This window comes from Lissotriton vulgaris, chromosome 1_1, assembly GCF_964263255.1.
Source record: "Lissotriton vulgaris chromosome 1_1, aLisVul1.2, whole genome shotgun sequence".
Taxonomy (NCBI): Eukaryota; Metazoa; Chordata; class Amphibia; order Caudata; family Salamandridae; genus Lissotriton; species Lissotriton vulgaris.
Genome location: NC_141685.1, coordinates 295720450 through 295792538, shown reverse-complemented (window position 1 = coordinate 295792538; position 72089 = coordinate 295720450). Strand labels below are relative to the sequence as shown.

Genomic DNA, 72089 nt, shown 5'->3' with positions numbered 1-72089 from the left:
GGCCATCCTTAATGGAAGAGGATGCCTCACACACAATGGGCCCGATTCGCAGAATGAACTTAAGATTCAATCCTAAACTTACTACTATTTTGATATTCACAGAATGAACTTACTACTTTTGGTATTCACAGAAGTTAGGATTTTGTCTTAAGTTTGTCTTAAGACAGACTTAAGACAGACTTAAGACAAAAATTCTAACTTCCGTGAATACCAAAAGTAGTAAGTTCATTCTGTGAATGCCAAAAGTAGTAAGTGCATTCTGTGAATACCAAAATAGTAGTAAGTTTAGGATTGAGTCTTAAGCCCATTCTGTGAATCGGGCCCAATATTGTGTCATGCTTCATCATAGGCATCCTCTCTCCACCCTGGTAAGATGGTACTACCAGGGCGGAGTCAAACTCTACTAAGACTTTTGGCGGTGGGAGGAAGTTCTAAAATAAAACTTACAGGACAAAGTGGGATCCAGTTAATTAAAAATACCTTCAGGTTTCTCGGTTATCACCTTTATTCGTGATGACCTGAGGTACAGTAAAACCAAAGTGGCGATGGACCCTAGAGAAAATGATGTCTCCAGTTCATCTTTCAGTGAACCAACTTGTTTCTGCCCACAAAAGGAGCCAAAAACGTCTGGGACATTCATCGGGGCTGTCGGATCCCTACTATTGTGCAAATTGGGTGTCCCCTAAGACCCTGTAATCTAAGGTGGGGGAGCACACATAAAGTGTTCCCCAGTGAATCCTACCTGGGATACTATCGTACGCAAAACTGCAAAGGAGAATAATAATAAACAAACAAGTAACGGTGTGCCAGATACAATTAATCTCCAAGTGCACACATTGGTGAGTCACATGATTATAACCACATATGCTTTACAATCATCACCCAACACGTGCAAAAGATACAACATGAGTGTAAGTGGGAAATGAAACAACAAAAATCTATTTGTCAAGAGAGCATAACCTTAACTAATATTGGTAATGATGGGAAAACTCCATCACTCCATCCAATGACTAGTATGTCCTAGAACCATCTTGCCTGAATGTAGGGATACTATACCCGGCATGGCTGACTATGTCCACTAAAACTACTAGTGTCCAAAGTCGAAAAACCTAACTCCTTACCCTAGACTTTAGGGAATACCAAAGATTCGGTCAGAAGGAAGGGTGGTGGCTTTTGTAGTCACACACTATAAAGAAGTACATAATAGGGAAGGGCAACATTAGATAAACATGGATGAGTGTCCGCATGTCATACAAAGGATAAAAATGAGATAAGGACAAGCACAGCAGCCAACAGTTCTCGTTGTTCGTGTACGAGTTCAATATGGCTGCTGAATACAAATGACAAAAGGACAGATACAGAAGCCAACAGTTCATAGACAAGTTCAATCCAGCTACTGAATACAGGGGCATATTATCAAGACAGGCGATAAAATGATCGCCGTTTTAGCGGCAGAAAACTGCGATAATGGGTTTGATAATATGCTCTTTGGAATTCCAATTGAAGCACATGTTAAATGTGAAGGACATCTAACATGGGCTTCAATTGGAATTCCAAAGAGCATATTATCAAGCCCATTATTCCCCTTTTAGCAGCAGTTTTCTGCCGCTAAAACGGCAATACTTTTAACGCCTGTCTTGATAATATGCCCCACAGTGTTAAAAAAAAGCTCAATAATATTCATGAACATGAGAATAAGGAAGTAGTCTGGTTGTTAATTGTAAATCTCCTCAGAAGAACCCATTCCCTTTAACGCTCTCTAATGCAAGGGGTGCTCCCCTCTCTTTTAAACCCTGGAGGAGTAAATTCCAAACATTTTCCTGAGAGAGAGGGGGTCAGAGGCGAGTTTGTGAATACCCACAAACATGGATGTCACTGCCCCTAATGCCCACTACCACCCAGTCCGCATCACTGCTCATACATTTACTCACACAAACATCTACGTGTGAGTAAATCCTTTGTGGAGGCCTGTTCACAGCGGCATCTTGGAGTATTCTTACATGCCTCTTTGAAGTAGCCCCAAAACATCTAAAATGGGAATATAATTGGGCTATTCAAGAAATATTCATACACAATTATTACAAATTGAATAGACTGTGGTGCCCTCTTTGCACTTTTAGTATTAGGTAGATGGATGTTTTGGGGCCAATTCACAGATGCTGTAAGTGTACGTAGGTAAGTGCTACAGGAGAACGTTTTAGATACTCCAAAATGCATTTGAAAATAGTACACAGGGCCTACTGGACCCCAGCACGCCTAGCCACCATGGGTATCAGAGAGAACGACTCCTGCTGGAACTGCAACAAGCAGAAGGGAGACCTGGCACACCTCCTCTTCCAATGCACCAAGATTAGGAGGTTCTGGGACTCCATAAATACTCTAATCAATGACGTAACGGGCGCCACACTATCACTAGACTTTCAATATCTAGCACTAGGATACACCGACCCATCCATAGCATCCGAACATGACAGAGACCTGATTGACTTCCTGCTCACAGCGATGGTCAAGACGGTGTTGAACAATTGGAAAGACACAGCTAAGGCCACCTTTAAAGCCTGGTTTAACTGGGTCATATTCCTACGAGGAGCCGACACCATAACGACCAACAGCCTACCGAACTCAGGGGAAAAAAGCGAGATGTGGCTGTCGCTAGACAACTACCTGTCCTCTCATAAGCCACCCTGAACGTCCAGACTAGGCAATACTGCATAAACATCATGCATCGCCTACACTGCAGCACAATGTGCCTCTCTCTCTCTACTCTCTATATCTATATACCTTTCTTTTCTCTTCACGCCACCAGGGGAGCGAAAAGACAATCAGACAGTCTGTAAGGGGGACGGGGGAAGCCTGAGGGTTTGGCGAGAAGAAGAAGAAGCAAGCATGAGAACATGAACAAACAGACACATGCCAATCGAGACAATGCTTGCCCCACCCAAACCCCCCCCCCCCCCCGGGGCGCGCTTTTTCCCTGTCTTTTCCCATCCCCCATGTGTTATACTCTGTACCATGTAAATATGCTTTTTATTTTCAATAAAAAATTACTGAAATAAAAAAGAAAATAGGCCCCATAGCGTTCAAAACAAACTTTTCTGTGTTAGAAAGTTGGTGTTGCACTCGTAAATAAGGCTATTTGCACGAGTTAGTGTAACTTACAGATGAAGACAGCTTTGTGAATGGAGCTTAACACATCTGTGCTTTCCAACGACCAAGCTGTGGTTTTCCCTGCTCAAATTCTTCTTTTCAAGGCCAAAGTTCTGGATTACTACCTCCAGATGGCTCTGGATTGGTATCAGCCCCTGTGCAATCCCCTTCCTTTAATACCATGGAAGCAGTTCATAAACTGGTTCTATAGTTCTTAAGATTTCATATCTCTTTACCAATGAATGATGCACTCCGTCTGTAGCCATTCACCATCGCCCCTAAATTTGGGCACCCTGGGAGCCCAGACGCGGATGGCTGTGTACCATCACCATTTGAACCTTTGACACACAGGATGATTGCATCCTAAATCTCATCCATTAATCTGCTGCCGTCCCTTCTGCAGGGCTGCCTCGTCCCATTTATCAGAATACAGTAAATTACTTTGGGTGGGGGGGCTAGGCTGGATAAATGGCAATTTCAACCTTCTAACACGGGCAGATGACAACTCATTTTAATGCAGTGCTGATATAAATTTCCTTCACTTAAGACAACACTGAAAAAAACTGCATGTAAGGAAGGTATGTCAATGAGAAAGTGAGATCTCTAGGGTTTCTTTCATAATTCAAGGGATTGCTGACGATTTAACCCCTTCCACACTCATGACGAGCTGGGCTCGTCATGGTGTAGCCTCCTCATACACTGATGACGAGCCCAGCTCGTCATAAAACAATGAAAATAGCAATTCCCAGCACAGGAGGGGAATTGCCTTAGCAGCCATGGAGTTAAGAAGGCATAAAGTCAAAGCCAGTGCTTAATTTGAGCCAGTGGTTTCTGGTGCTCAGCACCGGCACTTAATTCTCAATACTGGTGCTTGTGACAGTCGGCCATAGTGTGGCGCTGTCCGGCTTATTTAAAGATGACGCCAACAACAGGTAATTATTAATTCAATATACATTAAAAATTACTATCACCTGCCACCCAAGTCATTCTTATCACTTTGGAGGCCTGAAATAATCTGAAGTGTCACGCTTACAGTAGTGTGAGGGTTAGTAGTTGCATTGTTACCCTCATTGGCAGCATGGGGGAATGTGTGGAGCAAGCTGCAGTGGCCTCCTGATGAGAGCCCTGGCACTCACCTTTTTTTTTTTTACAAATTAAGCACTGGTCACAGGGCCATATTTATGAAAAGTTGCAAATGCAGCAAAGAAAGTCACCTTCCTGTACTGCATCATTGGGAAAAGGAAGGAATGTGTCATGTTTAAAGCAATGCAGCGCATTCCTGTCCTTTTCCCTGCACTGGCGCAAAATGGGCTGCTTAGCGCCAATGCAGGCACCCATGTACCATGCATTGCATGCAGGATTGTTTTTGTGCACAAACACAATCCTGAGAGACTTTTCCTTTTTAGGTCTCGCCTATCCCATTCCGCAAGGAATGGATAGGGGAGAATTTTAGTGGGCAAAATAAGTCCTCAAACCATGGGGTGGATTTCAAACAGTTCACGTGAATCCAAGCACACGCTTTTCCCCCACAGGCTTTTTATTACCATTTGCTCCTGCCTCTGAGAGCTTCAAAGGGATCCGCTCCCCCGCCCACTGCTTCACACTCCACGGCCGCCAGGCCGTGTCTCGCATTTTTCTATGTGTGCTGCAGAATGCAGCACACATAGAAAGAGGGAGAAACAAGGACAAATATATATATTTTTCCTTGTTACGCCTTTTCTGGCTTAGCGTATCTTTTTGGAGCATTTCCAGATTTACCTGTTCTTGTAACTCTGGGAATGCATCAAAATCCATGGATGTTGTGCGGGAACACCCATGGACATGGCTCCCTGGCACAGAGTAATGCAACACAACATTTTACGCTGCGTTACATTCCTCGAGATTTATGAAGCCATGCATGCCAACACAAAGTGGCCTTGCGTGGCTTCATACATTTTTTAATTGCGTCGCTCTTGCACCGCATTGCGTGTTGCAAGAGCGGCGCAGAGGGGATCACAAATATGCCCCACAATGTTTTAGGGAGCTTGTAGGAAATCCTGCAAAGTCGTCATTAGCTTCCTCTGCAACTGCAATAAGCCTTGCGCTAGAAAGCAACTCGTATGTGCCCTGGAAGGCTGGTGAAAGAGAGTAATTTCAGAAAGGATGGAGCATTTCATCCAGAAGAAAACCATAGTCTAACATGACAATGCACCTTCTTCCCTTGCAGACAGGCAAGAATTGCTGGACGTATGTTTAGGAAGAGATCTTTTTTGGTATTCGGGTCCAGAAAGAGGGAGCTCGGGGATTTATTTGGAGTAGGCAGGATTAGTAGTATAAATAGACGGTGCTCCTGGGTTGCCAAATTCGGGGTATACCCAGTCCAATTTACAGGTCCTTGGGTCCAACTTGTGGGCAGGGGCGTAACACACACCCCCGCATCACCCGTGGTGCGGGGGTCCCTGAGCTTTAGGGGGCACCCTCAGCACAGTACTTAGGCCTGAGCACTCCGTATTAAATCCTGAGCGGGGCCCCTCCGTGTACATTGCAGGGTGCCCCTTAAACTTTTGTTACGCCACTGCTTGTGGGGTATGCTGCGCCAAGGCAGTGAAATTTTAAAATGGCCTCACATACACGCTGGGAGGAAACGACCTGCACATCAGAGCCATTGCTTTCCTGCTTTCGCGGAACAAAGCAGGACCAAACAAACATGGCGTCCCCGTGGTATACTGTTCTGGCATCTGATCATCTGCTGCACAGAAAGCAGTGAGAACCCGACCTTCCCCCACTCGCAGCAGTGGAAGAGGTCACCAGGGCTTATACTGCCCTGGCAGTCTTACGGGCCCCCGTAATTTTTAAATGACCCCTTAAACTGAAAATGTCTGCCACAGTCTTCAGTATGTTTTGATTGAGGATGAAAATGCGCCTGGGATGGGCACGAATGCAAAGAGTTACTAATTAATTTTCTTGCCAAGGAATACATGGACAGCATTTTAAATTTTATCCTGGCCCGTACTAAAAAAATCTCTTTTTTTAAGGATTGTAATGTGGCACATGGTTACGTTTTCTAATGTAGGAGGGACTCTATTCTATAGACAGCATTCCTTGCTGGAAAACGACAGAGCACCCAGGCTCAGGGCTTCAAGTGGGATGAAAAAAGGGGAGAGGGTGGTTTCTCAAAGGGGCGTGGTCGATGTAATTAAGGGCGTGGCTTAAAAACACTAAACTGAAAATCGGTGCTTCGCAAAGTGTGCCGTATGTTCTTTTGCCTCTTCTGTCTTTACACCTGATATATAATACAACAAGTAACATTACACCTACAGCAAGCCAGAGCTATTGGATTTGCCAATGGCTGTTAGGTGCATAAGATAAATAAGCAAACACAAGGAGATGATGGACGGAGTGCTGAAACTTTTCAGACACTCACTCCAAGTCACAGATCTGGGCTGAATCTATCATCGTTCTTTAGCTCACTTCACCACCCCAGTTCGGACCCAGCCATATGTAAATCAGTCTTGACCCTGAGCCCAATGGGAACAGTCCAGCCCAAACTCCAAAGCCAAGTCTTCCCTGGACCGGAAACAAGAATCCTGGGACCGGTTTTGGGTTAAAGATAAATAAGCAACAACTATGGCTTTGTTGTACATAATATTGAAAATGCTTCAGTTTTGAAATGTCGAAACTGTGAAAGAACTGTAGCGAGACTCTTTGAAGTCACATCAAAGGCAGTGAAAGGATGGTACTGCTGCTGAGTTGAGATTTATTTTTTTCACCTTGAATGCAAAAATGGAGAGCCTGATAGGGACCCGTCTCAGCACCTGCTTTTTAGAACTTCCGGTGTTCAGCACCGGCAGGACCCAGCCCACTTAAAGCTTTGCCCAGGCTACTCTGGCATTGTCTGTTTCCTTCTCCGCTCATTCAATGTTGGGAGGCAGCACCGGGATACTGGTTCATGACACTCAGCCTGCTGCTGAGGCCTGGTCCCTCCCTACTCTACAGTGGAGGGGGTGCGGCGGGTGAGATTGGCAGATATCCTCAACAGAGTGAAGAACCGGGTTTTAGAACCCAGCGGCGCCAGGGAAAACGCCCGATGTCTTCGAGTTCCCCTGTTTTGGCAAACAGAGACACGGGACACTTCTAGGTGACGTCATTGGCTGCAACCAGGAACAGAGGTCTACGAAGCACAACACGGGTGGTTCGCTAGAGACTGCAAAATTTAGTAGAGCGAGACATCATCTTTTATGCAAAAAATCACGTTCCTGACTAGCATCAATTATTTACAAACGGACCAATCATACAGTGACATTTCACAAGTATCGCATAACGACAAACCCACTTTCAGTTGTCCAGCCCACCAGGAATGACAAGGCAGAATCCAACATTCTTGCTCGGACAGGCCGGACAAACCCATAACAAAAGGACCTCAACCCAAACCATAATTAAGCCATAAAAAGGAAGGAACAGAAACAGATGAGAAGCAAGATAGAAGGGTGTGTGCATGTACCATAAACTCAGTAATGTCCTGCTCTTTGATCTCTATCTGACCAGCTGCCTAACAAGGAACTGGCTCAATGAGGTCAGCCTCGGGCAAGGGAGTCAGTTCGTTCAGGTCACTCAGAAGTCAGCTAAAGGTGTACGTGTCCCAAAGACTCGTTCGGCCGCAGTCATCGGTCTATGTGAGGGCAACCACAAAATGGCTGCCGTACACAAAATGGAACCCGAAGGTTCAAACAAAATCCCTGAATACGTAGTGTTTCCATTGATCGATTATGACGAAAACACTCGTATATACCGTACTCGTCATTTGCGGTCCGCTGAAACCAAATTTGTCTAGATACGACGACCTTTATTGAACGGGTTCAGAATCACGGAACCTCAAGAGCTGACCAGAAGCATCTGCACTTATATATTTTTGTTTTTATAAAAACTTTTAACCAAAGAATGTACAAAGTTCCCCAGAAGGTGATGATTATGGAGTATCTCTCTCACTGAATGATGTGTATAGGAGTGTCAGGGAATACAGATAATCCCTTGTCGGAACTTAGGATGCCTCACACAACTAAAAAGCTGGACGACTGTTGTCATCCTACCTGATGGTTGTTTTGTCTCAGCGTTAATCAAGTGAAAAATGGGCACTTGTAACAGATCCAGACCATTGGTTGGAAAAACTATGGTACCCTCAAAAGACCCAATGTGAATAGGTGTAGCGGTATATATCGTTCCTCCGCCCCTACATTGTGGTTCGTTGGCAGTTATCATTGGGTACCATAGGTAGTGTGGGTGCCTGCCTCAACCAGAGGCTCCTCTGGTCTGGATTGCAGTGGCCAGAGAAAAAAATTGTGCAAAAGAAAGATCAAAGACTGTTAAAAATAAGATCAGCACTTTTTAGAACTTTAATGAAATAGTGTAGATCTTATATTAAAACCAGTGGGTACTTGTCCTGGATCGAATTAAGGGATCCAGAAGTATTCAATTACAAGAGTGTCGACATGTTTCAGCCCCCTCTGGCTCAAAGGAGTCTACGGGGCTTTCGTCAGGACGGAAAATGACAAACAAACAAAAAAGTTCTACTCACACTTAATATGTGGAGTTCAAAGGGAAACGGCGAGGGTCAAATTAACCCACTCGGGATTTAAGAGCCTGCAAGAGACAATACAGACAGACATGTTGTGCAAGGTAATGAAACATTTATATCATGTTGCTTAAATGAGAGAGGCACACTAGTAAGCATTAGTCTTAACTAGTAACACAGAGCTTAATTTAAGCTAAGAGAATTAAATTTCATTTCTAAACATTAGGAGCATTCCCTGGTAGAGTAGAGGAAAGAGGGGTGAGTTGAGAGCGGTTACACATGCTGTAAAGGTGTATGTTACAGCGCCAATCGATGCTTGGTTGTGTCTCGGTATGAGTGATGGAATATAACCCATCATACGTGTTTGTAAGTCTATCACCACTTTAAAACTCATGAGGGACACGTACAACGAGAGAATTAGCGTTGTTGATGAGAGAAACGCCCTGTTTAAGAAAGCGATGTTTACTGACGGTGAAATAGCGCGCTCGAGCATATATTCTTGGAGAGGCACTTACCCCCTAATGTGGAGATTCTAGCTTGCATCGGGGAGGTTCAGAGCTGCAGGGAACAGGTATGAATAGTTCAGAGATCTCTTACCTACTCGGAGAAGAAATTGGAATATCCGAGAGAGGTGCGCGCTGCGCCATTACCCGCGTGTCTGCTTTCCTACGCTGCTTGTGCTGACTCTGCCCCCGGACGTCAGGAAGCGTCCGGGGGAGGGTTTAAGACTGCGTTTCTTTCAACAAACTTTATTGAATACTTGTAAAGAAAGTATGAATGATAGGATCAGCGTGTGTGTGTACACTAACGTAGTGTGCAGATCTCTAATCTGAGGAAGGTAGAGCAATTTTTAAATACAGGGTCTCTTTAGTGAACTGCAAATTGGTGCCAGGGGACGTTATCATTCATCCCGGTGATGTTGGTCTTCAAACGGTCCACCCACCGTTGCTCTTTTTCATACAGGATTCTTTCTGTATTGTGGGTTTTTTCAGTTAACATTTCTATGACAGTCCATCTTATGTCGTCACAGGAATGTCCTTTCTCTAGAAAGTGGGCACACAGTTTCGTGGTGTTTTTCTTCAGGCGAATGTTACTGCGGTGTTCCCCTATTCTGAGTTTGATTTTACGGCACGTCATGCCTATGTATAGTTTTTTGCATGGACACGTAACTAAGTAGATGACGCAAGAAGAATTACAGTTCGTATGCTGTTTTTGGGTCCAGTTTATTGTTTCTGATAGTTGAAGCTGTTTTGTATGAGTGGTGAATTGACAGACTGTACAACTGCCACATGGATAGTGACCACTCACCGGGGCCATTGCGACGTTCCTGATGGGTTCTTGATTGTGTGTTATACGTGGTCGGGTATGGACCAACGTGTCTCGTAAGTTTTTGGATCTTCTATTTGCGAAACGTGGTTTTGGCCAGTCAAATTTCCCCGTGTTGAGGATTTTCCAGTTCTTGTTGACCAATTTTTGGACCTCGTAAGTAGACGGACAGAAGGTAGTTACACATGTCGTGAGGTCTGGGATGGGGTCTTTAGGGTAAGTTTGTAAAAGGCATTCCCTCGGTTGATGGTTAGCACGTTTCATGCATTTCTGGATGGTCCTCTGTGTGTAGTCTCTCTGTTTTAATTTAATACACAGATCTTTCGCTTGGGTTTTGTAGTCATTGTTCTCTGTACAGTTTCTTTTTAGGCGTAGAAATTGACTGTAGGGTAAATTGTCCCGCAGTGGTTTTGGGTGGTAGCTCTTATAGGAAAGTAGACTGTTTTTGGCAGTAGGTTTGGTGAATGTTTTAGTTTTGAGTTTGTTGTCTTCTGCGAAAATTGTGAGGTCGAGGAAGTCGATGGAAACATTGTTGGCCATGTGTGTGAATTTCAGCCAGGGATCTTTTTCGTTTAGCCATCTCAAGAAAGCATCCAGGTCAAGTTTGATGTCCCAAATGAGGAGGATGTCGTCAATGTATCTCTTCCAGTATAAAATACTGGAAGAGTATGGGTTTTCCTCGTTGAGGACGAATTGTTGTTCAAAATTGCTGACGTACAATCCTGCCACCGAGGGGGCAAACGCACTGCCCATCGATGTTCCATGTTTTTGTAGGTACAACGTTCCGTTGTATTAAAAAAAATTGTCTTTAAGTGCAAGTTGGCAGCACTGTAAGATAAAATGTCTTGGGGTGTGGTATTCCCAGTTCTCACTGTAGAGGACGTCCTCCAGCATTTGTAGGGTGTCATCCTGGGGCAGGCTGGTGTACAATGACTCCACGTCGAGACCTACCAGGAGCATCGTGTTCTGATCAAACTGTATATCTTTGATTTGTACCAATAGGTCACGTGTATCTTTAAGATAGGTGGGTGTCTTTTGCACTATTGGTTTTAAAAACTCATCTGCGAACTTTGATAAGGGTTCGAGCAGTGATCCTATGCCAGCCACGATGGGGCGTCCTGGTGGAGGTGATCGATTTTTATGTATTTTGGGTAAGGAATAAAAGAAGGGGATTTTGCATAATTTCAGCATAATGGTCAATGAAGCTGAAACCAACAGATGGATAACAGGGAAGGAAGCAGACTACCTTTGTACAAAAGAACCCAAAATCCCCTTCTTTTATTCCTTACCCAAAATACATAAAAATCGATCACCTCCACCAGGACGCCCCATCGTGGCTGGCATAGGATCACTGCTCGAACCCTTATCAAAGTTCGCAGATGAGTTTTTAAAACCAATAGTGCAAAAGACACCCACCTATCTTAAAGATACACGTGACCTATTGGTACAAATCAAAGATATACAGTTTGATCAGAACACGATGCTCCTGGTAGGTCTCGACGTGGAGTCATTGTACACCAGCCTGCCCCAGGATGACACCCTACAAATGCTGGAGGACGTCCTCTACAGTGAGAACTGGGAATACCACACCCCAAGACATTTTATCTTACAGTGCTGCCAACTTGCACTTAAAGACAATTTTTTTGAATACAACGGAACGTTGTACCTACAAAAACATGGAACATCGATGGGCAGTGCGTTTGCCCCCTCGGTGGCAGGATTGTACGTCAGCAATTTCGAACAACAATTCGTCCTCAACGAGGAAAACCCATACTCTTCCAGTATTTTATACTGGAAGAGATACATTGACGACATCCTCCTCATTTGGGACATCAAACTTGACCTGGATGCTTTCTTGAGATGGCTAAACGAAAAAGATCCTTGGCTGAAATTCACACACATGGCCAACAATGTTTCCATCGACTTCCTCGACCTCACAATTTTCGCAGAAGACAACAAACTCAAAACTAAAACATTCACCAAACCTACTGCCAAAAACAGTCTACTTTCCTATAAGAGCTACCACCCAAAACCACTGTGGGACAATTTACCCTACAGTCAATTTCTACGCCTAAAAAGAAACTGTACAGAGAACAATGACTACAAAACCCAAGCGAAAGATCTGTGTATTAAATTAAAACAGAGAGACTACACACAGAGGACCATCCAGAAATGCATGAAACGTGCTAACCATCAACCGAGGGAATGCCTTTTACAAACTTACCCTAAAGACCCCATCCCAGACCTCACGACATGTGTAACTACCTCCTGTCCGTCTACTTACGAGGTCCAAAAATTGGTCAACAAGAACTGGAAAATCCTCAACACGGGGAAATTTGACTGGCCAAAACCACGTTTCGCAAATAGAAGATCCAAAAACTTACGAGACACGTTGGTCCATACCCGACCACGTATAACACACAATCAAGAACCCATCAGGAACGTCGCAATGGCCCCGGTGAGTGGTCACTATCCATGTGGCAGTTGTACAGTCTGTCAATTCACCACTCATACAAAACAGCTTCAACTATCAGAAACAATAAACTGGACCCAAAAACAGCATACGAACTGTAATTCTTCTTGCGTCATCTACTTAGTTACGTGTCCATGCAAAAAACTATACATAGGCATGACGTGCCGTAAAATCAAACTCAGAATAGGGGAACACCGCAGTAACATTCGCCTGAAGAAAAACACCACGAAACTGTGTGCCCACTTTCTAGAGAAAGGACATTCCTGTGACGACATAAGATGGACTGTCATAGAAATGTTAACTGAAAAAACCCACAATACAGAAAGAATCCTGTATGAAAAAGAGCAACGGTGGGTGGACCGTTTGAAGACCAACATCACCGGGATGAATGATAACGTCCCCTGGCACCAATTTGCAGTTCACTAAAGAGACCCTGTATTTAAAAATTGCTCTACCTTCCTCAGATTAGAGATCTGCACACTACGTTAGTGTACACACACACGCTGATCCTATCATTCATACTTTCTTTACAAGTATTCAATAAAGTTTGTTGAAAGAAACGCAGTCTTAAACCCTCCCCCGGACGCTTCCTGACGTCCGGGGGCAGAGTCAGCACAAGCAGCGTAGGAAAGCAGACACGCGGGTAATGGCGCAGCGCGCACCTCTCTCGGATATTCCAATTTCTTCTCCGAGTAGGTAAGAGATCTCTGAACTATTCATACCTGTTCCCTGCAGCTCTGAACCTCCCCGATGCAAGCTAGAATCTCCACATTAGGGGGTAAGTGCCTCTCCAAGAATATATGCTCGAGCGCGCTATTTCACCGCATTAGAGTCAGTAAACATCGCTTTCTTAAACAGGGCGTTTCTCTCATCAACAACGCTAATTCTCTCGTTGTACGTGTCCCTCATGAGTTTTAAAGTGGTGATAGACTTACAAACACGTATGATGGGTTATATTCCATCACTCATACCGAGACACAACCAAGCATCGATTGGCGCTGTAACATACACCTTTACAGCATGTGTAACCGCTCTCAACTCACCCCTCTTTCCTCTACTCTACCAGGGAATGCTCCTAATGTTTAGAAATGAAATTTAATTCTCTTAGCTTAAATTAAGCTCTGTGTTACTAGTTAAGACTAATGCTTACTAGTGTGCCTCTCTCATTTAAGCAACATGATATAAATGTTTCATTACCTTGCACAACATGTCTGTCTGTATTGTCTCTTGCAGGCTCTTAAATCCCGAGTGGGTTAATTTGACCCTCGCCGTTTCCCTTTGAACTCCACATATTAAGTGTGAGTAGAACTTTTTTGTTTGTTTGTCATTTTCCGTCCTGACGAAAGCCCCGTAGACTCCTTTGAGCCAGAGGGGGCTGAAACATGTCGACACTCTTGTAATTGAATACTTCTGGATCCCTTAATTCGATCCAGGACAAGTACCCACTGGTTTTAATATAAGATCTACACTATTTCATTAAAGTTCTAAAAAGTGCTGATCTTATTTTTAACAGTCTTTGATCTTTATTTTGCACAATTTTTTTCTCTGGCCACTGCAATCCAGACCAGAGGAGCCTCTGGTTGAGGCAGGCACCCACACTACCTATGGTACCCAATGATAACTGCCAACGAACCACAATGTAGGGGCGGAGGAACGATATATACCGCTACACCTATTCACATTGGGTCTTTTGAGGGTACCATAGTTTTTCCAACCAATGGTCTGGATCTGTTACAAGTGTCCATTTTTCACTTGATTAACGCTGATATTGTTTGGGGAAATAAAATGGACACGATTTCCTCGTCCCTCCTTTGATTATCCTGGTTGTTTTGTCTCATCATTGGCCTCCTGCTCCAGCGACAGGCTGTCGGTGCAATGCCTGACGGGTAGCACAGGGTGCTACACTTTAGTGGAGATCTTTTGTTCCTGGCCAATGGATGCGTGTGTGTGAGGGGCCTGGGGGGTGAAGTAGTGAGCATGAAGCCGGCTGTCCTGTGATCCCGTTTCGCCGCCGTGGTAGGGGTAGGTGCCTATCAGCATTTGCCTCGAGCTTATAAGGTAATTACCTAGCAGCTCAGGCCCCACAAGGACAGTCTGTGGGGAACATCCACCAGGGATTGAGGGGCAGGAATCCACGCAGGACTCCATCCTGCCTTGGTTCATCCACCACGCAGGTTGTATATGATACATCTTTCAGCCCTGATAGATTTTTCTCACAAGTTTATGAGCATGTTTAGGTCCTGAAGAATTGCCGATCCGGCATGAAACATGTTGACCACACCATAGGTGAGGGTTGAACGAAGCCAAACTACCTTTCTTTTGAGCTTCGGTACCCCTCCCTTCACTATTTTAATAAGGCAGTTAGCCACTTGAATAAAGTAGTTTGAAGTGGACTATACTTACCTTTTTTAACCATTCCTTCATGCTCACTACTTCACCCCCCAGGCCCCTCACACACACGCATCCATTGGCCAGGAACAAAAGATCTCCACTAAAGTGTAGCACCCCGTGCTACCCGTCAGGCATTGCACCGCCAGCCTGTCGCTGGAGCAGGAGGCCAATGATGAGACAAAACAACCATCAGGTAGGATGACAACAGTCGTCCAGCTTTTTAGTTGTGTGAGGCATCCTAAGTTCCGATAAGGGATTATCTGTATTCCCTGACACTCCTATACACATCATTCAGTGAGAGAGATACTCCATTAATCATCACCTTCTGGGGAACTTTGTACATTCTTTGGTTATCAGTTTATAGGACACGTACACTGGACCCCGGTAAATATTGTCCTCAATTTGTCCCTCCTTGTTGTTAAATTTATAAAAACTTTTAACAAAATAAAAACCTGAATCAGCCACCTGCCGAGAGCCTGTAGGTGAGCAGGCCCAAACACTGATCCCGGGGCAGCGACAGGCCTAGGTCTGTCTTAGACCTTGTTCCCAAGGGACTGTGGAAGGATTCACAGCCGAGCCTAAAATCCAGGGTACAGTCTGACATCATCCCACCAAAGTGAGGTTTTGAGTTTAGGAAAGGAAACCTGTTCCAAAGAATGGTTAGAACGTATTCTATACCCTGGCTTAGACAATAAACCCAAAGAAATACGGCCTTCCAAGCAGGAATAGTAAACCCAAGGACCCGAGTGTAAATCAAATCTGAAAAAATGTACTTTTCCTTGACCACCTTCCATTGGAATTGAACTTTACTGACCCTGGTACAATAACTTCACCATCTGAATATGGGACAAGTAGATGGGAAACACCAACCACAACAAAAGGATTTTAACATTCGGTGCATTTGATTGTTCCAAAACCTTTACCCTTGAAGTCGTAGTACATTTGCCCTTCCACCTCCTAGCGTGTTGAGATTGACTGCAGGGGGGTCGTGGGAAAGAAAGTGTGAGGGAAACAGAGGCACAACGAGAGAAAGACAAACAACCACCACACTGTCAAACCATGACTTAAGCTGCAAGCCCTCACCTCCCCCAACCTTGGACTTTTTAAAACCATCAACGAACGACTGAATCCCAAAGGAATTCAACATTGTTTTTTTAATTATTTTCCTCTCTTTCTTGATTTCTTCCAATACAGCAAAGGCAGCGACTATTTGGAGAACAATATAGACTTTACCTAGTGTGAACCCCGCAGTCTTTCAGGGTTTTATAAAACGTGTGCTCGAGTTCATCTGTGCTGTTGAAAGGACCGAGAAACATCAGAGAATTGAATAATTGTGCTGCCCTTGAAGGCCAACACTTTCTTCTTGGAAGCACAATGCGAGGTTTTCTTCTTTTGTGAGTCAGCACATGCTGTACTCTTAACTGTATTCGTGTAACCAGGGTTTCGTCACCTTTTGTAGTTCTTGTGCCCTTAGAAAAAGAAATGTCATACTCTCAGGGACAACTGTTCTTCCCACCCTTCCCGAGGAGAATTTTCTTAGTTTTGTGAGACCTTTTCAACTCTTCAGTGCTGTGCCACGGAGTCCCACCCAAATCCTGCAGACAGGTGGGTAATTGCTCAAGGAGGTAATCAATAGGCAAACTCTTAGGGGCACATTTGCTAATAATGAACGCAAAACCGCGTGCAAGGGGACCTTGTGGTACTGCTTTGTATTTTTACAAATATATGGAGCATTTCTGTTCTCTCCTTGCACTGGCACACTGTGTGCTGCCTAGCGCCAACACAGACACTCTTGCACCTTAGTGCCATGGAGCCTGCGTTACAGGCAGAGGGAACACCTTCCTGCACAAAAACAACCCTTAGAGGCATATTCCTCCTTCTGTGTGTGCTGCAGAATGCAGTACATGTGGAAAGAGGAAGTACAGAGGAAAAATAAAGATATGTCTTAGTGTACCAGTGCAGAGAAGCACAATATTTTGGCGCAAACCCAAGTTTGTAAGTCTTTCTAAATCCGGCTTTGCATCAAAGTACAAGGGGCCTCATTTATGAAAAGTGACGCATCGCTGCGTGAAAACAGCAATGCGTCACTTTTCACTGCGCCCTCCTTGCGACATGATTGATGCGTCATATTTATAATATGACGCATCATGTCGCAAGGAGTTACAGATACATCAGTATTTCTGACGTATCTGTAGGCGCAAAAGTGACGCATTGCTGGAGTTTGTAACAAAAGTGACGCAACTTCAGCAATGCGTCCTTTCGCATGGGGCAAGCCCCATGTGAAAGGGCCTGCGTCAGTCTTACACCTGCTGTGAGGGAGGCGCAAGATTTTGACGCAACAGCGTCCTAAAAGTGACGCAGTGAAATCTCATAGATGGATTTCAATGAGGTACAAAAGTAACCGGACTGAAAATCATAGTAAATCTGAGTCTTGGCGTTAGTTTGGTGTGACTCCACTTTGTTGATTTACCAGGTATGGGGCATTCGGAGATGCTCTTTCTAGATAAACCTCTTTAAATAGGGGATTTGAAGAACAGAAAGCAGTCACGTGAAATTGAAACATAAACATCCTTTACTGGACATTCAATGCCACTGTTTAAATGAGAACTACTTTAAACAATACATATGCTAAATGTACAATTGAGAAAACCTTAGTGTAACACGGGCACGGGGTCTCGCCCTACAGAGGGGCCCCCTTTAACGATGTGCGACCCCCCCCTCTTGTCTCCACAGCCTCCTCAAGCCTCGGGATGGTCGCCTGCTGAAAAGTATAGCTGCGATGAGGAGGAGGAAGATGGATGGGGGCCCTTTAAGTGGACTGCAGACTTGATTGAAGAGGCGGAGCCTGGTGAGAATGTAAAAGGCAGCAACAGCAGTCCCCAGGTGTGTCTTTTCACCGGAGGAGCGGACAGAGTGCAGGAGAGCGGAGTGGCGGGAAGCAGCGAGTCGGAGCGGAGTGGCGGAGCGAGTTGGTTAAGCGGAGCGGATTGGGACGGCGGAGCGAGTGGGTTCGACGAGACGGAGTGGAGAGACGGGTCGAGCTGGTTAAGTGAAGAAGACCTTGCGGAGGAGAAAGAGCCGGGAAGGAGCGAGCCGGAATCCGACTCATCGGATCAAGAGACAGCGGCAGGGAGAATGGAGAAAGGAGAGACGGGAGCTGTGAAGCCGGGAGGCCAACACCGCGAGCCACCCAGCCGTGCGCCAGGAGGTGTACGGCTAGCCGAGGTACGTGAACGGGTCCTGGGGTGGCGGAGAAAGAGGGGAAGACGCCTAACATAGCTGTAGTTTAAAAGCCTAGTGGTAACACGCCCTCCGAATAGCGGTACACTTTAATTGCACAGATCACCTTTCTCCCTAGTCGCGCACTGTGTGGTACCTTCACTTTTCCCCCACACCCCTCCCTCTCCAAATCCCGTGTCCGATCCTGAATACTTACGGTTCCTCTCTTCTGTTTCCCTTCTCGGTGGCCGGCGAGGGTGAGCAATACGGAGCCTCCGGAGACCAGCAGCAGGAGGAGGAGCCCCGTCAGGAGGAAGGAGTGATCAGAAAGACCCGCCAGGAGAGGAGCCGGTCCCCGAGAAAAAGCAGTATAAGAAAAAAATGTACAGATGACTTACTTGCCAGAATAAAAACCACTGCAACAAAAACCCGTTTGCTTCCCATTCCTGGTCGCGCAGTTACAGTGGTGGAGAATGCGGGCAACCCCTCCGTCTGTATAGATAAGATGGAAGCAGTGGTGCAAGCCCTGGTACACGGACAAGAACGTCTAGAGAAGATAGCCGAACAACAGCTGCGAGCGGCCGAAGCGGATAGAGAGATTATCAAAGCTGCCGTAGCAGCCCGCACCCTGGACCCTCCTGTTGCTATCGCCCCAGCGGCCGTGGGAGGGATACCGCACACCATTGGAGGGGTATCTCTACAAAAATACCAACCCGGGGAGGATCCGGATACCTTTCTTCTAAATTTCGAGAGGGCAACTCGGGCATGTGGCTGGCCTGTAGTCAAGTGGCCGTTCTTTTTGGCTCCATTGTTGGTGGGAGAGGCACAGGCGGCCTACCAAGTGGCAAACCCGCGAGGGGACACAACATACGCTGACATCAAAAAAATAATTCTGGACCATCTTGGGTTAGACAAAGAGGCCTATCGACTGAGGTTCCGCAAAGAGAGGGGCATTCCCGGAGAGACCCCCAAGACCCTCTTTGTTCGTCTAAAGATGGCCGCGGATAAATGGCTCAAACCGACTGAAAGTACGAAAGAAGAAATCATGGACCGGATATATCTTGAGCAATTTCTTGAGGCTCTACCCTTTGCTACTCAACGGTGGTTGAAGCAACATCATAACTTGACCACCGCGCAAGCCGTCGAGATGGCCAATACCTTTTCCAGGGCTCCCCAGAGACCCCCCTTGTTAGGGGAGCCAGACAAACAGAAGCACTTATACAAAACGGACAGGAAACCTGTAAAGGTTCAGGAAACAGGGAAGCCCAGGATGTGGAAACCGGAGCCTCTACCGCACAGCGGGCCCTAGTGTTTTGAGTGTGGAACCTGGGGGCACATTGCCAGACATTGTCCTCGTCGAAAACAGGAAGAGGAACCCATGGAGGTCGGCTATCTACCCCGGACTGTGTTATACTCAGCCGAGATGGGCCAAGCATACAGAGTGAGTATGGGTATCAATGGCAACCCAGTACAAGCCCTTCTCGACTCTGGATGTCGACAGTCTGTGGTCCAGGCCCACCACGTACGACCCCATCAGATTGTCCCCAGAGAAACTGTGTATATTAGGTGCGTACATGGGGATGTGAAAACATATCCAGTAGCCGTGATCCCCCTGGTTCCTCGACTCGGTCGCCCATTTAGAGTCAAAGTGGGTGTCCTGTCTTCCCTGCCCGAAGACCTTATAATCGGAACGGACAACCCGGCCTTTCTAGATATGTTCAAGCAGAGTCTTAATCCCGATACAGAGCCCGAAAGCCCCTCGCAGAAACAGACCTCCTCGCCAGCCTTCGTGTCTTCCGAACGCTGGGTGTTAGATCGTAGCTTCCAGTTCGCCCAGTCTAATGATGCCACTTTATTTAATGCATGGGAGAGGGCCCACCAAACACAAGACCAGCGCCCTATCAGGTATCCTCGCCTGTTCATTAAAAACGACCTGCTATATAGACAGGGAAAGGCAGACGACCCCGAACAATTGCTAGTCCCTTTGGCCTTTCGGGAACAAGTGTTGTTCTATTCGCATTCGCATTTAGTGGCGGGACATACAGGGGCTGAAAAAACGACGCAGAACTTGCTAAAATGTTTTTACTGGCCTGGAATATACAAGGATGCTATGGTATACTGTCAGGAATGCGACATTTGCCAGAAACGAAATATGACCCGTCCACCTGCTGTTCCGTTACAACCCCTTCCGATAATAGGAGTCCCTTTTGAGAGAGTAGGGATGGACATTATAGGGCCTCTCCCCAAGACTAAGAAAGGTTACCAATATGTTCTAGTCCTTGTAGATTACTCCACACGGTTTCCCGAAGCCTTCCCGATGACTACGACTACAACAAAGAACGTAGCAGACAAGATGTTAGAATTGTTTTCCCGAGTGGGATTCCCAAAAGAGATCTTGACCGATCAAGGTACCCCCTTTGTTTCGCGCCTCATGCGGGAAGTGTGCACCCTCCTACACATACACCAGATTAGAACAGCCGTATACCACCCCCAAACGGATGGTCTAGTGGAGCGGTATAACCGCACTTTGAAAACCACCCTACGTAAGATGTTAGAGGTGAATGGGGCTGAATGGGACCAAATACTCCCCCTGGCACTGTATGTCATTAGGGGACAAAAACAAAGTAGCTTGGGCTTCTCATCTTTCGAGCTTCTTTATGGACGTCAACCCCGATCCCTGTTGGACATGACCAAGGAAGCATGGGAGAAGGAATCCCACGACGACGTGGTCAATACCCTAGAGTATGCCCGAAATCTTAGGTCAAAGTTGGGGAAGTTACGGGACTTGGCGTTCGTCAACTTAGAAAGAAGCCAAATCAAACAAAAAACGATATACGACCAAGGCAAGAGATGGAGAAGACTCTCGGTAGGTGACTGGGCCCTGGTCCTCTTGCCCTCCTCGACTCAAAAGTTTAAAGCTGAATGGAGCGGACCCTACCAAGTCGTCGAAACGATTGGTAAAACCAGCTATAAACTGCGAATACGTGCAAGATCCACACAGGTGTATCACATAAACATTCTAAAAAAATGGCTAGGTAAACCCCCGGCGGAGGTTCATCTGACAAAGCCCGATGTCCCTAATCCCTCCAGCACCCTGAAGAGACTAGTGATTAACGAGGACTTGACCGAGACGGAGAGAAAGGAGTTGGAACATACTCTACAAAGGCATGCACCAGTCTTCTCAGACATCCCAGGAAAAACCCGCCTGGCCGAACATTGTATCAACACCATCCCTGGAAGAATAGTAAAAATCAAACCCTATCGGATCCCTGAGGCCAGGAGGAAGGGCATACAGCAAGAAGTTGAGGAAATGTTGAAACTCGGGGTGATACGACCTTCCCACAGCGAGTGGTCAAGTCCCATCGTGCTGATACCGAAACCAGATGGAACAAAAAGGTTTTGCATGGACTTTCGCGCCCTAAATGACATCTCCACTTTCGACGCCTACCCTATTCCACGCATAGACGAACTCATTGAAAAGTTAGGAGAAGCAAAATACATCAGCACGATTGACCTTACAAAAGGATACTGGCAGGTCCCCTTAAAAGAAGAGGACCGGCATAAGACTGCGTTCACTACGGAAAACGGGAGATACGAATTCACGGTCCTACCCTTTGGCCTACATGGGGCCCCCGCCACCTTTCAAAGACTGATGAACAATGTACTGAAGAACATATCAACCTTCACGTCCGCGTATCTGGACGATATTGTCGTCTTCAGCCCGGACTGGAGCACCCACCTGAACCACCTGCATAGGTTGTTCGAAACCCTTACCCAGGCCGGTTTGAAAATTAACTCCAAGAAATCCAAGATAGGGTTTCACAAAGTCAAATACTTGGGATACGTACTCGGTCATGGCATGATCGAGCCACAAATAGAAAAAGTCAGAGCCATAGCTGAGACCCCCTTTCCAAGAACAAAAAAAGAATTAAGGGCGTTTTTGGGCCTCATAGGCTATTACAGGCGTTTTATCCCAGGATTCGCAGAGTTGGCAGCCCCTCTCACAGATGCTCTGCAAACTAAAGTGAAACAGAGCGACCTGAGAACGCCCACCCCAGTCATGTCAGAAGCGTTTGTCTCCCTGAAAAGAGTGATCACCTCCACGCCGGTACTCACCTCCCCAGACTTCTCACGGCCCTTTTCTCTCCATACGGATGCTTCGGACTACGGTATCGGGGCAGTGCTGTCACAGGAGGGTACGGACGTTGCGACCATCCGGTCCTGTTCATCAGCAGGAAGTTGTTTCCCCGAGAACTCAAATATCCTACTGTTGAGAAGGAATGCTTGGCCATCAGATGGGCCGTGGAAAAATTGTCATATTACCTGGAGGATCGCCAGTTCGAGTTGTACACTGACCATGCTCCCCTGCTCTGGATGGTTCGCAATAAGTCGAATAATGCGAGGGTCATGAGGTGGTTCCTCGCACTTCAGCCTTATGTCTTCCGAGTACACCACAAAAGGGGGATCGACAATACTGGGGCTGACTATTTGTCCAGGAATCCACTTCCAGAGCGGAAGTGTTCAGGGGGGGTGGTGTGTAACACGGGCACGGGGTCTCGCCCTACAGAGGGGCCTCCTTTAACGATGTGCGACCCCCCCCTCTTGTCTCCACAGCCTCCTCAAGCCTCGGGATGGTCGCCTGCTGAAAAGTATAGCTGCGATGAGGAGGAGGAAGATGGATGGGGGCCCTTTAAGTGGACTGCAGACTTGATTGAAGAGGCGGAGCCTGGTGAGAATGTAAAAGGCAGCAACAGCAGTCCCCAGGTGTGTCTTTTCACCGGAGGAGCGGACAGAGTGCAGGAGAGCGGAGTGGCGGGAAGCAGCGAGTCGGAGCGGAGTGGCGGAGCGAGTTGGTTAAGCAGAGCGGATTGGGACGGCGGAGCGAGTGGGTTCGACGAGACGGAGTGGAGAGGCGGGTCGAGCTGGTTAAGTGAAGAAGACCTTGCGGAGGAGAAAGAGCCTGGAAGGAGCGAGCCGGAATCCGACTCATCGGATCAAGAGACAGCGGCAGGGAGAACGGAGAAAGGAGAGACGGGAGCTGTGAAGCCGGGAGGCCAACACCGCGAGCCGCCCAGCCGTGCGCCAGGAGGTGTACGGCTAGCCGAGGTACGTGAACGGGTCCTGGGGTGGTGGAGAAAGAGGGGAAGACGCCTAACATAGCTGTAGTTTAAAAGCCTAGTGGTAACACGCCCTCCGAATAGCGGTACACTTTAATTGCACAGATCACCTTTCTCCCTAGTCGCGCACTGTGTGGTACCTTCACTTTTCCCCCACACCCCTCCCTCTCCAAATCCCGTGTCCGATCCTGAATACTTACGGTTCCTCTCTTCTGTTTCCCTTCTCGGTGGCCGGCGAGGGTGAGCAATACGGAGCCTCCGGAGCCCAGCAGCAGGAGGAGGAGTCCCGTCAGGAGGAAGGAGGAGGGAGTGATCAGAAAGACCCGCCAGGAGAGGAGCCGGTCCCCGAGAAAAAGCAGTATAAGAAAAAAATGTACAGATGACTTACTTGCCAGAATAAAAACCACTGCAACAAAAACCCGTTTGCTTCCCATTCCTGGTCCCGCAGTTACACTTAGAGAAAAGGGTCATGACGCAGGTACATGCAGCTTCAACCCAGGGCCGGACTGGCCATAGCGGGCACCGGGCAATCCCCTGGTGGGCCGCACGGGTGGGGGCCTGTTTTTGGCCTCTGGGGGCTGTTTTTTTGTTACAGGGTCGTTTATGCAGCATAGCTGCAAAATCGGCCCTGTACCAAAATCGTCCAAAAACCAGCCCCAGCAAAGAGCTCAGGGGCATCTCCAAGGGGGGGGATGGGGGGGCAGCCGAGCACTTTGCCAGGGCCGGTTGTGGTTCCCAGTCCGGCCCTGCTCCTACCATGAGACTCTCGAGGCACTTCAGAGCCGTATATGACCATTTATATTTCTACAGAGATGACGGGAAGCCTTGGTTTTCTCTGTAGTAAATGCAGTCAGAGAAATAAATATACATATACAGCTAGATTCATCAAAGGCCCGTTTTGCGAGTCAGAAATAGCGATTATTAAGGAATCGCTATTACAGACTCGCAAAACGGGATTCATGTACAAATCACAATTTATTTTGCGATTCCTACAGCTTCCTTATTTGTGATTAGCTAATTGCTAATCGCAAATAAGGAATTACTCCCCATTCATTCCTATGGGCCTAAAGGCCCATAGGAATGAATGGCAAGACATATCAATGTGCGAATCGCTATTAGCGATTCACATTTTTAAATTGCGATTTCAAGGGTGCAGGGGTTGCACCCCTGAAATGTGAATTTACACTGATGTTGTGCACACACATGTCCAAAGGACATGTGTTTGTGTAACATTGCAACTTAGAAAAATGCATTTAAATGCATTTTTCCAAGTTTTCGCTATTTACCACGAGGTTTGACTTCGTGGTAAATAGCGGTCCTAAATTGCAAATTCTCAATTTATAAATGTTTCATGAATAGCATTTAAGGAATCTCTAATAGAGATTCCTTAAATGCTAATCCTCGCAAATTTGGGAATTCCTTATTAGCGATTTTTGCATTTGGGATGATGAATCCCAAATGCAAAAATTGCACTCGCAAAGGGTCAGATTCCCAGAATCTGGCCCTTTTGCAAGTGCATTTCACTTGATGAATCTGGCTGTTAGTCATTAAAAAACGTGCACAGTGTGATATAGTGTGCTCCTTCCACAACACAGTTGCTTTGAGGTTAACAATCTTGCAAACCCAGCAGCCAGTGCCTCTTCTGTTCCACCATCATGCGTGGCATCAGGGTTAATCCCAAAGCCTTTTTTCCTGGTAGCACAATGAGCCTGTTGCCAGTTTGGACCTCATCCTCGTGGAGTTTGGGGCGGTTTATCTTGACCAGTCCATCCAAATCTTGTCTTTCTGCCTCATCACTCTGGCCAGCAGGTGCAGGACACAGGCCAACTTGACAACACAAGCTCTATACAGGTGGGCGGCTTTGACCTCTGACACAGCCTTGCTCCAGTGGAGGATTAACCATTTGTTTAACTTCATACTTTGCTCTCTTGAGAGACTATTACATTGGACTCTGTTCATGTCCATTTCCAGCCACTTCAGCTCTCCTATTGGCACATTTCTGTCCCCCACTCATTCTCTCCTTGCTAACAGTCCACATTTGCCCCCAGCTGTAATGTCTTCTGTGAAAGGACATGACTGAATAAGTCGGTCAGCGGTCTAGTTGACTCTGACAGGAACTGAATACAAGGAGATTCCCTGAGGAGACAGGACTCAGAGTACTGGGTCTCTCTAGAGGAAAAAGACGAAGGAAGAGGATGTGTGGAGAGTAAGTTGCTCTATAGGAGGTGGCTAGTTGTAACAGATAGGCAATTGAGTTAAGATAAGTGACCAGCCTTCTGCCTGACTCTGCCCTTTGATCAGAGCGCTCTACCGGTCACCGCCCCAAGGATTGAACCTAAAACATGACACTGGCGATGAGAACCTAAAATGTGACAACGACCTGTGACGCTCGGGTGGTGCTGCACCAGTTGTCCAGGCAGTGTGCCAGCATAATTTTTCAATCTCGAGATTAGGCGTGTGGGAGAAATTTGCATCAGCTACAAAAGCCACAAACCTCCTTGCCGAGTGTTTGTGGCAGCCACAGCGCAGCACCCCCGTACACCTCTAGTTTCAGCCCAACGACCTGTTGACAGCCCTCAGGCACCACATGGCAGGGATGACTTTACTCATGCCAGAGGTTCAAGGCCCATCATCTCGCCTAGACCCCGTAAGTTCCTCCCCCATTCACAACGTTCTAACTCTAAATCCATCTAAGATGGTGGCCTTATCAGCCAATCAAAAGTCTGAATTCTGGCACTCCGTGTTCTGCCCAGAAATAGTGGACCCTGACTGGCACCTGTGACACTAGTGTGCATTCCCAGAACCCTGAGGGTCACTGAAAGTTGCTATTTCGAAATGAGGGCCATATTAGCAAGGACTTGCGATGATTACCGCAAAGCTCGCTTAGCGCTGTATGTTTTATCGCCGGCTATCGCTGGTTTACATCGTGGAGATAACGCGTTATTATCAACGTTTATCTCCTAGGCGATAATAAACCAGAGATAGTGGTGATTCTAAAGCAATAATTTGGGAATTCCAGCAGTGAATTCCCATCGCTAAGGAAAATGTCGCTAATAGCCAGGTGAGGATTCAGCCATAGAATCCAACTCCCATTGAAAACTATGGCTAAGTCAGGATTGTAGCAGGTGTTAAAATCGAGTGATAAACGCGGTTAGCATGCATTTTTTTATCGATTCGCCGGCCTTGGTCATAGGCGGAAGGTGCGTTAGCGACTGTTTTCAGTCGCTTTCAAGTTGGGAACGCCTCCTTTGCATGTCATTAGCGATAAATATCACTGACGTGCAAAGCGGCACCCAAAACGGTCGGTTTCGCCATAAAGCTGTCGCTAACAGCTGTTAGCGACAGCTTGCTGATAGGGCGATAAAAATATCACTGCTTTAGCGGCATAAAGTGCTGCTAAAGTGGCGATACTGCCCTTGCTAATATGCCCGTGAGTATTGTTTTCGACCATCAAATCGCTACTTGGAATGCAATTGTAGGTAGGTTCTTCGCTACAACTCAAGCATTAGTGCAGGAGGTCAGTGGCACTGGGGTCCAAGGTTGTGAGGGCCCCACTGCACCCCTATTATGGCCGTCTTTTACTACCCAACTAGGGTGCAGGAGGGCCCAAGGCACTTTACTTGCATTAGATCCGATGGCCCCCTTGCCGCTTATGATTTAGCACTTTATTTTGGACTCACAGAGATGGATATAAAAAATATCAAATAGCAATTGAGTATTCAAATAGTGCATACTTTCCAAATATAAGAAGTACACACGTCTATCTGACTGTATGTCCATTTTATTGATAGCAGAAAGAAGTATTTTAAAGCACTGTGTATTGCGTGGTGACTATTATTGAATCGAAACAAAATTTGTGAGATATAAAGTGAGCCACTCCTTCCACCAATCTAGGATCCATCGCGAAATATCAAATGATAGTGTCTTAAATCAAACTTGTCAAGCCCGAGGTATGTTTTTATTCCGCCTTGCTGCACATAAATGGAATTTACTTCTCCTTCAAATCGGTAAAATAGAAAAACATTTGCATTTCAAAAATATGCTAAAACCTGTTCTCCACTTAATTTACCTGTCTCTCAAATATACTGTTTTAATCTGACTCCCTGGGTACTAAGATGCCATTAGTCAAACAGAAAAAATGAATTAATATACTGCATGAATACATACCTGCCAACTTGAACAAAAATCTCACCGTGTGGGCAGGGGGCGGGGCCTTGGAGGGGGCAGGTTCTTGTGCTGAGAAATATCTGAAAGGCACTTTTTCCCCCACCCATGCCCCCAAGCTCCCTCCTCCGAAAACAAAAACAAAAAAGCCTGCTACGGCTGGTGCCGATGTCCTGGGGTGTTTTCACACCCCTTAATGGACATTGGCAGTTCAAAGCATCGAACGAGAACCTGGTCATCAACTATTTACAGTGGTTTTCAGCAGTTTTTTCCTGTCACCCTGTGGTATCGGCTTCTCGCCAGGTGACCGTTTGATGGGAACTGATATTGTGTGTCGCAGGCAGGGCTCGAGTCGGGTGTCCACGTGGGTGGGCGGCGTCCCCCCACTCTTTTCACAGGGTGGACGCCGTCCCCCTGCCAAGAACTGGGCCCCACAAAAATAAGCTGAACATGTAATTTTCAGACACCGGGACACGTTCAGCACTTGACGTCAGTCATTTGCATATTGTCAGTCCCCCCACTTCTTTATTGAGGACTTGTGCCCTGGTCACAGGGTAGCACTGCGTGAGTTGGCAGGTATGTGTCTATGCCTTGTCTCGTTCTACTTGCGTTCTCTAACACTACTCTAGGCGTGCATTTGTCCAAGTGTGAGTTTATTGCTGTACCTGTGTGAGGATTCCACTGAGGCGTGCACGGTGACTCCTTACCCCAGTGTTAGTCCACCCGTCAGCTTGGAGTTTTGCCAGGTACAGCCACCGTGATGTCTAGGTCTACCACAATATGCCAATGAGGGCCACCTTGTGTCAGGAGCTCTTTAATACCCACTGTATTTCAAGGAGGGCCCTCATAATGCCTAAAATGCCTACAGTATTCCAAAATTACTCACCTGCATCACCCTCAGTTCACTCTCGTCTCAGTCTCCCATACCCCTCTCATGCTCACCTTTCCCTCATTTGAACACCTCCATTTTTCCAGCTTCTCCCTCATCTGAGTCCTCTCTCTCTGTCTAACCTCTATCTGCTTATATCCATCTTGTCACCATCAAACTACTGTTTTCTTCCCTGAGTGTCTTTGCCTTTCTTTGTATTCTACTCATTGCTCTGATATCGTAATCTTTCTTCCTTCTTTCACTTTATTTCCCTTCTCAATGGCCTCTTTCATTCTCTCTTCCCACTCCTATTGCAATGGACCTTTTCACCTCTTTGATTGCCTGTATGTCTTCCTTGACTTCTAATCAGATATAGTCTGTTTTCTGTCTTATTCCCCCTCCTATGTCTTACCTTTGTGCTTTTGCTTCCTTTATTCTTATTTTTTTCTAGACTAATGTCTTACCTCTGTATTCCTTTCCTTTCCTTCTCTTTGCTTTCTTTCACCTCACTCTTTCATTCTTTCTCTTTGCCTTTCCAACATATTGCCTCATTTTCTTTCTTCTCACTCACCTTACCTTCTTATTCTTTCTTGGCAGCCTTCATTTCTTTCTAGACTTTCCCTCTTTCTTCCTTTCACTCCTATACCTTAGTATCTTTTCTTCCTTCTCATTCTTTCCCTTTCGTTCTTCCTCTTTTCCCTGTTCCTGCCTATTGTCTTTCTTTCCCTTCCCTTAAATTCCTCTCAGTTTCTTTCTTTCACTTACTTCTTTTTTATACCTTCTGCCCAAAACTTTTCATATACTCCATCATTCTATTGTTGCCTTCATTGTTTTTTCCTTCTCTCCTGTCTCTTTCTCTATATTTATCACCATTTGATTTTCACAAATTGTTCTTTGATTTTTTTTATTGTTTCTCGTTTCTGTCACTGTCTCTGCTTCTTTGTGACCTCTGACCCCACATCATATTTATGTGATGCTGTTGTTTTGCAGGTGTTATGTATCACTGTTGGCTTCTGCCTGGAGACTTGTGACAGATCAGAGTCGATCGGGCTCATACAAATAACAGGGCGTATCTACAAGCCCCTTGCGCCACCCGTATGTCACCTTTCCCATGTTAAAAATGGCGCAAAAGTGCACAAGGACCTTGTAAATAAGCCCCATCATTTTTAGGGGTAGGATGGCCAGTGGCAACCCCGTGTCCGAAGCAGTAGCCAAGGGGAGAGAGGGAGGAGGTGTATTAATGCTGTACAAGTGTCTCTGTACCAGTGCCCCTTTCTCCTGTTCCTAATATGGCTGTCCAGTGCCACAATTACTTCCTGTGTGCTTGAATTCACATGGGGCTGTTTTAGGGTGCCCCCTCCCGTGTAATATATGTGCCCCTAAGTATCACTTCCTGAGTGTACATGTTGTCCTCACTCAGTGTTATGGTCTTCTGGTCCCAGTGAGGATGTGGTTGTCTTCCTGTTCCAATGTTGGTGTCAGTCTCCCACTGTCCAATGTTTTATTTTCCTGCAATATCCAAATAGGTCAATTCTGCAATAATGCGGGGATACCTGCAGACCTGGGTCTGTGAGAGGGTATGCTGTGTCGCATGGTCTATGTCTCGCAGAGTCTGTGTCAGACATGCAAACATTTGGAAAGAAGGAGATTTTGAAAACAAATCGAGGGAATGTATTTTCTGCATTCAAGTGGAGGCAATGTTAGGCTGGGGTAAGCTAACATAAAGCTTTTTTGGCTTTATAAAGGAGGGTTCTTTCCCAAATCAGGTGTATGGGCCGGTATGCTGTGTCCTGGTGCTTCTTCATGGTGTTGATAAAGTCCCTTCGTAAATATTGGTATATTATCTAGTCAGTAGGGATGTTGGGGACGGGCCGGGGGGTACTGAATCTCCTGAAATGAGTAGTTCTTACATGTAGTTAATTTCAGATCCCAAATCTATTGAGATAAAGTAAGATGAAGAATTAGATGTCGCCAGGCAGGCTTCCAACTGATTCTTTGCCTCATTCACACTCTGGGGCAGATTTACAAGAAAGTGACGCATCTACAGAGATTCGTCACTTTCTTTTCGCCACCCTAAAAAATGCTTGCGCCACCATGATTGTGCCGTATTTACAATACGGTGCACCATGGAGGAAAATTGATAGAGGCGTCCGAAATTCTTACGCATCTGTTGGGGCAAAAGTCATGCACTGCTGGGGTCGTGTCACAAGCACAGCGCAACTCCAGGAATGCATTTTGTGGCCTATTCCCACTACACTGCATCACTCCTTACACCTGCTTCAAGCAGGCGTAAGGTTTTGACGAAGTGGCGTCCTAAAAGTGATGCAGTGAAATCTTGTAGATTTCACTGCGTCATTTGTACGAGGCTTTCCTGCATAGGAATGCCACCTGCATACATTATACCTGACGCAGGTATAATGTGACGAAGGGCTTTACAACGTGATGCATCTCCCTGGATGCGTCACGTTGTAAATAGGGCGCATTGTTTGCACTGCCGCCGTTGCGACAAAAAAGTGATGCAATGTCGGCGCTAGGGGCTTGGAAATCTGCCCCTCAGTTTTCATGATGACCTATTGATGTTCTACGTAATGAATGCATTCCAGTCACCACACACCTCCCTCCTTTGCAAACAACAGAATATTCTACAACAAGAATCAACAAACAAATAAAATAAAAAAACTAAAAAGATAAGTTAAATACTAGCAGTTGAATATGATGATTCCCGAAATAGTGTGGATTGCCACTAAAACAGGTGACGTAGTGATACTATATTAGGCACTTGAACGACAATGACATAATGAGAAACCTATCTCATAAATCACCAAAAAGGCAAATATTAGACCTTGAAATGCTGTGGTGGACGACACACACACGATTACTAAGGCATGATGCATCACTCGTCACAATGCAGTCACACAGAGCTGAAGCTGAGGCATTCCTAGAAGATCTTTCTATATCGTGATTTTGAGGTGAAGACACAGTTTGCATCTTGGCAACACATTGATAGTCCCTTTTGACCGTAGCTTACTATAGTGATATCACTGTTCTCCTTACATTTTGACACTATTGCCACAGCCCTCCAATACTCTTACAGGGTCACAGTACCTCGGCAACCCCTTTAAACAAGCATTTACAATGCAATGGTCTCAGCATTATTAAAGGTAGAGCTATTGGCATAGCTCATGACATTTTTTTTTAAAATCATAAATAAATGGCATTGTCATTTACATTGTCAATAGCTTAATCATTAAATAAATGGCATTGTCATTTACAATGCCAATAGCTTAATCGCTCGCAAATGCATGACCTATTGCATTTACACCCACACAGAGTCACACACACAAAGCCACCCACACACACAGAGCCACCCACACAGAGCCACCCACATAGAGCCACCCACACAGAGCCACCCACACAGAGCCACCCACACAGAGCCACCCTCACACTGATTTACCCGTAAAGGGGCTATGAAACTTGATGGTGAACTGAAATATAATATTTTGTTCCAATATACGGAGTAATGGTATGCGGAATCACAATGCGGTCGTTGTAACAACTGCATTGTGATTCCATGCGGGAAAATGTTTGTCATAAACGTTGTTTACCAATCAATTCATATAAATTTTGCTTTGTGACTAGGGCCCATTTGTTTATGCGTTTGCATTTTTTCTCTCAATTATTATCATTTTTCTTTCACATACCACCCCTTCCTTCACTTTTCTTGCTCATCCAACATGTTACATGATATGCTACAGACCACTGCACTTTCTGCACAGCCTACCACAGATCCATTTAGGTGCAAATTAAGCGATCAGAAAATGTTAGCAATTACGCTCCTCAATGTTTGTGAATGCCTAAAAACTTGCCAATTCGTCTCGAACTGAGCTGGCAGGGAGCACCTGGATTGGGACAAACACAAGGTTTTTATCATGCGAATTTCTTTTGCCAGTACTAGTGAATTTTGAAAAGGAATAAGTTGGTGGAAGAGGGAAAAATCTGTGGACCAGGTGTACCAGCTCCAGTGCCTCACGTTATCTGTAATTCTGTCCTCTGAAACTTACAATCTGGTGTTAATGTTGCCTCAGTGTAATACCACAATGTGCGGTACTACATCCGTTCTGGGTAAATACTACTGACTGATAAACCAAGCTAACTCATGATGAAGGCCTAGGTGGTGCAAACCACATGTGCATTACTTGCACACACCCAGCCCACTCATCGCTATATCCACTTTTGCGCATTCATTCAGAAATTCCTTGTGCAGGCTACATCCACAGTAAGAACACCAACTCTACTGAGCACACAAACGTGAAGTGAACAAACACAGCAGGAGATATGACGTTCAATCCAGTTTCTAATTTGGCGTGATGGTAGAAAGCTAGGACTGGCTCGCAAATCCACTGCATCGTGTGCTACCTTACCTGATCCAGCCCAGGTCTTTCCATTGAAGGAACTTAAGACATCTCAGTGCATTGAGCACCGTAGGCTCCTTAGTGTGACCTGCAGGCCACAGGCTTGAAACAGCCGCTCAGGCTTAACCATTGAGATCCACTGGACTCACTTCCAATTTAGGGGCAGATACTGACTTGGGAGGAGAGGCATACCGGGGGATACAGCCTCGCCTGCTTACCAGTGCAAAGGATGCATTCGCTCCAATGTAAACTGCTTGATTTTTCATGCTCAAAACAGGAGGAATTCCTAAGCAGAAATTGGCTCTGAATCTTAACTAGACGCAGTGACTGGCTGGAATTCCGGTCTGTGCATGTTAGTCCTCATTCTAGACCAGGAACTGGGAAGGAAGCAGTGCCAGGGTGGAGTTACCAGTCGTAATGTGTGATTTCTGCCCTTGCAGGGCGTAGATTCCTTTGGTGCACAGGTGCAGTGACTTGGGGCTCAAAGGCCCGGAGCCATTGAACTCTTATCATTGCTGTATAATACCATCAAAAACAGCTGCCAGGGGGCTCATTTCCTTCATGCACCAGGGCCATTGAGACACTGTCTACGCTACTGGACAATAGTAATGGCAGAACCTTTATAATCCACCCCTCTTGACTGCACTGTGTGATCCTGGGAGGAACATGTACTCTTCCTGTGCCTCAGTTATATTTTTTTCTACAAAGTGGGAATACTAAAATATGACCACAGAACCATATTAGACCAAATAAATTATCTTCACCCATCAGTTGTAGCCTGTTTATTTTCGGTCCTGCCATGTGCTTTCTTAACAGGTATCTAAAGGCCAGCTGGTAAGTTTGTCATTTCGATTATACAATTATGTGGTGAACTGGTTCTATCTCAACTTTAGAAGCCTCAGTAAGGTAAAGTGGACTGGAGGATTTACAATTTTACAGAACTAAACCGAGTACACTATCTGTTTGTACTCACACACCCAAAAAATATATACATTATACATTAAATGTGTTGCCTCACATCAATTTGAAGGGTAGTTCATTACAAGAAACCTTCAGGATAAGCACTCTCCTGGTACCCTGGCCTGTCTAACATTTCAGTCTCAACCTTACAGTTGATCAATGATGCATATTTTTGGTGGGCATTGTACCACATCAGCCTCGATTGTGCACAGGTTCATCTTGTTCCAACATACTAACACAACACCAATAAGTATTTGGCTCTGCAGTACGACCTGAAGCAAATAATGTCACGCCAAGTCATTAATCAGCATTTTGCCTCCAAGGCCACATATATCACATGAAAATGAGGTTTGAACGATTATACAGGGAGACATCACGAAAAATACTGAAGCACAGTGATGAGAGCCCAGACTGAGGCCCAGGCCTTACCTTTAAGGAAGGAATGTTGACAACACCTGTGGACCTCCTCTTCTCCCTCACCTTCCTCTTCTTAATTTGTCCCTTTCCTTTCCTTGCGCTGGGGCCGGAGCTCTTTGCCTTCTCCTTGGCCTTGGTTGGGGTGTCCTTGCTGGCCTCCTCTGCAGCACCATTCCCCTCCAAAGCATCTTCCTGGGGCTCTAGAGCGCAGACAATACCTTCTCCGATGCTTTCTTAAGTGCTGGCTCAGGGGCGACACGTGCTCCAGGGACGTGGCAGACGGCAGTAGAAGGAGCTCCAAGTGGTACAGGCTGCTCTTCCTCTTGTTTCCTCAGGGAGGGAGATGAAGATGATTTTGACAAGGAGGAAGTGGTGTTTACTGAGATGAAATTTGCTCCGCCAGTTCGGTCTGTCATGGTCACCAAGTTACTAGAGCTGTTGTTGTTATTCAACTCATTGTTGACAACTACCACTGGGGGCTTAACAGCACTCTCTGGGCCTCCTGGCCCTCCTATGGGGGCAGCGAGCACACTACCTGGGACCTCTCCATAGAGCCGGGCACGCATCTTCTCCCTTTTGGCCTTCCATTCCTGAAGAAATTCAGTAGTGGTGGAGGTGGCTGGAGGGGCCCTGTAGCCTCCAGTTGCCATGCTGCTCCAAAGGGGCAGGGGTGACCCAAGAAGAGTGGCCTGGTGAGAGTGGAGGTGCAGCAGCGTAGAGAGTCAGTTCAGGGATTTGTTGGCACTGGTCAGATAGGTAGCGAGTGGCGTGAGATTAATTAAATAGTATTGAAGCATGGCAGTGATATGGCACTGAGTGCTTTCAGCTAGGTGTGCAGCAAAAGTACCAGTGTAGTGGGGGGGGATTCAGAAGTCAGGGGATGTAGTGGTGTTTGGTGTGAGATACGAGTAAAGGCAGCTGTAGTTAAAAGGAGCAGATATTAGGTTTAGATGGTGGTGGGGGGGTTACTTCTCCAGCGTGATGTTGAGGGTGGAAAATTTGAATTGGTGCCGCAGCATGAGTGGGGGTTCCAGGATAGCCAAGGTCTGAGAGTTCAGCATTAAAGTAGAGAGGATTTATTCAGCACAGGGTTAAGGATCAGGGGTAGCTGGGTTCCTAGGGTAGATTATCCCGGGCAGGATATATATGGTAAAGGTGACGAGGCAGTGTAGCGATCTTCGGATAGCGTTATGGTCTGGTGAGCAGCGATGCGGCTGCCAAGGATGGGGGCGAAGCAGGCAGCGTCTCACCAGCTCTGCTGTCGGTGGGGCACGGGCAGAGGGCAGCGGCGGCTCCTCTCCACGGATAAGGCAACCCCGCAGCAGCAGCAGCGCTCCTTCCAGAGCAAACACCCTGAGAGGGAGAGAGAAAAGGGAATGAAAACAAAAGGATTAGTCAACAGCAGCGGTGCCAGGAGGGGCAGAAGCGCCACTCTCCCTCCCCAGCAGAGAACCGAAACCGGCAGAAACTGGGCATTACATTCATAACTTCAACTTTACAGCATAAATTCACTAAAAGACACAGGAGGCGACATCCCCTGCCCGCCAGCCCCCCGCAAGCTGAAGAATTTGAAACAGAGGGAGAAGGATTATCCGTGCTCACTTTACCGACGCGCCGATAACGCTGCCCCCCACCCTGTGTTTTATCAAAGGCTAGAGAAGTTGAGTCCCTTCGGGAAGTTGTGCGTGACAGCAGTCATGGGGTGGAGGGAAAGAAGCGAAAGGTGTGACGGTTGGTAACACTCACGCGAGAGAGGTGCACGGGGAGGCAGCAACGGCACTGTCATGCCGGTGCCTTCTCCCGGGCTGGGAGGGGGAGAGGATCACCCACCCCACCCCCATGAAACCGTAGCGGTGGCTGCGTTACCTGCTGCAGAGCGGGGGACTTGTGGCGATACCCAGGAGAGTTTCCTCCCCCTCGCAACGGCGGCTTCAGGTGTGCTGCGCCTGGTGGCCTCGGAGCCGCCTCCAGTCGTCTCAGCTCCCCACCTCCCGGAAGAAGCGGCTTCCAGGGCTCCGAAACTTTTCCGATCCCCATGGGAGGAGCAAGGGCTGAAGACAAGGCCAGGCCCCCGGCGGAAATGCCTGAAGGGGCGGAGAGGTGGCCACGGGAGGCATCCAGCGCAGCACGCATTTGTCTGATGCGCCCACAAATTCTTTTTAGAGAGGGAAACAATCGCATAAGCCTTAAACCTGAGCCCAGCGCCCTTTAGACAATACAGTTTAGTATTACATCCTGGATCTGCCCACTAGCAAACGGCACAAAAAAAAATGGCCGACGCAAAGCTCCGAACAATTTCGGATTCGGGGGCGTGTTTTGGCGTTCTGAGTGACGGATGACGTCACAGGTGGAAAGAACGCCAAAAACACGCCCCCGAATCCGAAAGAGACGGGGATTTATTGGAGTGATGCCTGTCTCCTCCAATGGCTGGCCTCCGTTTAGGAAGCCAGCCAATGGAGGAGAGAGGAGGAGAGAGGCAGGTTCAAGCCCCCCTACTCCAAATCATTAAATCTCCGACCGGAGACTGCGCAAGCGCAGCCTTTAGGTCCTCGACCTAAAAATAATAATATGATCTTTGATTCTCACTAGCTCACCTATAGTAAACCGGGATAGCCTTGCTCTTTATTCTTACAATCCAACTTACTGCGATTTTCATGGCTTCCTTACCATTTCCTCACTCTTTGGGAATGGGAAGTTACTTTGAAATGCATGTATGTAGCCATGTTGCTATCCTACCACGCATTAATTCAAAAGGTGACCAGCAGTGGAAATACATTGAGTGGTTCTGTAGGCCAATAACAATTCACGCACAGCGACCGGCATTGTCTTTATTAAGCCTGATGGCACTTTGGATGCATTACATCAACACACGGTTAAACCATTGCTATGGGGCCAGTATAAAGGAGTACTGAAATATTTCACACCACTTTTTTTTAGAAAATCAGACATATATAAAGACGTGAATTGTGCCCCATTATCAGTTAGTAAACATTCTGTGAAGCCTTCCTTAACAAAAATATCACACAGGAAAGAAATGACTGAATCAGAGTTACGGTTCACGTAAAAATTTGACTTCTACACGTCTTCACAAATGATCAACAAGCTCAAGCGCATACCTTCATTGCAGCGGGGAAACCAGAAAGGACTCCAGGTAACATAAATCTACCCTTTGCCTTGCTCTGTCATGTGTAGATATCATAAATTCAGAAGGTGTTACTATTACCCACTTACCAACCATTTATCAATCACTCAGCATTTGTAAAGCACAACTCCGTAACCCCTAGGGGTATCAGAGCGCTGTGTCTCTGTTGAACAGCCAGGTCTTCAATCTCTTTCTGAAGTCTGCCAGCAAGGGGGCCATACGAAGCTGGAGGGGAAGGTCGTTCCAGGTCTTGGCTGGGATGTAGGTGAAGGAGCAGCCGCCACTGTGGGTGCAGCAGATGCGGGGGGCGAAGGCGAGTGAAGAGGAGCTTAGGTGTTATCACTTACAAAACACTGAGAGCAGTCATTCACAAGTCTCTCTCACTGTCCGTTTTAAGCCACCAGTATTCTCCTCTAACTTCCCTTTTGGTTAAAGTTCAGACATGATGACCATTGTGTGCAATTTCCAAAACCTTTTCTCTAAAAGTCCTATAAGGGAGCAACTATTCACCACGTAAAGGACACCATTGATCTCTGACAGCTCGTTATTCATTTTCCAGAATGGTTGCGCAACTTATGGGGCAGCATTCTCTTTGGGGCTTCCATTCACTAGATGGTTCAGAACTTGTAAAAATGGATCACATCTCAAATCTAACTTCCACTGTTCCCCGCTATGACAAATTACTTCATTAAACTCACAAGAAGCAATTAAACATTCCTCAGTGTCACAGACCAACTTATCATTTTCCCTTTTGATTGACAACCCGGACAAATAGCCTGCTCGTACATTTTAGGAACCAGGTATACTATTTTCAAATTGTATTCCAGCAACTTTGTTTCAAATCTAACGAGCTTAGTTGTAGTTATATTAACTTCCATACCCAATAATATGTCAACAAGTGGGCAATGATCAGAGTTTGTTGCAAAAGGTCTCCCCCATACATATGCCTTAAACTTGTAAACACTTCTCTCACATACCAACATTTCTTTCTCTATAACAGAGCATCAACGCTCTGTGGGACCCAGACTCCAAGAGGCAAAACCTATGATCTGCTCTTTAAAACCATTCACTTGACTCAGCACAGTACCTATGCCATAATCACTAGTGTCAACTCTGATATGACACATGACGTTTACCGTAAATGGATGAAGTGCTGAAGCAGTGGAGATTTTCCTTTTCAAGTCAACAAAAGCTATAACACTCCTCTCTCTATTCAAACATTTTTTTAACTAAGGCCAGAAAACCTCTGCATCATTGGCAAAACCATTTAAAAATTTAGCATGAAATTCACACATCTCTAGGAAAGATAATAATTGATATTTATCTGAGGGTCATGATGCCTTGAAAATAGATTCCATCTCACCAGAACTTAATTTGATCTCATCAAACAACAAAACATGGCCTAAATACTCAGTTTATTTACTCTAAAGATTCATTTGTCTCTTCCTAAGACAACACCCTTTTTCACATAGAAATTGCAAAACATTTTCAACAGTCTGACCATGTTGCAATATTCCTTCAGCAAAAATTACAACTGCATTTTTGACCTGCTCTATGATTCTTGAAATAACCATTTGAAAAGTAGACGCAGCTGACACTAGCCCAAAAGGAATGCAACAAAACTGACATGTATCCGTGTGGGTTATAAAAGCTGTGAAGTTCCTGGAGTTAGAATCTAATACTAATTGGTGGGATGCCGCCCTCAAATCTATGTTTGTGTACCAAGATGCACGTCAGGCGATACTTAAAAGATCCTCAATGCGGGGTAGTGGAAAACTTTCTACTCATCTAGCCTCATTGAGTCACCTGAGATCTATGCATACCGGTACATCCACTGTCTTCTTGCATGCTAGAGCCAATGGGGAAAGCCAGAGTGTAGTTTCTACAGATTCTATGATGCCTTGGTGCAACATCTCAATTTGCTTCTCAAAATCAGCATTTATGTTGAATGGCATGTTACGTAAGTTGTGTTTCACTGGAAGATGATTGTTTTTGATTTTAATAACATGTTCATACCTCTAGATTTTGCCAAATTTAATGCTTAAAACCTAATTGAATCTATGATACCATGACTGAATTACATCTGAATTACATTTCCCAAAAACTAACCCCCCAGCACAGTTTCAGTAGTCTTCTTTTCTTATAGCGCCGTGATATCCCATGGGATGAGTGTCGCGCTCTACAAATACCAAAATAATAATATTAATCCTCAATCAATGAGACTTGTACTTTTTAACCCTGGGGCCCAAACCATTTGGAAATCTGCCACACTCAAGTGTGTTAATTCTTTTCTCAGCTATATACACTTTGCCCTGAATGCTATGACCTTTGAATGAAATACTAGCCCAGAAGAAGCCTTTTAATTCAATTTTGCCCCCCTCAAAAGCCACCGTGGTTACATCTAGAGGAAGAAAATTTAAGTGTTTCTATTGACATTCATAATTCTCAATGGGAATTATGGTGATCCTAGCACTCAATCCACGACTAAATCAATAGGTTTGTTGTCACTCAGTACATTGATAAGTGACTTTTCACATCCTTTGACTGTACCATTACAGCAATTCTATGTCCTCAAACAGAGCTAATTTTGCTGTATGCATTCTATACTAATTATTTTGTTGCCATTTCACACATCACAACTCGGCTTTCAATCCAGTTTTGTGTACTTCGCTGAAATGTCCTGATTTACTGAAATTTTGATAAACATGTCCTAATGTGGTGGCAATTACGATAATTTGCAATAGGAAAAGTAGGACCATATTTGTAGCAGGTTCCTGTGTTAATGGAGCTCCGTTTAGTAGACCCTCTGAATCTGTTTGCCTTCCAGATTTATTTGCAGGTCCTCTGTGATTGACAGTACAAGCAAGACATTGAGTAGGCGAGTGGAGAAGTGTGGCTCAATGGTTAGAGCAAGCAGACCTCAATGCAGAGCTCTGGCCAGGGACCAGGGTTCGATTCCTGCCCCGGCGGGTCTCGGGCTTATTAATTCCCCCTGACTGGATATTCTTGCCTCAGTGCTTATTCTGATCATGGGTCCCACGCTGCAACTCTGGGCAATAGCTTGCTTAGTCTCCACAACGGCCCCCACAACGCGAGGGATGCCTGGTCTGCACCATGGGGGTGCCCAGGAGTGGACACTTCACAGGGAAAGCCAGGAAGGGTTCCCTTGCGGTATTCGTACAAGCACCGGGAAACCCACTGCGGGTAGCTGTGTACAAGTACAAAAACATTTACATTTACATTTAGGCTCAACTGGATGATTTGTCTGTATTTGACTACACTCGTTATAGTTTGCCGAAGAGACAACAACGTGAGAAGTGTCATCCCAGTGTCATTATATTCTCTGCCACTCTGTGTATCTGTCTTTGTCCTAGTGGCCCTGATTTCTTGATGTCTAAGTTTGTGTGTCCTGGGTCTACATATCTGTGTCTCAGCCCCTGTATCTAAGCATTTGTCCACAAAATGGAATGTGCCTGACTCCACTATTTGTGTGACTGTACGTATGAGTGCAGGTGTTGCTGAGGGCGTCTGTTGTGCTCGGAGTCCATCTACTTGTTAGCAAGGCATGGAGGTTTCAATTATGGCAGTGTAGGTAAATGAACCCAATTCAGAGATTCCTTCTGTGCAGAGTAGTAAAGACCATTGCTTAAGTTGTACAAGTAGTAAAGACCAGTGCTTAATTTGTACCAGTGTTCTGCACTGGCACTTATTTTTAAATAGCACATAGAAGGGAAACCACCACATGGTGGTACTATTTGTTTTTAACAGAGCCCATCAGTGGCGCATCTAACTACTTAATATACTTTCTAAAAAATTATACAACTAGCACTTTCAGGTCAGCCCTACAGTTTGCTGTGACCGGAAATAGTCCAAAACGTCACCCTAGATTTAGTGTGATAGTTAGTAAGTAGTGCTGGTACAGGCATTCAACAGCAGTGACAAGATCCATGGCCGAGGCCAGCTGCACTAGTCTCCTGTGAAATACTTGAGACCTGGTAATTCATTAAAAAATAAAAAAAATAAAACACTGGTAAAGGCTGATGCATTATGACATTCAGCCTCCTTGGTTCTCCTGGTTCCAGGGTCTCCAAATGCTGTGCGGTCTCCTTTTGTTCTTTGTGTTGGCTAGTGGTTGGTAAGTTATAGGTGAACAAGCCAGCAAACTTACCAGGATAACCCATCTGAAGGTCAACAAACATCGAGTAAAAAATACGAAAAAGAATCTTTCAAATTATACATTTGTTTTTGTTCAAGGCACGTTTTTCACTTTAGTATGTTTGATTATATCACTTCATTGACATCTGTTGGAAGTATTAATTCTGTACTGAGACATAAGAATTCCCTATCGCCGAAGCCCTAATGATGCTGCCATAGTGAACCAAGAGATGTCATTTGCATATGTTTCATTGAAGACCAGTGACCTGAAAGCAATCTGTGTGGAACGTCTGACTCCTCATTGTTTGCTAACACAAATCAGGCATTTTGTTCTATTTTTTTAACATGAAGTGAGTCCTCATCAAAAATTGAAGCAAAGAAACACTTAACGCTAAGTAACCACATAAAAAGACAAGTACAGCTAACAAGAGCCACTCGCGCCCTGTCCATTTGCGTTTTTCTGATGCTCCTGAGATAGACTTTTTTACGAAAGCAATCCCCAATTTTGCCATGTGGCCAGGGGCATAGCTGGGTCAGTATGATTGTGGGGGTGTGAGCTTCCGATTTTCCAACAATCATACTGGGACATCTTATTATAACACAGTATATGTGGCTTAACAGCAAGAGCTGCTGACTTTGGAGCTTGGGAACCATGTTCGAGTCTTCGCTCAACATCCTGTGATTCTGGGCAAATCACTTAATCTGCTCGTGCCTACCAAAAAATGAATGTATCCTTGTGTAATGTAACTGGTGCTCATGTAATGTGCACCAATACCTTCGGATCGAGTTTGCACTACATAAAACTGCAACAAACAAAAAAAGCAGGGAGGGAAAGGGACGGACTGGGAGCCACAACTGGCCCTGGAAAAGTGCTCGGATGGCCCCGCCTCCCCACTCGGGGGAGTGGGGTTGAAGGTGCCGATGAGCTCTTTGCCGGGGCCGGTTTTCGGCCGATTTTGTTACATGGCCGATTTTGCAGCTATGCTGCAAAAACGGCCCTGTAACAAAAACGTCCCCAGGGGCCCAAAACCGGCCACCACCCGTGCGGCGCACTGGGGGATTACCTGGAGCCCGCTATGACCAGTCCGGCCCTGGGGAGGGGGCTTAAGGAGCAGCTGGAAAGAGAGGATTGTTAGGGTGTACATCAAATGCAATCCTTTTTTAGGTCTCGCTGGTGTTAGCAGCACGAAGCATTGCTTCCAGCGAAAGACCTATTGTTGTGGACTTGCCAGGAATGTGAGACAGGGAATGTGCACGCGCAAGCCCTAAGGGATTTCACCTCGTGGGCGCGCAAGACCAGCACCGCGCCGTGCACATCTCCTGTCTCACATTCACAGTAAGTCAGCCTCTCGCCTCTCTTAATCGCGCGCACACAAAGCCACACTCACGCATGCGCGCACACACACACACACCCACACACACATGCGCACACACTCCCCCCCTCCCCCCCGGCACCGGCGGGGCTTACATAGACACAAACGCGCGCACACACCCTCCCCACCCCACTTACTGGGCACACGCAGGGCTTCCATCACTGGGGCGGCGGGCACCGTCAATGTGCCCCGACGCCCCCCCTCACCGGGTCTGTCATACTCCTCTCGTCCTTTCCCGTGGTAGTGGCGGCTGCACGGGATTCGTAGGCGGCTTCCTCCCTTCCCTTCACAGGAGCGCAGAATAGGGTCCCGTCCGCTTCCTGTCTGTGCTGGTGGCCCCGCCCTCAAGCAGGCAGTCCCGGGCAGTCCCGCCTGGCTTCCTGTGTCTTGCCCGTGCAGAGGGACCGGAAACACTCAATCCAAGACAGGTAAGTTGCTTGCAGTGGTGTACAGTAACAGTAAACGCGGGCTTTACTCAAGAATATGTGAAGAACAAACACCTGGTTCCATGGTGGGAAGAGGTTGTGGGCTACATTAAGTAAGAATTTACGTGCACCCAGTGCATTGTGGGGCCTAGTTTTTGAATGGTGTTGCTTTCCCTGGTGGCCTTGGTGATGTCGGGCTTTGCTAGTCTGCCCTAGGTTTTATAATTTATTTGTGTATCAACCCTACCCAGTGCTACAGCGATTTACTGTGGAAAGTGAACAAATAACCTAAATTTGAAGGAGGCCTCATTTTAAAGATGTTGATATGAATAAGCATGTATCGCGGACAGCGCTGCCCTGCCAGCCTCGACTGACCTGACCCATGTTATCCATGCAAGGTGCCCTCCATTCCATTGTAGAGCGATTAACGTCACGTGCATTAGCTGATTGGCTGTATAATGACGAACGCATTTTGAAGTTGGAAATTATTTTACTAGGAATGCATAATTGCTTCACTATTAAAAGGTGGGGCAGCCTGATACACTGAGGTATCCGTGCTTGCAACTTGCTTCCGGGTAGATGTATGAACAGTGCCGACACGCACCATTTTTTCCCAAACAGATTTTATTGGGGTTTTTGCATATATGACGCATCACAGTGGTCTATTCAGTGCAGTCAGCCAAGATATTGTTCCCCATAGGACTTTTTCTCATCTCGACCATGATAAATGTGCAAAGTGTTGTGTAGGCCGCGGGTGACAGCGGCCTACCGGCACAGTGATTTGCGCGCATAGGCAGGAGCGCGGAAAGGCTGCAAATCACGGAGTCACACACGCTATGGGCAGTCGGAAGTGATGTCCCCGTGCGACCGCCCTTCTTTTATTACTCTCCGCAGGCCACGCCTGGCCTGCGGATGTGTGGATGCATGAGGGGGTGGGAGACACTAGACCGCTAACCACTACATCCCTATCCAACTATAACTTTTCTCAAAACATATTACATTCTTGTATACATTGCATCAGATAGGGTACAGGTAAATATGCTCAGTACTTGTGTGTCCCTTGGTGGTAAAATCAGGGTCTCAGCAAGCAGGCATAGTCTCTCAGTCTCTGGCTTGGTTGCGGGTTGGGCCTCAACCCATATCACTGTGATTGGGCATCCCCTCTCCCTGTGTCTCGACGGGGGCTGCTGGAAGTTGCCTCCGGCATCGGGGGAAGTTGTGCGTCTTCGTTTTCTCTCGGCTGTCCGCTCACCGGTGCTTCATCTTCACTCTCTGTTGTCGCATTCATGTTGGGACTCGGTTCACCCAGGGTTGCTCTTCTGCCGTTGACCGGCGGGACTTTTTGAACCATGAGGTGTTCCTTGACACTTCTTCTTCTCCCTTCCGTGCCGTTACCATGGTGCGACTGGTCGAGGTAACTGTCCATGTACCTGGTTCAAACCGAGTTTGGAATTTTTCCCCGGGGCGCCTGTTCCGTACGATGACCGGGGTTCCCGGCGTCATCCTCCTTGGTGTCGTCCTCCGGCGACAACTAGCTCGCTGATTCCCTTGTCTCCTCCTCTCCTGGGCCTCTTCTACATTGATCGGGGCTGGTGTCCACCCAGGGCTATTGGGGAGGAGGTCTCTCCGGGGCCACTGAAACATGAGAGTCCAGGGACTCCTCTGGGTCGTGCAGTGGGGAGTGCCACGATACTCGCGCAGGAATTCATGCAGCTTGCTCCACCAGGGCTATGCGAAACGTTTTGTTTAGCGTACGCATGAATCTCTCCACGTCCCCGTTGGCTTGTGGCCATTGGGGTGTGATGCGATGGTGGCGAAGTCCACGTTGCTGGAGAAATGTGGCAAATTCGGCCCCTTGGAACGGGGGCCCGTTATCACTGCGTACTTCCTGCGGGTATCCGAACATCGCAAATATCTTCTCTAATGCTGGTTCCACGTGGTTGAAGGCGGTGGATGCTACTTTGTCTACCACCGGGTATTTGGAGTATGCATCAATGACAACCAGAGTGTGTCCATCTCCAGGAAAACTCCCGAAGTCTACGCTCACCTTGGTCCAGGGGGATGAACAAGCTTCTTCGGTGATGATGGGCAGGGGCTTGTCGGGGTTGCTCGTCAGCTGGCATGCCATGCATCCTCGCACGTATTCCTCCACCATATTTTCCAGCCCCGGGAACCATACCTTCTCCCTCATCCTTGCTTTCATCTTCGTGGTTCCTTGATGCCCACCATGGGCAAGCTGTACTGCTCGATATCTCAGATTCTGGGGGATGACCAACCGGGACCCTCTTAGCAAGATGCCGTCTTTGGTGGCACTTAGATCATGCCGGATCCGCCACATTTTCGTGAGTGACTCTCTGTCTTCCGAGGTCCAAGAATTGGTATGGCGGAGGTATTCAGACCACGAGCCTTCTTGAACTGCTCTCAATGTCCGGACGTACTCTGTGTCAGGAGCGGCCGCTTCCTTGATCTCTTCTAGCGTCATGCTTTGGGGCATGATGTGAGTGCTACCCACTGGGCAAACTCTTCGCAGTCACCATCCTCGTGCGTCTGTTCTTGCTCGGAGGGGTGACGGGAAAGGAAATCCGCTGGGTTATTAGATCCCGGTCGGTATACTACCTCCATCTCGTAGGGTTGCAATTGGATCACCCACCGTTCTATCCGTGGTGGTGGGTGCGGGGCTGTCCCCTTGAAGAGTGATACTAGTGGTTGATGGTCAGTGACCATGACGAACGGATGGTCTCGCAGATACAGATGGAAGTGGCTGCAGGCCCACTTGATGGCTAGGGCCTCTCGTTCGATCTGCGCATATCTGGCTTCGGTTGGGGTGAGGGCCTTGCTGGCGAAAGCTAGCGCTGTCCACTGGCCTGGTTCCGGTTCTTGGGTCAGCACGGCGCCTAGGCCTACTGGACTGGCATCAACCAGCACTTCCGTCCGCTTGGTGGAGTCAAAGTATGCCAGGGTGGCTTTTTCTAGAAGGGCGTTCTTTATCCCTCGGAAGGCCTCGTCCTCCTTCAGGCCCCAGTGCCAGGCTGCGTCTGATTTGGTCAGCACACGTAGTAGTTCACTCCAGGTGGCCAAACCGGGTATGAACCAACCACAGTAAGTGGCCATCCCCAGAAAGCTTCTTATTTCCGTTGGGGATTTCGGTGCCGGGGTGTCTTTGATGCTTTGGATTTTCTTGGATCCACCTGGATGCCCTCCTGGTTGAAAACGTATCCAAAGAATTCTATTTATGGTTGAAAGAACTGGCACTTTTCCTTGTGGAGCGTCGCTCCATGGGCACTCAATCTTCTCAGGGTGTCTCGGAGGTGTTTGTAGTGTTCAGCGGCTGTTGTAGAATGTATAAGAATGTCATCACTGACGTTGATGACACCAGGCAGGCCGGACAACAGTTCCCTTATGGTGTTCTGAAACACCTCCGCCGCCGAAGAAATGTCGAAATTATTTTAGCCTCTTATATCGTCGCAATCCGAGGTGGGTGCTGAAGGTGGTGATGAAACGACTCTCCTCCGCCAGGGGCAGCTGGTGGTATCCTGCATTTAGGTCAATCTTGGAAAACCACTTTGACCCATTCACGTCCGCAATGATGTCGTCCATGGTAGGTGTTAAGTGTCGCTCTCTTCTGATTGCTTTATTTGGTAGCCGCATGTCAATGCACAAACGGATCGCCCCTGGTTGTTTAGGTTTTTCCACGATGACCATCGGGGATACCCATGGAGTTGGTCCTGAGACTTTTTCAATGACCCCCTGGTCCTCCAACTTCTTGAGTTCTTTCTCCACCAGTGGCCTTCGGTGAAACGGAATCCGGCGATGTCGTAGAGCGATTGGGGTTATCGATTTATCAATATGCAATCTGACTGGTTCGCACTTCATGCAGCCCAGGCCGGTGAAGAGCTCGGGGAATTGTCCCAGAAGTTCGTCCACCTGGTGTGTTCGGATCCGTTTGGCGAATGCTATCAGTTTCAGGTCCTCGGCCGTGTGGCTGCTCAAAAGAGTGTCGGCTTCCCTGTCGATCACATGGATTGTCGCCATCACTTCTAGGTCGTCCGCTTTGATAGGCACTGTGATTTTTCCTTTTAGGGGCAGCGGGGTATCGGCTCCATAAGCAAATATTCTGGTTTTGGACTGTAGTACCGGAGGGCGAGGGCGCAGCTTCTTAAACTGTTGTAGACCCATGACATTGACCGTGGCCCCCGTGTCAATCACTGCTTTGACTTCATTTCCAGCCATCTGGACGATGCACGTAGGCTGCGGCCTCCGACGTTGTTTCAGTTCTCGTGCAAAGGAAACGATGTATGCCTCTTCATCCTCAGACTCCGAAGATTCGTCTACCGTCGGTAGGTACCTCCCTGGTCTTTTTTGGGCGCTCTCAGGAGGTGGTGGGTCATTCACAGACAGCTGTCGTACTGTTCTTGTCGGCGGATTTGGCGTCCTGGTTGTCTTTGTGTTGCTCCGCCGTCGGCACACCGATGCAAAATGGTTCGGGATTCCACAGTGCGTGCATGTCTTGCCCTGAGCAGGGCAGTCCTTGGCTGCATGGGGCTCATGTCTGCAGTACCCGCATCGGGCTCGGGAATTTTCCTTTCGGGCTTCTCTTGGATAGTGTCCTCGTGGCTGTGCCCTTACTGCGTCGGCACGCTCGGTCTTAATTGCCTCTGCTTTTCCTTGAGGTTTGTTGAGTGCTTGGTCCATCGCGGTGGCTCGGACAGCTGATAGGTCGTGTGATCTGGCTAATATCAGGATGTCTTCAAGTGTGATCCCTGGTTTCCGCAGTATTAGTCCCCGTAGTGTCTTGTCGCGACCCCCTTGGATGAGTTGTCTCTGTATGGCCTTAGGTTGATCTTCATCTGTGCATGTGCTTGCAAGTTCCCTTACGCGGGCATAAAATCGGTCCATGGATTCTCCTTCCCTTTGGCGCGCTTGCCCCAACTTGAAGACCTCGAAGTCAAGGTTCAATTGTGGGTCAAAGTGACCATTTAGAGCAGTTACAGCTGCATCATAATCGTCCACAGCTCCTGTGTTGGGTAGGTGTTTAAATAATTTGAATATTTCATCCCCGGCGTAATTGAGCAACAGGGACCTCTTAACTGCCTTGTCTGATTCCCTCGTGGCCACAAAGTAGTTCTCTAGCCGTTCGAGCCATATCTTCCAGCGTGGGGACGCAGTTGACGGGTCCTCCAGTTCACTGGAAGGTGGCAAGACCCCTGATGCGGCGTGTTGGAATGGAATCTGTATGGGGGCGGGGGGTGCGTCAGCATCTCCCATGGCTGAGTGTGTTTATATTGTCCTCCCCACTGTCTCCTTACTGTGTGGCTGGAAGGTGGCCCTTGCCTCGGGCCTCTGGGGGGGTCTGGTTAAACTAATCAATCTGTTTTAAAGCCTTCGAAACATAGACCAGAAAGAGTAAATTATTTTTGGTCAGAATGAGCATGTAAAAATCGCAGGTGAAATCTGACAGACTCTTCACATTACCTGAATGAAAGCCCTTGTACCCAACTATTTACTACAGAATACATTTTTAGGGTGGGTGGTTAACACCACAAACACCCTCCCTGGAGCTACGCCCCTGCATGTGTCAAAACTGCCAGAGATTTCACAAATTCCACCAATGCACCAAGTAGGCCATGGGCACAGGTGCAAGGGAGGAAAAAGTTCCCTTTTGACTTCTTATGGGGCAGTAAATACAGCAATGATCAGGGTTCAATGGGCCCCTGCACCTGCACTGAATGTAGCTATGCCCCTGGACTCAGGGCCAGACTAGCCGTGCGGGCACCGGGCATTTCCCTGGTGGGCCAGTAGAAAGAGGGGCCGGTTTTGTCACTGGGGGGCGATTTTGCAGCAGTGCTGCAATTTCAGCCCCCTGTAACAAACTCGGGAGGGGTGCATCTTGCTAGCACCAGCCAACCCCCGCTGCCAGTTCCTGTCGAGCAGCAATCACCAGGGCGTGCTGCTACTCCCAGTCTGGCCGTGCCTGGGCTGAGGCACGGACGGACCGGAAGTTCTTTTTCTGGTCAGTGTGCTGGGGGAGGAGGACGCGCTTGGACCGAACCTCGCGACCAGCCCTGCACAGAAGGCCTTGTTGCCCGGAACTGAGCAGAGCAGAAGCCACTTCTGACTTAAAATACCCCATGCATGGCTCACAGAAGCTGCTGTTCGGACCCAATAGAAAAGGCCCACGTTCCGAGAAAGCAGGGCCTGTTCGATTTGCAATAATATTTTTACAGCTCGCGTGACAGGGAAATAAACCAGTTGTGAAATGCCGCAGCTCTCTGCGGCGCAGCGGCGGCTCTCTGGGAAACTTTCCCGTTTATTTTTACAGCGCGGGGTGATTTTCATCAAGGGAGCTGGCTGTTTTTTTTTTTTCTTCGAGTCCAACTATTCTAATTATTAAATCGAATGCTGCTATAAACCATCTCAGAGGCCGTAAATCTCGCGGGTCACTGAATTCATCGCCGCTGATTGCAGTTCTGCGGCAGGCAGCTGGCTAGCAACCACGGCAAATTTACATGAAGAAGAAAAAAACTCCTGGTGGGGGAGGGGGGCAGGTGGAAAACAGCACCGAGGGTCCCAGGCCGATGCAGCCAAGAACAGTGGATGTATGCGGACCGCCAAGGACCTAATTATGCAAAGAAGTGTCTGCATTTCGAAGAATAATGTGGTACATTATGTGGCAGTATTATTTTAACACTCGTTAACACTTTCTGAGCAAAGTTTCACTCAATTGTCATCATCTTAGCAACAGATCGCAACAATTAGCAGCTGTGCACAGGCAGCTTCTGTAAAGGGCCTGCCACTACAGCCTTTAACCCGTTTGAGCCAGAAATACATTTTTTGGTTGAAATCTGCATTTTATGCAGCAGACGGTGGATTTTGTGGTAGGCTTTGCAAATCCATGATTATGCAAGACAAGCCGACGTCATGAAATCAAGTTCCTTTGACCCTGATCATAGCTGTCAAGTGGCACCATAATGTATTGTAGTCTGCAGGGAATTCCAGTTGGCCAGTTACAAGTTGTTTCTACAGGATACAACAGCAACATGCATATTTTATTGGGACATTTGCCAGTAGCCAGTTCTGGGATGGAGCTGGCATCAACAGTAATCATTTCCTGAGCAGCTCAGCAGATATTCAAAACCCATGTGCAAAAAATTCGTTCCTGCAAAACCTACTTGAAAATGGTCAACTGCAATTTCTAGAAGGTGTATAATATCTTCATACAGTCATACATTTTCAGTGACGTATTGCAAGCTGAGATGTGTAGGCCCGTGCATACAAAAGGAAAAGGGAAACTAATAGGAACAGAATGCAATGCTCTGTTACCTTAACACCTTCGCTGCGGCGGCTATTCCGCCGCAGCGCTAAGTGGCGGGGCCGCCGCGCGCCCATGCTGGTGATGGAACCGCTCCGTCACCAGCCTCGGTTGAGCTGTGCTCATGACGAAGCGGTTCCGTCATGGCCCCGCCCGCTCAATGGAACGCCCAGCGCAGGCGCGGATCCGTGCCGCGCAGGCGCGGCGAGCGGGCCATGACGGAACCGCTCCGTCATCAGCACAGCGCTACTGCGGCTGATGACGGAGCGGTTCCGTCATCAGCATCGAAAAGGCTAGAGTCTGGATTGGCTACTGGTGTCATGAGTTACATGTTCACCACTGGTACACCGGAGGACCAACAACATGGAGTCTGGTGTGGAAGGAAGAAGAAAAGATCTGCACACCAGAGCTATCAGGTTCATCGTCAGCTGGGAGTAGGTTATCCCGCCCTGGTATGTATTTCATATAGTGATGCTTGTAGTTTTCCCTTTTTAGGTCCAGCCTGGGCAGCGCATTTCCTGCTCTAAGAGGCATGCTGTATTCAGATATGGACTTGAAGCTCCTCCCACTCATTGCCCATATTTTGAATTGGCTTGTGTCATTGTTCTTTGGAAACTGTGGCTTTTCATTGGTCAATAGGTTTGTTAGTCCCTCCTTAGTACCGCCTTATCTCATTTTGTAACCTCCCATGAGGGCACCCCCGGTTACATATGTTGTTACTCAGTAGGCTTTAATTATAACCTCTGAACACTATTTGCTTAAATGGTTTTCTCTTGCCTGTTGCAGGCCGGACTCGCTCTCCCACAACGCTTTACATTTGTTTTATATAGCACTATACGCCACGCTAAGACAGTGGTGGCCGTGCCTTTGGTTTATTTGTGGCACCGAACACAGCTGCATGTTTTTTAAAACTATTTCTTAACTTTTTTTTAAACTGCACCCTGCCACACTTTCACTTTAATGGCGGCCGTGCCCCTTTCCTTAGATGAGCCGCATCTAAGGAAATGGGCATGGCTGCCAATAAAGTGAAACGCGACATGGGGTGCTTTTACAAAAAAAATATTTTTTTGTCCACTTGTTTCAAGAGTAAGAAGCAGCCATTCTTACAGTGGCGGCTCCTTACAAGTGGTGTCAGGGCCCAGCCCACCTCCTGTGAGATCCCAAATTCTGCCCCTTGCCTCTCCTGACACTGCTCGTTATTTAATTTTAGCAGAGACTTTCCTGTTTTCTTTACCACTGCCGGTGTGAAGGTCAGCCCTCTCTGCCTCATCTCAAGGCTCCTGATGACTGGAGGAGGAAGGGGCTGAAGGGACTGAGCATTGATCCATCTAAAGAGAGTATTTTAAAAACACAGCACACCGTAGCTGGATGTATGCGTTGCATATGGGAGGGCATAGTTCAGCTGCGACCCCGTCACAAAGGCACGACCCATTTTATTTAGCTGACATACTGCATGTGCCTCAGGCAGCACAGTATATCTGCAGAAATGTGGCTGACAGGGCACAGAACAGTGCATCCCTGAGGCCAATGAGAAGCCACACAGAGCAGCAGGGGCAGGATCACAGCACTGCCCCAGCTTCTTCTAGGGGTGTACTTCTAGTCCAACACAGAAGCTGGGAGGGAGATTGAGTGGGTCTTCCGTTCTTCAAACCTGGTCTTGCTCTGTCTGGCTCCTCTTTAGGAATCATGATTTGTTGGTTCCAATGTCTACGCCATATTTCTGCTGTGCTGCTGCTATGGAGCCTCAAGTTGCCAGCAAAGGAAGCAAGGTAAGTGTAAAAATGTGGTTTCTTTGTGCATGTTCCTATGTGTTTGTGAATGATTGCAAGTTTGTGAGTGAATGAGATTGAGTGAAAGTGTGTGAGTTTGTTTGAGTGACAATGAGAGTAGAAGTGAGTTAGAATCTGACTTTGAGAGTGTGTATGAGTAAGTCAAAGTGAGTAGGAGGGAGTGAGTGAAGGAGTGTGAATTTGGTAGGACTGAGTGATTGGAGATTGAGAGATGGAGTGGAAGTGAGTCAGGGCTGTAGCTATTAATGGTGCATCAGGTGCAGTTGCTCTAGGGCCCACAGTCAGCGTGTGTAAGTGCGTTTGTAAGAGAGAGTGAAACCTGAGAGTATTGTATGTTAGGGTGAGAGTAACAGCGATTGGAATTGAGTATGTATGAGGATGAGTGGGAAAGTGTGAGTGAGAGTGAGTGAGGAGGAAGAGAGCAAATGAGAGAGGGAGTGCAAATGCATGAAAGTGAGAGTGTGAATGAGCGAGAGTTTGTTTGTTTGCATGTTTTATGGCTGTAAATCTGCTGTTTGCAATGGCATCAGTGGCGGCTGGTAGGGAATGGTGGCTGTGGGCGGGGGGAGTTGGGAAAGTAAAAAGAAAGAAAGAAAGAAAGAAAAAAGAAAGAATAGAATAAAGAAAACTTACGTGCTGGGCGCGTCGGGGGGCTCCCAGGCTCTCTAAGCCAATGACAACACTGCAATGCAGTGTTGTGATTGGTTCCCCTAAGCCAATGAAAATGCTGCAAAGCAAGCATTGTGATTGCTCCGAGTGCTGTGGTTCGGCGTTCAGACGTGGACAGGGAGCCTGTGCATGTTCCCCTCCAGGTTTTATAATGTAGCCTGGTGGGGAACATACAAAGTGTGCATTGATGACCGGCCAAACAGTCATGCACACTTTGAGTGTGCTCACCAATCCTCCACCTGGCCCCTGCTCTGTCCAGCCCCACACCTCTCCGCACCTAGAACCAGAAAAATAAAATGATAATCATCTGCAGATCTTTTTGGTGCTTTCCTGAGGCTCAGCCGGGAAAGTTAGGCGTGCTACTATTTTATTCGTTCACTTTAACATCTGTGTTTATGTAAGTTGCTTTCCTGAGGCTCAGCCGGGAGAGTTGGGGTGTTTAACTTTTAAAGTGTCTTGTTTTTAAAATTCACTTACTTACTTTCAACACCTTTGGCATTACGCGCTGTGTTTCTTCCACACCCACAGTGCCACTGCGATCCCGTACAGCCGATGAGGAGCTGATCGGGGACTGACGCAAGCGCCATCTTAGAAGGATTGTGGGGTGGCGGTATAGTCGATTGCAGACTCCCGCCCTCTTTCTGCTCCTTTAAATGGCAATCATCAGACGACGGCGCAGCGGGCGCGCCGACGGCGCCCCGAAGGGGCGCCTAAGGCAAGCCCGTCTGCGCCCATCATCGCCATGACATCGCCTTCCGCCACTCCCCCTGGCCGAGCCCGCAAAGAACCCATGTGTTACGATAGGCAGACGCTTATCGCATTTAATCAAAGTCATGAGAGTTGTGGGGTCTCTCTAACTCGGTTGGGAGAGACTGCCTTGAACTGTAGGAGGTGTGGGTTTGCTACTCCAACACCATGTCCAGTGGGACAGGGAAAAGGGAAAGGAAAAGGAGGTAAACCTATGCTGCTCAAGGTATGTCAATTAAATGTTAGGTGTCTTGTTAAGCACCATATGGAGGTGCAGTTGTTCCTCACCGAGGAGATGCCAGATGTTCTTTTCCTCTGTGAGACATGGCTACGGGACGATGTGGCGGGGATTCTCAATCTTACCCTTCCCACCGGATACCTGATTAACATCATTAACAGAGACTCTAGGGGTGGTGGCATAGCCATAATTTACAAAGCTCAGTACTCCTGCTCCTTTATTAAGGAAGATATCTGGGGGTGTGAATGTGCTCGTTTCAGGGTTGAAATAAGTGCACATTTTTCCTTCTCAGGATTGTATGTCTACCGTCCTCCAGGGCCAGTAGCCAAGTTTATCGAGGCACTATTAGAGACAGTTAGCTCCTTGGTGGTGGGATCCGCAAATTTTACAATGCTGGGAGATTTGAACCTCCGTTTCGATCAAATTCAAGATTCGACCGTTCAGAATCTGCTGGCGGATCTGGCTGCTCTACAGCTTGAACAACTTATACTAGAGGCTACTCATATTGCAGGACATATACTGTACCCGGTTTTCTCCAATATACCGGCTGCGAGTATAACTCCGCCTAAGCCCATGGGATGGACAGACCATTACTTAATTGAATTTAAACTTGACATCACTGAGCCTTTCAGGCCAGGTAGGGAGAACCTGGTCTTTAAGAAGCCCTGGCACAAATTGAAATCAGAAGATCTTCAAGTGGCCTTGGGTGCCTTCCCCTTATGAAATCTGGCTGACCCGGAGTTGGCATACAGTGCCTTTTGTAAATGGATTTTAGGAGGACTGGACACTCTCATACCAGCCAAATGGTCAAAGGGGCATACGTCTAATTCTAGCCCATGGTATAGTGAGTCATTGAGAGTTATGAGGAAGGAATGTAAGAGGGCAGAGCGGATATGGAGAAGGGAGTATAATAGTGAAGACAAAACAAAATACTTGATTAAAATAAGGCAGTATCATAAAGCTATTTGCTCTGCACGTGCTGCATTTTATGCGGAAGAGATTAAAAACAGTTCGAACCCTACCAAATGTATTTTTAAAATTGTAAATGACCTTAAGAGTGATAGAGCCACTTCTTCTACTATTACATCTGCTCAGCAAAGCGAGGAACTCGCCACCTTTTTCATTGAAAAAGTTAAAAAAATCTATCAATCTTTCCCGCATTATCATCATTCCTCATCTGCCCCTGCTGGGGAAAAGGCTGAGGGCCCTACTCTGGCTCTAATACCAGAGATGTCTAGTGAAGACCTCACTAGGCTATGTGGCAAAATCAAATCTGGGTCCCCGCTAGATCCTATGAAACCAGCACAATTTATCGAATCACTAGTGCTTTTCCAACAGCCGCTAGTCGAGATAATTACCCTGTCCTTCTCCATGGCCGTTGTTTCAGAGACCTGGAAGCAGGCCTGGGTCTCTCCTATTATCAAGAAACTCACACTGGACCCTTCAAAACCAGAGAATTTCAGACCTATTTCTCCCCTCCCGTGGGTGGCGAAGATTGCTGAGGCTCATGTAAATAATGTGTTATCTCAATACATGAGCCTCCATAATATTCTGGATCCATCTCAGAATGGCTTTAGACCTGGCCACAGTACCGAATCCGCCCTATTAGCCACATCTGAACATCTGCAATTGATTCTGGATGCCGGTCAGAGTGCAGCGCTGATCCTTTTGGATCTCAGCGCTGCCTTTGATACGGTATCACATGCCATTCTCTTACATCGCCTAGAGCCAATAGGGATTACCGGATCTGCATTGGAATGGTTTAGGTCATTTCTGAGGGGCAGATCCTTTCGGGTATCAGCTCCGCCATTTCTTTCTCAAATACATCCCATAGGCCAGGGGCTTCCGCAAGGCTCAGCGCTAAGCCCGTCTCTATTTAATTTGTATGTACAGCCACTGTCGGCGGTGGTAAAGAACTGGGACCTAACGATGGTATCATATGCTGACGATACCCAACTTGTGATCACTCTAGGTGAGGGGACATCTACATCGGCCACTAGGTTCAGAGACGGTCTGACAGCTGTGGCCCAATGGATGGCAGATAACTGCCTTCAGCTTAATGCGACCAAGACTGAGGTCCTGCTGTTGGGGAAAAACACCGCCCTCTGCAATGCGCATTGGTGGCCGGACTCCTTAGGGACTCTACCTATACCTAAGTCCTTAGTTAAGAACTTAGGAGTCTGGATGGACTCCTTGCTTAACTTTCAGACCACACTAAGCGAGTGGCTGCCACTTGTATTGGCTTGCTAAGAGGCCTTAATCCTCTTCTGAAGTTCTTTGAACCAGCAGTGCGACAGCTTATTGTTCAATCTACAATCTACTATCTTGTCTCGATTGGACTACGCTAGTGTGCTGCTCCTAGGGGCCAATAAAGCTGAGATTCAACGACTCCAACGAGTCCAAAATCTGGCAGCTAGGGTTTTGGTGGGACTTCCCCGCCGATGTTCGGTCAGATCTACCATCAGGGGACTTCATTGGCTTCCAATTTCTGCCCGGATTTAGTTTAAAGCTCTGTGTCTGGTGTTTAAGATCGTCAAACTTGGAAGCCCAGAACTGCTATGTACCCTTCTGACCCCATATGTCCCTCACCGTAACTTGCGCTCACTAGAACAACACCTGGGGACGGTACCACGGATTAAACTCTGCTGCATTGGTGGTCGTTCATTTAGATATATGGCGGCCAAGTTATGGAACAACTCGCCGGCCCATATTCGGAGAATGGAGGATGTGTTAGTCTTCAGGAAAGCAATTAAAACCCTCCTTTTCCCTTAAACATAGCCTTTGGATGTTGTTTGGTGAGCTCTCAGGGGATCCTGTTCCAGTTAGATTTGTCTTTATTTACAACAAGGGGTGGTGAGGGACAGAGTCTCTGAATTAAGCAGAAAGCTCTGACCCGGTCAAGAGATCAGGGCTAGATCCAACACCGTTTTTTAGCTCACTGCACCATCCCAGTTTCAGAACCTGGCTGTATGCAAATTAGTCTGTTCCTGTCCCAGTGCATGATGGGAACAGGGCAAACCAAACTACAAAAGCCAATTCTTACACTGGGAAGGAAACAAGCTCCCGGGGACCGGTTTCTGGCATTACAGCCGTCTTCGGCCCGGTTTGCTTGAATCCTGATGGTGCAATGAGCAAGGGTCTCACATCTGAGAATACCCTTCCACGCTTAGGGTGGACAAAAATATTTACAACAAGGGGTGGTGAGGGACAGAGTCTCTGAATTAAGCAGAAAGCTCTGACCCGGTCAAGAGATCAGGGCTAGATCCAACACCGTTTTTTAGCTCACTGCACCATCCCAGTTTCAGAACCTGGCTGTATGCAAATTAGTCTGTTCCTGTCCCAGTGCATGATGGGAACAGGGCAAACCAAACTACAAAAGCCAATTCTTACACTGGGAAGGAAACAAGCTCCCGGGGACCGGTTTCTGGCATTACAGCCGTCTTCGGCCCGGTTTGCTTGAATCCTGATGGTGCAATGAGCAAGGGTCTCACATCTGAGAATACCCTTCCACGCTTAGGGTGGACAAAAATATTTACAACAAGGGGTGGTGAGGGACAGAGTCTCTGAATTAAGCAGAAAGCTCTGACCCGGTCAAGAGATCAGGGCTAGATCCAACACCGTTTTTTAGCTCACTGCACCATCCCAGTTTCAGAACCTGGCTGTATGCAAATTAGTCTGTTCCTGTCCCAGTGCATGATGGGAACAGGGCAAACCAAACTACAAAAGCCAATTCTTACACTGGGAAGGAAACAAGCTCCCGGGGACCGGTTTCTGGCATTACAGCCGTCTTCGGCCCGGTTTGCTTGAATCCTGATGGTGCAATGAGCAAGGGTCTCACATCTGAGAATACCCTTCCACGCTTAGGGTGGACAAAAATATTTACAACAAGGGGTGGTGAGGGACAGAGTCTCTGAATTAAGCAGAAAGCTCTGACCCGGTCAAGAGATCAGGGCTAGATCCAACACCGTTTTTTAGCTCACTGCACCATCCCAGTTTCAGAACCTGGCTGTATGCAAATTAGTCTGTTCCTGTCCCAGTGCATGATGGGAACAGGGCAAACCAAACTACAAAAGCCAATTCTTACACTGGGAAGGAAACAAGCTCCCGGGGACCGGTTTCTGGCATTACAGCCGTCTTCGGCCCGGTTTGCTTGAATCCTGATGGTGCAATGAGCAAGGGTCTCACATCTGAGAATACCCTTCCACGCTTAGGGTGGACAAAAATATTTACAACAAGGGGTGGTGAGGGACAGAGTCTCTGAATTAAGCAGAAAGCTCTGACCCGGTCAAGAGATCAGGGCTAGATCCAACACCGTTTTTTAGCTCACTGCACCATCCCAGTTTCAGAACCTGGCTGTATGCAAATTAGTCTGTTCCTGTCCCAGTGCATGATGGGAACAGGGCAAACCAAACTACAAAAGCCAATTCTTACACTGGGAAGGAAACAAGCTCCCGGGGACCGGTTTCTGGCATTACAGCCGTCTTCGGCCCGGTTTGCTTGAATCCTGATGGTGCAATGAGCAAGGGTCTCACATCTGAGAATACCCTTCCACGCTTAGGGTGGACAAAAATATTTACAACAAGGGGTGGTGAGGGACAGAGTCTCTGAATTAAGCAGAAAGCTCTGACCCGGTCAAGAGATCAGGGCTAGATCCAACACCGTTTTTTAGCTCACTGCACCATCCCAGTTTCAGAACCTGGCTGTATGCAAATTAGTCTGTTCCTGTCCCAGTGCATGATGGGAACAGGGCAAACCAAACTACAAAAGCCAATTCTTACACTGGGAAGGAAACAAGCTCCCGGGGACCGGTTTCTGGCATTACAGCCGTCTTAGATTTGTCAGCGCCGGGACGCCTCTTTGCTGGGGCAGCTGTGCGCTTTAAAAAACATGTAACACATAACACATAATAACATTCCGTTATAATTTTTATTTTCCTCTGCACTGCTCTTAAAGCAGTGGGGCGACACACCTCCACTTTAGAGGAGGAGTCGCTGCTGCATGGCATACTCCATATCATTCTGGATTATCACAGCACCCAAGAAAACATGCTGCTTCTGGCAAATTGGAACTCATTTTTGCCATAAGGAAGGGCACCCATGGCAAAATGCAGGCCCTGACATACTAGAATTAATTCTTGGTGTTGATGTAGGGGCCCCTGTGGAAAAAGGCTGGCATGTTGTACCTGAAGGTGCTGTTTGAGGAAGGAAACCATGATAAAATTCTGGCTCTGAAATACTCGAGGTAATGTTTAACATACGAGCCACACGTGATTTATGGACACATTCATAGGCAAAATTCTGGTTCTGGTATATTTTATGTAAATTGTGTCATACCCCTCACAGACCGACACACACATACTGCTGGTAGCAATCACACACCTCTTACGAACTAGCAGTCACATTCTACCAGCAGCACTCTCACACCTGTTACAACAAGGCAGCAAATCAATAGCTATTCACGATGGCATTCAAGGGTACGTGGGTGACGGGTGCTGATGTGTGTGTGTTGTATTATGAATGGGTGAATGCAAGAATAAGCCAATTAGCCAAAGGATGGATGAATAGATGCTTGAGTCCAAGGATGAGTGATTGAGTGAACAGATGATTAGTAATTGAGAGCATGGACCGTTGGATGAATGCATAAATGAAAGTACCCAGGTGCTTTTAATTATAAGCCACACTTATTAGCTTTGGCAATATCGGTTTAATTTTGGGACTATGTGAATGTTATTCAAAGTCTTTAAAAAACATTTCATTGAGAAATAAGTCATAAGATTTTATTAGGTGCACATATCACCTGGAAGGGTCTGAAAGCGCTAGCGAAACCCAAATAAGGGAAATATAGACTACTGACAGGAGGAGGAGAGTGGTCAAAAGAGCCAGGTTTTTAGCCTCCTTTAAAACTGTTTGTGATCGGTGACCATACGAAGCTGATATGGAAGTTCATTCCAAAAGACCAGAGCTAGATGTTGTGTTGTGTTCCTTTAAGGTTTGTTCTCGTGTTCCTTCACGAGCTTCATTCACGAGCTTTACATGCACATTCTGTAGAATGTTATTATTTGATGTTGTATTCCTTTTCTTCAGGTGTTCTCTTTGTACACACTGCGGTGTCTGCAGCAGCTGTTGAAGGAGAAGGACTGAGGAAAGGAAGCTCCGTTGGTATCTTGATGCTATAATAAACTATTCAAATTCATCATTCTTCTGCATCTTTACTTAACAAATTGGCGACGATTCTGCCAACGGAGAGAACCCACATTCGAGGATTTAATTTAACTTCAAGGATTTATTTTTACCTTTCTGTTACGCATTCGTAACAAAGAAATTAAAAAAAAAATCCTTTCTGAACACTCGCACTCATATGGCTTACTGATTTGGTAATGTATTCTTTTAATTTTATCTTTTGAAAAAGATTTGCTCACCGGTTGCTTTTTATCCAGCGGCATCTTTTAAAAGTACACACTCGTGCAACAAAACCATTCCAAGCTCGCACAACAGAATCAGCCCAGCTTTCGAACGTCTGACCAAGGAACGTCTCTAGCGCCAAGCCTTTGGTGACATGCGCTACGTAATTGACGTTGTGCGAGGTCACGTTGGGGTTGATCGACGTGCCACCATTTTGGATTTTGTGCACCTTCGGGATTTAGCGTTGGAAATGCAAGCAAGTATTTAAAAGTTACCGATCAACATAATTGGAATACAAATCAGTAACGCTTTCACTTTCTTCAGTTCATGGTACATTAATATGAAGCTCTGAGGTACATTCTCTATTTTATTGAACTTTTGAAACATTTCTTGCATTTTTTGTTTGTCAAAGAAAGCTATTTAATTTTATAATGGCTTCTCAACAAAACTTTACGATTCAGAATCCTTTACCTTTTTGGTCTTCTGGCTCTGATCCTCCCATTAAATGGTTGGAATGGAAAGCATACTTTATAAACTTCATTAAAGCAATTGATGATGACAAAAAAATGTCTGCAGAAAGGAAAAAGACTCTTTTTCTTTATTATCTTGGTCCAGCTGGTTTAAAAACATATGAAAAAATGCAGAAAACTGCTGTAAGTGGTGATATGGATGAATTTGTTATTATTCTAAAAGATTTTGACAATCATTTCTCACCGAAAGTATGCATCGGCATTACTAGATACAAATTTTTTCATAGAAAGCAAGAATCTAATGAAACTATTGATGAATATGTCTCAGCTTTAAGGCTAATTGCTGAAGATTGTAAGTTTGAACAATTAGAGGATCAGTTAATAAGAGACCAAGTTGTCATGCACGCATGTGATACTTCTATTCAAGACCGTTTGTGGATTAATGGTGATTCTGATCTGAAAGACATTTTAGCACTAGTGAGGAAAGCAGAACTCTCAAGTCGTAGTGCTAAAGCTTTAAAGAAAGAAAACAAGTTAGAAGACAGAAGTGAAAATATGGTTAGCAGAATTAAAGACAAATCATATGAAAAGAATAAGACGTCCAATTTTAAAAATAATAAGAGTGATTTTTCTAAAGACAAAGAAAATTTGAAAGAAAATTTGAAATGCTTTCGTTGCGGAAGTAGTTCTCATCTCGCTAACAGCAAGAGTTGTCCTGCCTTAAAACACAAATGCTCTAATTGCAGTATTGTAGGACATTTTGCTAAAGTCTGTTATAGGAAAAAGTCTGTTAAGGTGAAATGTGTTGATGATGAAAATGTTTCAAGTTCTAGTGATGATGATAATTCAATCAAAAAGATTTAATTCAACACCATTTTAAATAATAAGATTAATGATAGTTCCAAATAACTATTTTTATTGAATATTATTGACAAAGAGAATAACAGAAAGAAACCTCTTTGCTTATTATCTTTAGGTGGTGTTGAAGTTCAAATATATGCTGACTCTGGTTCCCCATACACAATACTCAATGAGGCTATATGGAAGAGTATGTTTGTTAAAAATCTTGGAAATTATCTATTACCACCTGACATTCGTCCAGTGGGGTTTTCTAATGAAAAAATTGACATTCTTGGGTTTAGACCTCTTTTATTCAGATTTAAAGGAAGAGGGGCGTATGGTAAATTATATGTTTCAAAGAAAGGTCCCTCTGTTTTGGGATGGATTGATCAAGGGAGTCTTGGTATAATACTCAATCCTAATAGTGAAGATCCAGCAATGTTATTGGATGATAATACAGATTTTTGTAAGGAAATTTTGAATGAAAATCCTAATGTGTTTAAAAAAGTGATTGGAAAGTTAAATGATTTCAAACATCATATTGTTCTTAAACTTGATGCGTGTCCAAAAGTACATAAAGTAAGGAACATCCCTATTGTATTGAGAAAAGAAGTTGAATCTGAGCTTGAGAAACTGGTTCAAGCAGATATTATCGAACCTATCGAGCAGTCATCACAATGGATTTCTCCCATTGTGGTGGCTCGACGCAGCAATGGAAAATTGAGGCTGTGCATTGACCTTAGGCACTTGAATAATAATATTGTTGTGGACAAATTTCCACTACCCAAAATTTCGGAAATGTTAAGCTTAATTAAAGATGCTAATTGGTTTTCTACAATAGACTTGTCAGCCGCTTATCATCAAATTCCACTCACTGATGAGAGTAAACCCCTAACTGCATTCATCACCCCTTCAGGGTGTTTTCAGTATAAACGGTTACCTTTTGGTTTAGCATCCGCAGCTGCCATTTTTCAAAGATTAATGCACCGATTATTCAGCAAGTTTGACAATGTGAGGTGTTTTCAGGATGATATACTTGTTTTTGGGAAAGACAAAGCTCAACATGACAACATTTTGAATGAGGTTTTGAGTGTTTTGAAGGAAAAAGGTTTAACAGTGGAACACTCCAAGTGTAAGTTTGGTGTGAGATCTATCACTTACTTGGGACATGTCATTAGTGGAGAAGGAGTTTCCACTAAACCTTCTTTGGTTGATTCCATAATAAATGCCCCAAATCCCAGCAATAAAGATGAAGTAAGATCTTTTATAGGTCTAGTTGAATTTTACTCGAAGTTTGTTAAGAATTTCTCGAGTAAAATTTTCAATATCAGACAATTATTAAAGAATAAATCTAAATTTCTTTGGTCTGAAGAGTGTAATGAAGAATTCAACAATATTAAATGTGAAATTGCAAAAGCACCAGCTTTGAGTGCTTTTGATCCTGAATTGGACAATGTAATTACTGTTGATGCGAGCAATAAAAGTCTTGGTTGTGTGTTTTCACAGTTAGATTCTGAGGGGAAGGAGTACATAATAGCTTATGCTTTGCGTTCTTTATCTCCCACTGAGGGAAATCTCTCGGTGATAGAGAAGGAATCCTTAGCTTGCATTTGGTCTTTAGAGCATTTTAGAGCCTACGTTTGGGGGAAACCTTGCATTCTCAGAACTGATCATAAACCTTTAGTGAGGCTTTTAACTACGGAAGGTTTATTTAATGCTTCACCAAGAATAGCCAGAATGTCCTTAAGATTACAGGATTATAATTACAATGTGGTTTATGTGCCAGGTAAAGAGAATGTAGTAGCTGATTTTCTTTCACGCATGCCAATAAATCTTTTGGATAGTTCTGACCACGAATGGGAAAATATTCAAGTTGCTTTGGTTCATGATCATGGTCTTCCTTGTATTGATAGAGGAGATTGGGATTTATCTTATAAGAAAGATTCTGTTTTGGTGGAATTATCTTCTTTCATTTCAAAGGGATGGCCTGTTAAACACAATTTATCGGATGAATTCAAGCAATTGTGGGAGATTCGTGATGAGTTTTCTATTTTGAATGGTAACATTTTACGGAATGGTAGGGTTATTCCTCCTTCTAACTTTAGAAAAAGGATTGTGGAAATGTGTCATGAAGGTCACTGTGGTATAGTGAAGACTAAGCAGAAAGTTAAGCAGTGGTTCTGGTGGTCTGGAATGGATTTATTTATTGAGAGGATCATTAGATATTGTGTGTGGTGTGCTAACTCTGATAAAACTTTAATAACCCTGAAGCCGGCTATGGCTGAGCCAATTATTCCTAAAGCACCTTGGCACACAGTTGCCATTGATATCATGGGGCCTATTGGAGCATCTAACAAGTATGTTTTAACTGTTATCGATTTATTTTCAAGGTGGCCAATTTTGAAAGTGGTTGAAAAAATTACTTCTGAGGTTGTGATAAATTTTTTGGATGGTGTTTTTGTTGGAGAAGGGCTACCCGTGTTGTTGATTAGTGATAACGGTGTTCAGTTTGTTTCTAATATTGCCAAGGATTATTTCAAAAAAGTTGGTGTAAGGCATTGCACTACTTCCTTACACAATCCGAGTGGCAACGGTATGGTTGAAAGGTTTCACAGAGTACTCAAAAATGCTATACAAGGTGCTGTGGCTAACGATTCTGATTGGGAGTTACAGTTGGTGAAGACTATTTGGATGTATAGAACTTCACCTCATGAAGTTTTAGGTACGTCACCTTTTGAAGTTATGAGGGGAAGGTCGGTACGCACTAAGTGTAATCCTGCATGGATGTTTTCCAATATGAAACCAATGATTCATTTTGAAGAGTTAAGGGACAGAATAAAAGACAAACATTTGAAGGTTAAGGATGTGTATGATTTGAAACACTATGTTAAGTTTTGTGATGTTAGTGTAGGATCTTGGGTTAAAGTTAAAAAACCTTGGAAGGTTAAAAAAGGTGAGAGTCAATTTTCTGAACCATAAAGGTAATAAATATTTACAGAAATGCAGTACGTTTGAGTGATGGGAAAGTGTGGAACTTAAAACGGATTGCAGTTCTCAAAAGTGACATCAGTTTGTATAATAATATAGGAAATTCTGGTTTGTCTAAGGGAATCTCACAACATTTCATCATTGAAGATGACCGTATCAAAAATCAAAATTCAAGTGTAGGAAGTGGTTTAGCTAGTTCTTCAACAGGAATGCATGGTGCTGTTGCTTCTGCTGAAGAAGTGAATAGTGCAATAACATCTAAAGAAATGGAAAGTACTACTGTTACATCTGAAGGGGTAAACAGTGCTGTAACATCTAAAGAAATGAAATGTGCTTCTACATCTGTAAGAACATCTGAGGAGATTAATAGTGCTGTAGCATCTAAAGAATTAAAAAATGTTGTTGTTGCTGGATCATCTGGGGCAATGGAAAATGTTAATGTTGCTTCTTCTGTGGCTACGCCTAATGATGCTATTACCAATGTTGATCGTTCTGTTAGAGCTAAATCCAAACCTACTTGGTTAAAAGATTTTGTTTGTGATGACTTTTCTGATTAATGTTTTTTTTTTTATTGTTTTATTATTAGAAGGAAGATGTGTTGTGTTGTGTACCTTTAAGATTTGTTCTCGTGTTCCTTCACGAGCTTCATTCACGAGCTTTACATGCACATTCTGTAGAATGTTATTATTTGATGTTGTATTCCTTTTCTTCAGTTGTTCTCTTTGTATACACTGCGGTTTCTGCAGCAGCTGTTCAAGGAGAAGGACTGAGGAAAGGAAGCTCCGTTGGTATCTTGATGCTATAATAAACTATTCAAATTCATCATTCTTCTGCATCTTTACTTAACACTAGATGAGACAAGGATCTACCGTTGTTCCTGGCGGTGCAAATCTTGAGTGGAGTAAGAAGATGTTTAGGTTCTGACCTGAAAGTCCTATTAGGTAAGTACCAGTTAAGGTTTTGGGCAAGGTAGCTCAGCCCGTTTCCATACTTATTTATTTTTATTTATTTTTTTATAACAACATTTGTAGAGCGCGAACGAAGGCCCTAGGGCATCTCGGCGCTGATAACTGAAATGTTTAACCCACAAGGGGTGCCTAGGTGAGAGTCAGGATCATAGGTTAAAAAGCCAGGTTTTCAGATTTTTTTGAAAAGACCAGAGGGAAGTGCTGGCCTTGATAGAAAGAGGAAGAGTGTTCCACAGCTTCGGTGCCGCTACAAGAAATCGTCTGTCACCCCAATGGACCGTTTTGGTTTGGGGGACCACCAGGTCAAAGGAGCCGGAGTAACGCAGTGTTCTGGAAGGGCAGTAGGGGGTCAGGTTCTGAGTGAAGAACACTGGTCCAGCATTATGTAAGGCCTTGTAGATCAAACACAATGACTTGAACTTGATCCTCTTCTTCACTGGGAGCCAATGGAGTTGCCTTATGATGGGGGACACTGATTGGTATTTTGTAGTTCGCCCTAGCAGCCTGGCTGCCGCGTTCTGGATGGCCTGCATTTTCAATAACACTCTCTCCTGGGCACCTAGGAGCAAAGCATTGCAATAATCTAGGGTGGAGAGAACCAGGGCACTAACCAGTGTTTTGGCGGCATTTTCGGGCAAGAAGGGCAGGATTTTCTTGATAAGCCGTAGCTTGTAAAAGGCTGAGGAGGAGATCTGGATGGCATGGGGGAGGAAGTTGAAACGATCGTCGAACAGAACGCCCAGGTTCCTCACCTTGTTGACCGGTTCTGGGGGCTGACCCATGGATGAGGGCCACCATAAGGGGGACCACTCCGGGGAAAGATTGCCAAAAATAACGACCTCAGATTTATCAGAGTTTAATTTCAGGCAATTATGGGCCATCCAGCTCCCAATTGCCTGCATACCCTGATTGAATATATCAGCTTTTTGAGGCCCGTCATTCTTGACAGAAAGGACCAGTTGGGTGTCATCTGCGTAGGATGTTAGGCTCATCCCGTGTGCTCTGATGACATTGGCAAGGTCCGACACATAAATGTTAAACAGTGTCGGACTAAGGGATGAGCCTTGGGGAACACCACATGGCAGTGACAAGGGAGGCGATTCAAATGGTCCTACAGTAACAACCTGGGTCCTGTTAGCCAGGAAGGAGGCAAGAAGATTTTTAGCGTTGCCTCGGATACCTATACTCTCGACACGGTTTGAGTTCTTCTTTATCCAGGGTGGGCTTTTTGAGGAGCGGTTTTATGAGAGTTTTCTTAAGAGTATCCGGATAAGTGCCTGTCGAAAACATGGAATTTCAGATTTCGGTTATGGCAGGAAGAACTGCTTCCATGATAGGCCGTAAGACCTTCATGGGACAGGGGTCAAGGGCTGACCCTGATTTGATGGTGGAGGTGATGTTTAGTACCTGAGAGCGAGACACTTCTCTGAACTGATGAAGCGTGGGTCCATCAAGGTGGGTGGGGGGCCTGTGGGAGCAGGTTGAGGAATTGGCAAAGATCCGATAAATGTCGTCAACTTTGCTGAAAAAGAACTTTGACAGAGCATCACAGAGAGCTTGGGACGGGGGAGGTGTAAGATCCACAGAAGAACCAGCTAGTTGTTTAGTGGTCTCATAAAGGCATTTATGCGAATTTTGAGCGGCTTCAATTTTGCTACTGTAGTACTTTTTCTTGGCGTCAAAAATAAGATTTTTGTATATAGCTACCGACTCTTTATACAGGGATTTAGCTTCCTGGTTGTAGTCTTTTCGCCAGTGTCTCTCTCTGTTTCGGCACAGTTGCTTTTGTGTGCGTATTTCATCTGTGTACCACGGGGCCGATGGGGTGGATCTATTACGTGACCGTTGTTTAACTTGAACCAGATCTTTGGCTGCGGAACTGATCCAGTTGTGATATTGGGTGGTAGCAGTGTTTGGGTTAGGAGATAAGGTGGGGAAGGTATCGTTGAGCGTGGTTTTTAGCCTGCTTTCATCTATATCATCCCATGCCAAATAAGGTTGGCGAGGGTTGGGGTTTGATTTGGTGGTCAGGGAATCGCGTATTAGTAAAGTGGTCAAAATGAGGTGGTGGTCAGACCAAGTTAAGGGAAGTATTTGTTTGACTTAGAAAGTCTGTGGCATTGGAGAAAATGCCATCTAGGGTGTGACCTCCTTCATGCGTGGGAGAGTGGACCAAGGGAGTGAGGCCGAAGGTAGCCAGGTCAGCTGATAGCGTAGCTGTATCAGGGTTGTCAGGGGCATCAAAGTGGAAGTTAAAATCTCCCAAAATGGTGAAAGAATTGTCAAGTGCAGACATTTCCAGAAAGGACCTAAAAGAACTAATGAAGTCGTGTCTAGGCCCTGGGGGGCGATAAAGGAGGATCCCTCTAAAGGTATATGAGGGGGACAATTTAATAGCAAATTCTATTGCTTCGCAAGAAGTCTGTGGGATAATAGTAAACCTTACAGTGTAGGTGTCACGGGCGATGATGGCAATCCCACCTCCCTTTTTCTTAGTTTGCCTATCTAATCTATGGGTGGTAAACCCTGCCGGGACAGCTATGACTAGGTCCGGATCGGAGGTTTGGCCCATCCATGTTTCTGTCATAAACAGAAGATCTATTTTGTGGTCAAGGATCAACTCATGAATGTCTTGGCTATGTTTGCCAAGCGAACGGACATTAGTAAGAGCTATAGTATGGGATTTCATGGGGTGGTTCTTATCACTCTGGGGTTTGCAGGTAGGAAGTATCCTGGTGTGACAACCAGGGCAGTAGGTGACGGAGTTGGAGAGCAGAGAGTTAGGGTGGGAAATAGTGCAGGTTTGTCTGGTCTTGGAACGGAGATGCTGGAGCTGGGCGGCCGAGTAATAAATACGAGGGGACAGAGGGGATGAACCAGGGGGGGTGGCCAAACAGATGATCTTGAAACAAATTTGTATCCTGATGGTGAGCCAGTGAAGAGCTTTCAGACTGGGTGCAGACGGGGATCGTGATGGAAGATTTAGCACCAGTCTAGCGGCAGTGTTCTGCAAGACTTGGAGTCTGGTGAAAAGCTCTTCATTGATGAAAGTCATCAGGGCATTTCTGTATTTGAGTGACTTATAATTAGACCCTGAACAAGTGGTTTCCTTGATTCTACTGGAATCCATTGGAAGATCTTACGTAGGCTTCACTTTAGTCCATAGCAAGTGCTCATTATATGGTTTACATGGACTTTCATGGACAGTTGTTGTCGATCTTCACTCCAAGGTTATGTACCATGGGTTTGGGAGATGGACAGGGGCCAAGGCTCTGAGGCCACCAGTCGTTGGACCAGAATTCATGTGCCTTTCCAAATAGGATGACCTCAGTCTTACTGGCATTAAGTTGAAGATGGTTGGTTTGCATCCAGATGTTAATGTGAGTCCTGCAGTTTTTATATGAGTATGGTGTTTGCTGGATTGGGACCAAGAGTGATTAATAGATGGGTGTCATTAGCGTATGACACTACATCGAACCCATAGGATTTGATCACCTTGGCCAGGGGTGCCACATAGAGGTTGAAAAGAATGGGTCTTAGAATGGATCCATGCGGGACTCCCTTGTCTACCAACCGACTGTGAGAGACCAATGTGCCTAATTGTACGGTGGTAGTTCGGTCTGTTAGGTAGTTTATAAGTGGTGGTGGTGGTTTGACTCTCATCTTCCACAGTCGTCATTCAAAAATACTGCGGCAGATGGTATCAAAGGCAGCTGACAGGTCTAACAGGACAAGCATGGCTGACTGCCCGCTGTCCTGGGCAAGTCTTATATTGTTGACTACCTCTACCAGAGATGTTTTGGTGCTGTGGACAGCCCTTAACCCTGACTGGAAGGGGTCCAACAGTTTGTGGCTTTCTAAATAGGTTGTTAGCTGTTTGTTGACCAGAAACTTGAGTACCCTCCGAAAGTAAGGAAGAAGAGAAATAGGGCGATAGTTACTGGGCTCTTTGGGATCTGCAGATTTTCTTTTCAGAATTGGTTTGACCCTGGCAGCTTTCCATTTAATAGGGACTGTTGTTTGATTTAGGGACATGTTAAAAAGGTTGGTGAGACTCTTGAGTAAGCATGGGCGAATTTTGCGAATCTCGCGTTCGCGAATTTTGTGGATTTGCGAACTCGCAATCCGCAAAATCCACGAATTCTCGCGAATTTGCGTATTTTTTCTTTTGTGTGTTCGCGCGGGTTTCTGCCAGGTCGCGAGGGTTTTTGTACAATTTTGCAAACGCGAACTTACCTGTCGGGTCGCAAGTTTTGCGAACTTGTTGTTTCTACGTGTCCAGCCTGTTTGGGACACTCTTCTTCATCACTGCCACCCTCTGTCACCACATGCCACCCTCTGGCTCACCCATGCCACCCTCTGTTTCATCACAGCACCCCTCTGGTTGTCCAGTGTACATTATTGTGACAAAGCAAAGCACACCTTCCCTGCCTCAAGTGACCTAAATTAATTTGGGGCTGATTAATGTGTCACAGAATATTTTTTTAGCTGGCACCTGCTTCCTTAGTGCTTCCTGATTAGTGATCTTTTGCACTTGCTAAGTGCTTTCATTGTTGCAAAATTAGTTACAACACCTGCCCTGCCCCAACTGACAATAATGAATTAGGGGCTGATTAATATGTCACTGGATTTGAACTTCCAGCCTGGCTCCTGCTTGTCTCCCTTAGCTGTAATTCAGGACCTTTGTGGCATATGTGTAACTATTCTGAGGGTCAGAGCAGGGTCACATAATAGTTGCAAGTAGGCAACTGAACTCTGGAGGGGCCCCTCAGGAAGCACTACAGGAAATGGCTACTAATGATGAGCTTGAACTTTTGAACCTGGTAAGTAGTTTCAGTTTTGCTAAGATCGTATTTCTGCAATTTAGCGCTTATTCGCGGGGCGCGAAGTTGAACTGGGAAGCCGCGAACTCACACAAACAGTGCGAGCAAGCCATAAAATCCGCTGCTTGCGGATTTTGCGGGAAATTCGTGAATCTCGCGGATCACAAATTTACCGAAAATCCGCAAAATCCGCGAGCGGAACGGATTTTCCGCCCATACTTACTCTTGAGGAGTACTGGGGCAATGGTAGACAGAATATGTGGTGAAACCGGGTCAACTGGAGTACCCGATTTGATTTTAAAGAGGACAGTTCTAACTTCTTCTTGAGTGAGTGTAGTAGCGGATGTCTGATTACTGTCAGGTTTGTTATTATGCTTTCCAGTACTGTGATTAAGGAAGGTATTATGAATGGTGTTTATCTTTTCCTCAAAGAAGGTGGGCAGCGTGTTCACCCAGTCTTGTGAGGAAGGGTTATCAGACTGGTAGGAGGAAGGATTAGTAAATTCTTCCAGTATATTATAAAGTTCCTTGTTTGAATTTGCAGCCTTGATGATTCTATTGATAATATCGTTTTTTTTGGCTAACTTAATATTGTCTAGAATACATCTGTTGGTGAGTTTGTAGGCCTATGCAATCAAGGAGGAGGGAGAAAGAAGAAGCTGTGATCCATTCAGCCTTCTTGTCTCATTGCAAAAAATCAAAAGGGGATCGGCTCACTTGTCCTGCATAACCAGGGTTCTAAATTTTTTCTTCAGTGTAAATAAAAAACCCTAATTCACGTACAGAGGATGGAATTTGCGGTATATCTTGATTCTCCGCCGGGCTCTTAGAGATGTGACAGCATAATCATTGAGTTAGTTCTCATGCTTCCTCCACCCGGAGGTGAACCCCTGGTTGGTGCAGTAGTGATCAGTGATACAGGGGTCAGTGAAAAATTGGAAAATGTGGATTAAAAATGCTCGTACAGCCAGATGAAGGATTTAATAAGTCTGGATTCGAGACTATTATAAAAATTTAGTGTAGTGCGAGATTATTTAGGGATCTCCTGCACTTTGTGTGTCCATAAAATGGTCGACATGTTTCAACCCTTTTTTTTGCCCCTAAGGGTCAGAGGGCTTTCTTCAGGACCTAGAGTGAAAATTGTGGTGTGAGACTGGCAGGGATTGATTTGTATTGGTAGGTTCAAACTGGGATGGCATGGTGAGCAAAACAACGATGGATTTAGGCCCAGATCTCTGTATTGGGGTGAATCTATGACATTGTTCTGCATTCTGTCCATCAACTGTTGTTTTTGCATTGGATAGGAGCAAAGCAGTCCAATAATAATACCTGAGTAGTAAAGTAAAAAAAAACCGAGCATGGGTCCTGGTGGCTAGATTTCACGCAAACAGTAGGTACTTCTCATAAAAAGAACGGAGGGCCGTTATATCTGACCTCCAGCAATGAAGATTTTGCTGCGCATCCGTGGCCTTTCCGGCAGGGCAGGGGAGTGAAGGAAGGAAGGCAGCAGCTAGAGCGCTAACCCACTAATCGACGAGAACACTCACTTCCGGTACCAGTGAGCGAGTCCCGCTGAGCAAGTCCCTCCGCTCAAGCAGCACAAGCCGTGGCAAAACGAGGACGGCTCAGGAAGAAGATGAGTGGGAGATCAAGGGCAGTACAACTCAGTTAAAATGCTACGCAAACTCTATAAAAATTACAGCAAGTGC

The 72089-nt window shown here is 46.0% G+C and overlaps 1 pseudogene; it reads right to left on the bottom strand.

Annotated features, from left to right (window-relative positions):
• Window positions 1-33958: 33958 nt before the first annotated feature.
• LOC147747077 (PRKC apoptosis WT1 regulator protein-like) lies at window positions 33959-34788 on the bottom strand (annotated as a pseudogene).
• Window positions 34789-72089: the final 37301 nt, after the last annotated feature.